This window comes from Hesperophylax consimilis, chromosome 20 (assembly GCF_061612785.1).
Source record: "Hesperophylax consimilis isolate HC1 chromosome 20, BYU_Hcon_1.0, whole genome shotgun sequence".
Classification (NCBI taxonomy): domain Eukaryota; kingdom Metazoa; phylum Arthropoda; class Insecta; order Trichoptera; family Limnephilidae; genus Hesperophylax; species Hesperophylax consimilis.
In genome coordinates, this window is record NC_142855.1 from 2631397 (window position 1) to 2703485 (window position 72089).

Genomic DNA, 72089 nt, shown 5'->3' on the forward strand with positions numbered 1-72089 from the left:
GGTGACAGGTGACATTTCAAGTCATATCAATAGATTTGAGACTGGTGACAGGTGACATCTCAGGTCATGTCTATACATTTGAGACTGGTGACAGGTGACATTTCAAGTCATGTCAATAGATTTGAGACTGGTGACAGGTGACATCCCAGGTCATGTCCATAGATTTGAAACTGGTGACAGGTGACATTTCAAGTCATGTCAATAGATTTGAGACTGGTGACAGGTGACATCTCAGGTCTTGTCTATAAATTTGAGACTGGTGACAGGTGACATTTCAAGTCATGTCAATAGATTTAAGACTGGTGACAGGTGACATCCCAGGTCATGTCCATAGATTTGAGACTGGTAACAGGTGACATCCCAGGTCATGTCCATATATTTGAGACTGGTGACAGGTGACATCCCAGTTCATGTCCATATATTTGAGACTGGTGACAGGTGACATCCCAGGTCATGTCCATAGATTTGAAACTGGTGACAGGTGACATTTCAAGTCATGTCAATAGATTTGAGACTGATGACGGGTGACATCTCAGGTCATGTCTATACATTTGAGACTGGTGACAGGTGACATTTCAAGTCATGTCAATAGATTTGAGACTGGTGACAGGTGACATCCCAGGTCATGTCCATAGATTTGAAACTGGTGACAGGTGACATTTCAAGTCATGTCAATAGATTTGAGACTGGTGACAGGTGACATTTCAAGTCATGTCAATAGATTTGAGACTGGTGACAGGTGACATCTCAGGTCATGTCTATACATTTGAGACTGGTGACAGGTGACATTTCAAGTCATGTCAATAGATTTGAGACTGGTGACAGGTGACATCCCAGGTCATGTCCATAGATTTGAGACTGGTAACAGGTGACATCCCAGGTCATGTCCATATATTTGAGACTGGTGACAGGTGACATCCCAGTTCATGTCCATATATTTGAGACTGGTGACAGGTGACATCCCAGGTCATGTCCATAGATTTGAAACTGGTGACAGGTGACATTTCAAGTCATGTCAATAGATTTGAGACTGGTGACGGGTGACATCTCAGGTCATGTCTATACATTTGAGACTGGTGACAGGTGACATTTCAAGTCATGTCAATAGATTTGAGACTGGTGACAGGTGACATCCCAGGTCATGTCCATAGATTTGAGACTGGTAACAGGTGACATCCCAGGTCATGTCCATATATTTGAGACTGGTGAGAGGTGACATCCCAGGTCATGTCCATAGATTTGAAACTGGTGACAGGTGACATTTCAAGTCATGTCAATAGATTTGAGACTGGTGACAGGTGACATTTCAAGTCATGTCAATAGATTTGAGACTGGTGACAGGTGACATCTCAGGTCATGTCTATACATTTGAGACTGGTGACAGGTGACATTTCAAGTCATGTCAATAGATTTGAGACTGGTGACAGGTGACATCCCAGGTCATGTCCATAGATTTGAGACTGGTAACAGGTGACATCCCAGGTCATGTCCATATATTTGAGACTGGTGACAGGTGACATCCCAGTTCATGTCCATATATTTGAGACTGGTGACAGGTGACATCCCAGGTCATGTCCATAGATTTGAAACTGGTGACAGGTGACATTTCAAGTCATGTCAATAGATTTGAGACTGGTGACAGGTGACATCTCAGGTCATGTCTATACATTTGAGACTGGTGACAGGTGACATTTCAAGTCATGTCAATAGATTTGAGACTGGTGACAGGTGACATCCCAGGTCATGTCCATAGATTTGAAAATGGTGACAGGTGACATCCCAGGTCATGTCCATAGATTTGAGACTGGTAACAGGTGACATCCCAGGTCATGTCCATAGATTTGAGACTGGTAACAGGTGACATCCCAGGTCATGTCCATATATTTGAGACTGGTGACAGGTGACATCCCAGTTCATGTCCATATATTTGAGACTGGTGACAGGTGACATCCCAGGTCATGTCCATAGATTTGAAACTGGTGACAGGTGACATTTCAAGTCATGTCAATAGATTTGAGACTGGTGACAGGTGACATCTCAGGTCATGTCAATAGATTTGAGACTGGTGACAGGTGACATCTCAGGTCATGTCTATACATTTGAGACTGGTGACAGGTGACATTTCAAGTCATGTCAATAGATTTGAGACTGGTGACAGGTGACATCCCAGGTCATGTCCATAGATTTGAGACTGGTAACAGGTGACATCCCAGGTCATGTCCATATATTTGAGACTGGTGACAGGTGACATCCCAGTTCATGTCCATATATTTGAGACTGGTGACAGGTGACATCCCAGGTCATGTCCATAGATTTGAAACTGGTGACAGGTGACATTTCAAGTCATGTCAATAGATTTGAGACTGGTGACAGGTGACATCTCAGGTCATGTCTATACATTTGAGACTGGTAACAGGTGACATTTCAAGTCATGTCAATAGATTTGAGACTGGTGACAGGTGACATCCCAGGTCATGTCCATAGATTTGAAACTGGTGACAGGTGACATCCCAGGTCATGTCCATAGATTTGAGACTGGTAACAGGTGACATCCCAGGTCATGTCCATAGATTTGAGACTGGTAACAGGTGACATCCCAGGTCATGTCCATATATTTGAGACTGGTGACAGGTGACATCCCAGTTCATGTCCATATATTTGAGACTGGTGACAGGTGACATCTCAGGTCATGTCTATACATTTGAGACTGGTGACAGGTGACATTTCAAGTGATGTCAATAGATTTGAGACTGGTGACAGGTGACATCCCAGGTCATGTCCATAGATTTGAAACTGGTGACAGGTGACATCCCAGGTCATGTCCATAGATTTGAGACTGGTAACAGGTGACATCCCAGGTCATGTCCATATATTTGAGACTGGTGACAGGTGACATCCCAGTTCATGTCCATATATTTGAGACTGGTGACAGGTGACATCCCAGGTCATGTCCATAGATTTGAGACTGGTAACAGGTGACATCCCAGGTCATGTCCATATATTTGAGACTGGTGACAGGTGACATCCCAGTTCATGTCCATATATTTGAGACTGGTGACAGGTGACATCCCAGGTCATGTCCATAGATTTGAAACTGGTGACAGGTGACATTTCAAGTCATGTCAATAGATTTGAGACTGGTGACAGGTGACATCCCAGGTCATGTCCATAGATTTGAGACTGGTAACAGGTGACATCCCAGGTCATGTCCATATATTTGAGACTGGTGACAGGTGACATCCCAGTTCATGTCCATATATTTGAGACTGGTGACAGGTGACATCCCAGGTCATGTCCATAGATTTGAAACTGGTGACAGGTGACATTTCAAGTCATGTCAATAGATTTGAGACTGGTGACAGGTGACATCTCAGGTCATGTCTATACATTTGAGACTGGTAACAGGTGACATTTCAAGTCATGTCAATAGATTTGAGACTGGTGACAGGTGACATCCCAGGTCATGTCCATAGATTTGAAACTGGTGACAGGTGACATCCCAGGTCATGTCCATAGATTTGAGACTGGTAACAGGTGACATCCCAGGTCATGTCCATAGATTTGAGACTGGTAACAGGTGACATCCCAGGTCATGTCCATATATTTGAGACTGGTGACAGGTGACATCCCAGTTCATGTCCATATATTTGAGACTGGTGACAGGTGACATCTCAGGTCATGTCTATACATTTGAGACTGGTGACAGGTGACATTTCAAGTGATGTCAATAGATTTGAGACTGGTGACAGGTGACATCCCAGGTCATGTCCATAGATTTGAAACTGGTGACAGGTGACATCCCAGGTCATGTCCATAGATTTGAGACTGGTAACAGGTGACATCCCAGGTCATGTCCATATATTTGAGACTGGTGACAGGTGACATCCCAGTTCATGTCCATATATTTGAGACTGGTGACAGGTGACATTTCAGGTCATGTCTATACATTTGAGACTGGTGACAGGTGACATTTCAAGTCATGTCAATAGATTTGAGACTGGTGACAGGTGACATCCCAGGTCATGTCCATAGATTTGAGACTGGTAACAGGTGACATCCCAGGTCATGTCCATATATTTGAGACTGGTGACAGGTGACATCCCAGTTCATGTCCATATATTTGAGACTGGTGACAGGTGACATCCCAGGTCATGTCCATAGATTTGAAACTGGTGACAGGTGACATTTCAAGTCATGTCAATAGATTTGAGACTGGTGACAGGTGACATCTCAGGTCATGTCTATACATTTGAGACTGGTGACAGGTGACATTTCAAGTCATGTCAATAGATTTGAGACTGGTGACAGGTGACATCCCAGGTCATGTCCATAGATTTGAAACTGGTGACAGGTGACATCCCAGGTCATGTCCATAGATTTGAGACTGGTAACAGGTGACATCCCAGGTCATGTCCATATATTTGAGACTGGTGACAGGTGACATCCCAGTTCATGTCCATATATTTGAGACTGGTGACAGGTGACATCCCAGGTCATGTCCATAGATTTGAGACTGGTAACAGGTGACATCCCAGGTCATGTCCATATATTTGAGACTGGTGACAGGTGACATCCCAGTTCATGTCCATATATTTGAGACTGGTGACAGGTGACATCCCAGGTCATGTCCATAGATTTGAAACTGGTGACAGGTGACATTTCAAGTCATGTCAATAGATTTGAGACTGGTGACAGGTGACATCTCAGGTCATGTCTATACATTTGAGACTGGTGACAGGTGACATTTCAAGTCATGTCAATAGATTTGAGACTGGTGACAGGTGACATCCCAGGTCATGTCCATAGATTTGAGACTGGTAACAGGTGACATCCCAGGTCATGTCTATACATTTGAGACTGGTGTCAGGTGACATTTCAAGTCATGTCAATAGATTTGAGACTGGTGACAGGTGACATCCCAGGTCATGTCCATAGATTTGAAACTGGTGACAGGTGACATTTCAAGTCATGTCAATAGATTTGAGACTGGTGACGGGTGACATCTCAGGTCATGTCTATACATTTGAGACTGGTGACAGGTGACATTTCAAGTCATGTCAATAGATTTGAGACTGGTGACAGGTGACATCCCAGGTCATGTCCATAGATTTGAAACTGGTGACAGGTGACATTTCAAGTCATGTCAATAGATTTGAGACTGGTGACAGGTGACATTTCAAGTCATGTCAATAGATTTGAGACTGGTGACAGGTGACATCTCAGGTCATGTCTATACATTTGAGACTGGTGACAGGTGACATTTCAAGTCATGTCAATAGATTTGAGACTGGTGACAGGTGACATCCCAGGTCATGTCCATAGATTTGAGACTGGTAACAGGTGACATCCCAGGTCATGTCCATATATTTGAGACTGGTGACAGGTGACATCCCAGGTCATGTCCATAGATTTGAAACTGGTGACAGGTGACATTTCAAGTCATGTCAATAGATTTGAGACTGGTGACAGGTGACATCTCAGGTCATGTCTATACATTTGAGACTGGTGACAGGTGACATTTCAAGTCATGTCAATAGATTTGAGACTGGTGACAGGTGACATCCCAGGTCATGTCCATAGATTTGAAACTGGTGACAGGTGACATCCCAGGTCATGTCCATAGATTTGAGACTGGTAACAGGTGACATCCCAGGTCATGTCCATATATTTGAGACTGGTGACAGGTGACATCCCAGTTCATGTCCATATATTTGAGACTGGTGACAGGTGACATCCCAGGTCATGTCCATAGATTTGAAACTGGTGACAGGTGACATTTCAAGTCATGTCAATAGATTTGAGACTGGTGACAGGTGACATCTCAGGTCATGTCTATACATTTGAGACTGGTGTCAGGTGACATTTCAAGTCATGTCAATAGATTTGAGACTGGTGACAGGTGACATCCCAGGTCATGTCCATAGATTTGAAACTGGTGACAGGTGACATTTCAAGTCATGTCAATAGATTTGAGACTGGTGACAGGTGACATCTCAGGTCATGTCTATACATTTGAGACTGGTGACAGGTGACATTTCAAGTCATGTCAATAGATTTGAGACTGGTGACAGGTGACATCCCAGGTCATGTCCATAGATTTGAGACTGGTAACAGGTGACATCCCAGGTCATGTCCATATATTTGAGACTGGTGACAGGTGACATCCCAGTTCATGTCCATATATTTGAGACTGGTGACAGGTGACATCCCAGGTCATGTCCATAGATTTGAAACTGGTGACAGGTGACATTTCAAGTCATGTCAATAGATTTGAGACTGGTGACGGGTGACATCTCAGGTCATGTCTATACATTTGAGACTGGTGACAGGTGACATTTCAAGTCATGTCAATAGATTTGAGACTGGTGACAGGTGACATCCCAGGTCATGTCCATAGATTTGAAACTGGTGACAGGTGACATTTCAAGTCATGTCAATAGATTTGATACTGGTGACAGGTGACATTTCAAGTCATGTCAATAGATTTGAGACTGGTGACAGGTGACATCTCAGGTCATGTCTATACATTTGAGACTGGTGACAGGTGACATTTCAAGTCATGTCAATAGATTTGAGACTGGTGACAGGTGACATCCCAGGTCATGTCCATAGATTTGAGACTGGTAACAGGTGACATCCCAGGTCATGTCCATATATTTGAGACTGGTGACAGGTGACATCCCAGTTCATGTCCATATATTTGAGACTGGTGACAGGTGACATCCCAGGTCATGTCCATAGATTTGAAACTGGTGACAGGTGACATTTCAAGTCATGTCAATAGATTTGAGACTGGTGACAGGTGACATCTCAGGTCATGTCTATACATTTGAGACTGGTGACAGGTGACATTTCAAGTCATGTCAATAGATTTGAGACTGGTGACAGGTGACATCCCAGGTCATGTCCATAGATTTGGTGCGTTTCGTGAATTAAAGCTTTGAAAATTATTTTATCTGTTAAATCTTATATAACAATGAAACAATACTGGCATTTCAGTTAAAATGGAGCACAGTTCCTTACTGTTCATGGTGGGTATTGTTTTGGTTGACTACTCACTGTGGCCTTGCCGTAGGGAACTAGCTTGACGAGGATCCCGTCTTTTAGACTCTGCCAGGCCGGGTACACCTGCCGGGTTATGAAAGATTGGCAGTAGGGGCAGAGCGCCTCGTAGTACACCGCCACCTTCAGCTGAAACAGACAAACTAACGTTAATGGCTTCTAACATAGGCCAAACAAATCCAATAGACGACACATCAAATAGATAACATAGACACAACATAACAAACAGACCAAGCATATCAAATTAACCATTCTCGCCAAATAAACTAAATGCATCAAACGGACCGTTCGGATCAAATACACCAAAAGAACCAAAGATAACCTACAGATCAAATAAACCAATCAAACCAAAAGAGCAAGCAATCTAAAAAGTGCAATTTCAAAATTTAATAATTAAAAATAATATATAGTATATTTGTGGCACGTTCCAAAGTGAAAGGTACTCTCAGTGTCAAGGTCTCTCTCTCACTCTAAGCCGTGTTTAGGGATCAGGTATGAATAGCCATATACTTCCCCACCTTCCTCTTCCCCATCTCCTTTTCCCTCTTCACTACCTTCAGCCTCACAACATACCCCAATTGAGGATGCCATAGTCTCACTTGCTCCAGTGAATTTACCTACATTTAATATTTTATCATTAGTTTGTAAGTTTTATAAAATAACATTAAATTCATAAACGCGTGAAATTTGTCCGATTGTTAACAAAAATGGTTTAAAATTGTAGTAATTACAGGAAATCTTGTGAACGTGTACAGTTAGTAATCTATTGATAAGCGATTAATCCACTTGCTGTGTAAAACTGTTAGCTCAGAGAAGAAATATATTTCTTCAAATTGGACCTCTGGCATATTTACCGTTATATTTTTTCAGAAAGTCGGCTGAGAATTTGTGTGTATTTAAGTAATAGGATTATTTCTGAACGTAAAATAACTTACATAACTGATTAAAATAACTGATAACAACAAAATAATACGCATTTTTGTTGTTTGTTTTTGGGGTGTTATGCCGTGTTGCGCTAACTCCTTCTTTAGCCGACGTTTCGGACAGCGTTGCAGTGTCCATCATCAGGGCAGATCCGGTAGATCCGAATCCACATCTTCGGATCTACCGGATCTGCCCTGATGATGGACACTGCAACGCTGTCCGAAACGTCGGCTAAAGAAGGAGTTAGCGCAACACGGCATAACACCCCAAAAACAAACAACAAAAATGTTTTTGGCCGTGAGAATCTAAAAACTTACCAAATAATACGCAATTCATTAGACAAATGTATTATAAACATTACTACCACTTCAATTTTTGTCGTACAATATAAAAATAATTTATAAAAGATTATTCATATATAAGCTTCATAGAGGTGTTCATTTGAATTATTCTGTATTTGAATATAAAGCTTGGTGTTTTCTCTTTCTGACACCGTTTAGTTCATATTTCTATCTGTGATAGTAAGGGAACAAACATTGGTTGGAAAACGTTGGCTTCCTTTTCTCAATCTCAAGAGGAAGCTACAAGCCAAAAATGTGTATATTCTTGGTATACCTTATATCGTAGGTAATAGGCATTCAAATCGCTTGACAAACGGAGTCTAGAAATGTTCGATTTCAAGCAAAAAACTGGTTTTTTATTTATTTTGTAAATAATGTTATAAGAAAGCAAAAAATGTAATCAAGTGAAACTGTCACAGATAATTTTAGCTATAATTTTGTATTTTTTTTAAGTTGTTTCCTTCACGCGTTCATACATTTCTATCGAAAAAAAATATTTTTTAGTAGTTTACATTTATATTTTTGTTGGTAATTTATTTTTTTATATGTATTCTAATCAAGCGAAACGATAGGAAAACCTTCAATTTATCTAAAGCATGTTTTTTGGTATTCATTTTGTACACCAATTCGTTATAAAGATTAATCAAAATAGTGATTAGGCATTAAGCTTCGCATCAATCTCACACATACGCCTCAGGGATCTCATTTCTAAAGCATTCAGACTACTTTCACCCGTCTTTTGCAATTATGATTAAGTTTTCTTAATATTAGTAAAACAAAATCGATTATTTAATAAGTCATTTAGTAAATTAAATACTTAATTAATTGATTAATTGGTGAAATAAACACTGCCTAACCCGGTGGAGACAAAGCTCCCCTGTATTTATATTTTACAGTGGGGGGCGTTCTTGTGATGTGTCACTTAAAAAATAATAATTAGAGGTGGTGTTTACAAAGTATATTATGAAGTAAATTAATCATTGAATGAACTAATCAACTATGAAATAAACAAACGATTAAATGAATTAACTTATAACTAAATACATCAATTGATTATTAAATATATTAATTATAACATTAATCAATTAAATATGAAATAAATAAAGTAATTCAATAATTATTACCGAAACTAATTCATTCAAAATAAAAAAATAAATTTTTACGTTTTATTAATTTCAAAATTGGTATTCCTATTATTGCAATCAATTATGTCAATTTACGCAGTAAACTTAACTTATCGAAATTATCTGAAAGGCGAAAGATATTTGATCTCCTTTTATTATATAAAATTGTTCATTCAAGGTTAGACTGCCCTGACACTATAAATTTGCTATCTTTACATATACAGTGGTGCCTCACACAACGAACTTAATTCGTTCCAGGAGCAAGTTCGTTATGCGAAAAGTTCGTTAGGTATGTGAAACGCGTTTTCCCATAACAATACATGTTAAAAAAAATAATTCGTTCTGTAGCATAAAATATGGTAAGATGACATAAAAAAAGATAAATTTTTTGTTATTATTTTTATTTAGATACATCTAAAAACATAATGAAAAAAACACACATTTTTTAATTTTAAGAAATAATCGAATCTTGCACATCTTCATCCATTTTCCGCCGATGGTGCAGTGAAAAACCTGTCCAAAGTCGTTTGTTTCTCTCTTTTCTTCAACATCTGCCGGAAATAACGGACAAGAGTATCGGAGTACAGGTCGTTGATCCTGTTTGCTTCAGCGGAATCCGGATAGTGGGCATTGGTAAACTCCTGAACTGCTTTCCATTTGACCAGGATGTTCTTGATGTCAGCAGTTGAATTGGTTGATTGTTTGATTGTTGCTCCTCGTTATCAGATGACGCTTCCCTTTGAGCATTGTCCTGTTGTTGGGCCAGAAGTGTTTGGAGCTCTTCAGTTGTCAGCTCTTCTTTGTGTTCCTCAATAAGCTCCTCTACATCCTCTTCCTCTACCTCTAATTCCAACCTTTGGGCCACTGTGATGATGTCCTTCACCACTTCTGTGTCATCAACTACTGCTTCTTCCTGAATCCTGGCAATTTCTTCTCTTCTTTTGTAATGAATGTTCTGCTCGGCATTCTTTTCCAGAAAAGACCCGTTTCATCGGCATTGAACACTTGTTGTGGGCAGTATCCTTCATCCATAATAAATTTTTGAAAATTAATAGAGAACTTTTCTGCTTCTTTTTTATCAGCACTGCCAGCCTCACCATGCATATTAACGCTGTGGATTCCATACCTTTTCTTAAATCTAAAAAACCACCCCCTGCTGGCTTTGAAATCTTCTTTATTATCTTGATTGCTGCTACTTCCAGGGATGTTTTTCTTTAGATCTTCATAAATTATCTTGGCCTTGTAACAGATAATATCTTGGGTTGTTACGTCACCTTTCACCTGCCTGTCCTTAATCCAAATCGCTAATAGCCTCTCCATTTCCTCGTGGATTGAAGATCTATGTTTTTCATTAAATAGTTTTGATACTCCTTTGGCTACTTTGGCTGATTTTATTGCATCCTTGTTTTTCAAAATGGTGAAAATGGTGGTCTTGTTGAGGCCAAACTCTTTGACGAGGTCACACTGTTTTACCCCACATTCACTCCTTCTAATTATTTCCTGTTTCATTTCAAGAGAAATCACCTTCCTGCTTTTTTTAGAACCCATCATATAAAAAAAATGTTGAGTTTATCTTAAAAGGACGACTGCCGTGATACGTGTGCGATTTAATTCGTAATGAAGAACGATTGCTGCGATACGTGCGTAAGTTAAGCGTACTACGCAGTGACTAACGAGTCTAACGACTGCCTGCGCGGGAGGATGCAATTAATCGGCAGTGATCGTAGAAGATCGGGCGACTTCGTTGTGTGAAGCGAAGTTCGTTGTATGAATCGTGAAATGAACGAAAAGGAAGTTCGTTGTGTGCAGCATTCGCTGTGCGAGGCGTTCGTTGTGTGAGGCACCACTGTACCTCCAAAATATACTAGACGGAATATTTTATTCTACATCAATAACTTCGCTACGAATTCTGTGTTAGAAAGAATACATAGGTTGGGCAATGAACTAAGTGATGTCGCTGACATATAATTTAAACTTCAATAAATTTAAAGCTAAATTAGTCCACCACTTTTTAAATGTAAATAATGTATGAGAAATCATTATATTGTAATTCGATTTTCTATTGTTTGTTTTATACTGTTGTTAAAAATTAAATTTGTTATGTACTTAAAAGCCCAGTAGGGCGTCAATAAATAAATTATTAAATAATTCAATGTCAAATTATATGTCAACTTAATTAATTAACCATTCAATTTATCCCAATCAGTCTACTGATAACAATTGTGTGGTATTTTTGCGACCAGTTATAAGAAGCTAAGATAAATATGTTTCTGATTACACTCACCTTATCGCTTATATTGCTTTTAGCTAAAATTCCGCCTGTGACGCACACTACCAGCAGTACTGCCAGAAAATGCTTCATCTGTAAACAAGATTAAATTAGTAATAAATAATATTATAAACTTTAAAAACAAGTCCTTTAGCAAATCTTATAATAATGCTTAGGATTACATCACCCTGTGTTGCTTGTGCAATGATGGAGGATTTAGCTGGCAGATGATTGAGACCGCGATGTGTCAGTAAAGAATACTTTTACGAAAAAAATAAATGATTATCACATGGGACGTTAATAGTTTTAGGAAAATTCAATATTCGGCAGGCAAGAAACGGAAAGTTTTTTTTTTTGGCAAGTGGTCTACGGGACAAAAAAGTTTGGGAACCTCTGGTCTAGGAACAACTGTCCATGTGATCAACTGACGGGGGATCAACTTTCGAGGGGTAAACTATCGGGGGATCAACTATCGGGGGACCGACCAACTGTTCAGAAAATAATATTTCCCATGGATCGACTGTCCGAGGGATGAACTGTCCGGGGTTTTAATTGTCCGGGGGATAAACTGTGGAGGAATCAACTATCGGTAGATCAAGCGTCATGGAATCATAATTGAGGTCTCTCAGCAGAATATCAAGAAAACTGAACATTGATTAACATAATTCGTGTCGGAATAATCACTGTGTAATGTTTGACTTCTGAGAAATAGCTTGTGATTATTTAAGTCAAGTCATCTATAATTTAATTGGTTTATTCACCCGATTGACCTCACCATGGATCTCTAGAAATAAGTGTTGTTCTGCCAAAACAGTTCAAGACATAAACTAACCTAACCGAATATATTACAAAATAATATGGTCAATGATTAGCTGAAGTCTCCGGAGTTGCTCGGGATTTTGCGCGGAGTTTTTTATAAATCATAGAAGACAGTGCCAAGAGTGTTTAGACAGTGCCAGAAGTGTTTAGACAGAGCCAGGAGTGTTTACACAGTGCCAGGAGTGTTTAGACAGTGCCAGGAGTGTTTAAACAGTGCCAGGAGTGTTTAGACAGTGTCAGGAGTGTGTAAAACAGTGCCAGGAGTGTTTAGACAGTGCCAGGAGTGTTGAGACAGTGCCAGGAGTGTTAAGACAGTGCCAGGAGTGTTTAAACAGTGCCAGGAGTGTTTAAACAGTGCCAGGAGTGTTTAAACAGTGCCAGGAGTGTTTAAACAGTGCCAGGAGTGTTTAAACAGTGCCAGGAGTGTTGAAACAGTGCCAGGAGTGTTGAGACAGTGCCAGGAGTGTTTAGACAGTGTCAGGAGTGTGTAAAACAGTGCCAGGAGTGTTTAGACAGTGCCAGGAGTGTTGAGACAGTGCCAGGAGGGTAAAGACAGTGCCAGAAGTGTTTAGACAGTGCCAGGAGTGTTTAAACAGTGCCAGGAGTGTTAAGACAGTGTCAGGAGTGTTAAAACAGTGCCAGGAGTGTTAAGACAGTGCCAGGAGTGTTTAGACAGTGCCAGAAGTGTTAAGACAGTGCCAGGAGTGTTAAGACAGTGCCAGGAGTGTTTAGACAGTGCCAGAAGTGTTTAGACAGTGCCGGAAGTGTTTAGAAAGTGCCAGGAGTGTTAAGACAGTGCCAGGAGTGTTAAAACAGTGCCAGGAGTGTTTAGACAGTGTCAGGAGTGTTAAGACAGTGGCAGGAGTGTTTAGACAGTGCCAGGAGTGTTTAAACAGTGCAAGGAGTGTTAAGACAGTGCCAGGAGTGTTTAGACTGTGCCAGGAGTGTTTAAACAGTGCCAGGAGTGTTAAGACAGTGGCAGGAGTGTTAAGACAGTGCCAGGAGTGTTTAAACAGTGCCAGGAGTGTTAAGACAGTGCCAGGAGTGTTTAGACAGTGCCAGAAGTGTTAAGACAGTGCCAGGAGTGTTAAGACAGTGCCAGGAGTGTTAAGACAGTGCCAGGAGTGTTTAGACAGTGTCAGGAGTGTTTAAACAGTGCCAGGAGTGTTAAGACAGTGCCAGAAGTGTTTAGAAAGTGCCAGGAGTGTTAAGACAGTGCCAGGAGTGTTAACACAGTGCCAGGAGTGTTTAGACAATGTCAGGAGTGTTTAAACAGTGCCAGGAGTGTTTAGACAGTGCCAGAAGTGTTGAGACAGTGCCAGGAGTGTTAAGACAGTGCCAGGAGTGTTTAGACAGTGTCAGGAGTGTTTAAACAGTGCCAGGAGTGTTAAGACAGTGCCAGGAGTGTTTAAACAGTGCCAGGAGTGTTTAAACAGTGCCAGGAGTGTTAAGACAGTGAAGAGAGTGTTAAGACAGTGCCAGGAGTGTTTAAACAGTGCCAGGAGTGTTAAGACAGTGGCAGGAGTGTTAAGACAGTGCCAGGAGTGTTTGAACAGTGCCAGGAGTGTTTAAACAGTGCCAGGAGTGTTTAAACAGTGCCAGGAGTGTTTAAACAGTGCCAGGAGTGTTTAAACAGTGCCAGGAGTGTTTAAACAGTGCCAGGAGTGTTTAAACAGTGCCAGGAGTGTTTAGACAGTGCCAGGAGTGTTGAGACAGTGCCAGGAGTGTTTAGACAGTGCCAGAAGTGTTTATACAGTGCCAGGAGTGTTTAAACAGTGCCAGGAGTGTTTAAACAGTGCCAGGAGTGTTTAAACAGTGCCAGGAGTGTTTAAACAGTGCCAGGAGTGTTAAGACAGTGCCAGGAGTGTTGAGACAGTGCCAGGAGTGTTTAGACAGTGCCAGGAGTGTTGAGACAGTGCCAGAAGTGTTTAGACAGTGCCAGGAGTGTTTAGACAGTGTCAGGAGTGTTTAAACAGTGCCAGGAGTGTTTAGACAGTGCCAGGAGTGTTTAAACAGTGCCAGGAGTGTAAAGACAGTGCCAGGAGTGTTTAAACAGTGCCAGGAGTGTTAAGACAGTGCCAGGAGTGTTTAGACAGTGCCAGGAGTGTTTAGACAGTGCCAGGATGTTTAGACAGTGCCAGGAGTGTTAAAACAGTGCCAGGAGTGTTTAAACAGTGCCAGGAGTGTTAAGACAGTGGCAGGAGTGTTTAGACAGTGCCAGGAGTGTTTGAACAGTGCCAGGAGTGTTAAGACAGTGCCAGGAGTGTTTAGACAGTGCCAGGAGTGTTTAAACAGTGCCAGGAGTGTTTAGACAGTGCCAAAAGTGTTAAGACAGTGCCAGGAGTGTTTAAACAGTGCCAGGAGTGTTAAGACAGTGGCAGGAGTGTGTAGACAGTGCCAGGAGTGTTTGAACAGTGCCAGGAGTGTTTAGACAGTGCCAGGAGTGTTAAGACAGTGGCAGGAGTTTTTAGACAGTGCCAGGAGTGTTTAAACAGTGCCAGGAGTGTAAAGACAGTGCCAGGAGTGTTTAGACAGTGCCAGGAGTGTTTGAACAGTGCCAGGAGTGTTTAGACAGTGCCAGGAGTGTTTAGACAGTGCCAGGAGTGTTTAAACAGTGCCAGGAGTGTAAAGACAGTGCCAGGAGTGTTTAGACAGTGCCAGGAGTGTAAAGACAGTGCCAGGAGTGTTTAGACAGTGCCAGGAGTGTTTAGACAGTGCCAGGAGTGTTTGAACAGTGCCAGGAGTGTTTAGACAGTGCCAGGAGTGTTGAGACAGTGCCAGAAGTGTTTAGACAGTGCCAGGAGTGTTTAGACAGTGTCAGGAGTGTTTAAACAGTGCCAGGAGTGTTTAGACAGTGCCAGGAGTGTTTAAACAGTGCCAGGAGTGTAAAGACAGTGCCAGGAGTGTTTAAACAGTGCCAGGAGTGTTAAGACAGTGCCAGGAGTGTTTAGACAGTGCCAGGAGTGTTTAGACAGTGCCAGGATGTTTAGACAGTGCCAGGAGTGTTAAAACAGTGCCAGGAGTGTTTAAACAGTGCCAGGAGTGTTAAGACAGTGGCAGGAGTGTTTAGACAGTGCCAGGAGTGTTTGAACAGTGCCAGGAGTGTTAAGACAGTGCCAGGAGTGTTTAGACAGTGCCAGGAGTGTTTAAACAGTGCCAGGAGTGTTTAGACAGTGCCAAAAGTGTTAAGACAGTGCCAGGAGTGTTTAAACAGTGCCAGGAGTGTTAAGACAGTGGCAGGAGTGTGTAGACAGTGCCAGGAGTGTTTGAACAGTGCCAGGAGTGTTTAGACAGTGCCAGGAGTGTTAAGACAGTGGCAGGAGTTTTTAGACAGTGCCAGGAGTGTTTAAACAGTGCCAGGAGTGTAAAGACAGTGCCAGGAGTGTTTAGACAGTGCCAGGAGTGTTTGAACAGTGCCAGGAGTGTTTAGACAGTGCCAGGAGTGTTTAGACAGTGCCAGGAGTGTTTAAACAGTGCCAGGAGTGTAAAGACAGTGCCAGGAGTGTTTAGACAGTGCCAGGAGTGTAAAGACAGTGCCAGGAGTGTTTAGACAGTGCCAGGAGTGTTTAGACAGTGCCAGGAGTGTTAAAACAGTGCCAGGAGTGTTTGAACAGTGCCAGGAGTGTTTAAACAGTGCCAGGAGTGTTTAGACAGTGCCAGAAGTGTTAAGACAGTGCCAGGAGTGTTTAGACAGTGCCAGGAGTGTTTAAACAGTGCCAGGAGTGTTTAGACAGTGCCAAAAGTGTTAAGACAGTGCCAGGAGTGTTTAAACAGTGCCAGGAGTGTTAAGACAGTGGCAGGAGTGTGTAGACAGTGCCAGGAGTGTTTGAACCGTGCCAGGAGTGTTTAGACAGTGCCAGGAGTGTTAAGACAGTGGCAGGAGTTTTGAGACAGTGCCAGGAGTGTTTAAACAGTGCCAGGAGTGTTTAGACAGTGCCAGGAGTGTTAAGACAGTGCCAGGAGTGTTAAGACAGTGGCAGGAGTTTTTAGACAGTGCCAGGAGTGTTTAAACAGTGCCAGGAGTGTTTAGACAGTGTCAGGAGTGTTTAAACAGTGCCAGGAGTGTTAAGACAGTGCCAGGAGTGTTTAAACAGTGCCAGGAGTGTTTAAACAGTGCCAGGAGTGTTAAGACAGTGAAGAGAGTGTTAAGACAGTGCCAGGAGTGTTTAAACAGTGCCAGGAGTGTTAAGACAGTGCCAGGAGTGTTTAGACAGTGCCAGAAGTGTTTATACAGTGCCAGGAGTGTTTAAACAGTGCCAGGAGTGTTTAAACAGTGCCAGGAGTGTTAAAACAGTGCCAGGAGTGTTTAAACAGTGCCAGGAGTGTTAAGACAGTGCCAGGAGTGTTGAGACAGTGCCAGGAGTGTTTAGACAGTGCCAGGAGTGTTGAGACAGTGCCAGAAGTGTTTAGACAGTGCCAGGAGTGTTTAGACAGTGTCAGGAGTGTTTAAACAGTGCCAGGAGTGTTTAGACAGTGCCAGGAGTGTTTAAACAGTGCCAGGAGTGTAAAGACAGTGCCAGGAGTGTTTAGACAGTGCCAGGAGTGTTTAAACAGTGCCAGGAGTGTTAAGACAGTGCCAGGAGTGTTTAGACAGTGCCAGGAGTGTTTAGACAGTGCCAGGAGTGTTTAGACAGTGCCAGGAGTGTTAAAACAGTGCCAGGAGTGTTTAAACAGTGCCAGGAGTGTTAAGACAGTGGCAGGAGTGTTTAGACAGTGCCAGGAGTGTTTGAACAGTGCCAGGAGTGTTTAAACAGTGCCAGGAGTGTTTAGACAGTGCCAGAAGTGTTAAGACAGTGCCAGGAGTGTTTAGACAGTGCCAGGAGTGTTTAAACAGTGCCAGGAGTGTTTAGACAGTGCCAAAAGTGTTAAGACAGTGCCAGGAGTGTTTAAACAGTGCCAGGAGTGTAAAGACAGTGCCAGGAGTGTTTAGACAGTGCCAGGAGTGTAAAGACAGTGCCAGGAGTGTTTAGACAGTGCCAGGAGTGTTTAGACAGTGCCAGGAGTGTTTAGACAGTGCCAGGAGTGTTTAAACAGTGCCAGGAGTGTTTAGACAGTGTCAGGAGTGTTTAAACAGTGCCAGGAGTGTTTAGACAGTGCCAGGAGTGTTTAAACAGTGCCAGGAGTGTAAAGACAGTGCCAGGAGTGTTTAGACAGTGCCAGGAGTGTTTAAACAGTGCCAGAAGTGTTAAGACAGTGCCAGGAGTGTTTAGACAGTGCCAGGAGTGTTTAGACAGTGCCAGGAGTGTTTAGACAGTGCCAGGAGTGTTAAAACAGTGCCAGGAGTGTTTAAACAGTGCCAGGAGTGTTAAGACAGTGGCAGGAGTGTTTAGACAGTGCCAGGAGTGTTTGAACAGTGCCAGGAGTGTTTAAACAGTGCCAGGAGTGTTTAGACAGTGCCAGAAGTGTTAAGACAGTGCCAGGAGTGTTTAGACAGTGCCAGGAGTGTTTAAACAGTGCCAGGAGTGTTTAGACAGTGCCAAAAGTGTTAAGACAGTGCCAGGAGTGTTTAAACAGTGCCAGGAGTGTTAAGACAGTGGCAGGAGTGTGTAGACAGTGCCAGGAGTGTTTGAACAGTGCCAGGAGTGTTTAGACAGTGCCAGGAGTGTTAAGACAGTGGCAGGAGTTTTTAGACAGTGCCAGGAGTGTTTAAACAGTGCCAGGAGTGTTTAGACAGTGCCAGGAGTGTTAAGACAGTGCCAGGAGTGTTAAGACAGTGGCAGGAGTGTTAAGACAGTGGCAGGAGTTTTTAGACAGTGCCAGGAGTGTTTAAACAGTGCCAGGAGTGTTTAAACAGTGCCAGGAGTGTTTAGACAGTGCCAGGAGTGTTTAAACAGTGCCAGGAGTGTAAAGACAGTGCCAGGAGTGTTTAGACAGTGCCAGGAGTGTAAAGACAGTGCCAGGAGTGTTAAGACAGTGCCAGGAGTGTTTAGACAGTGCCAGGAGTGTTTAGACAGTGCCAGGAGTGTTTAAACAGTGCCAGGAGTGTTTAGACAGTGTCAGGAGTGTTTAAACAGTGCCAGGAGTGTTTAGACAGTGCCAGGAGTGTTTAAACAGTGCCAGGAGTGTAAAGACAGTGCCAGGAGTGTTTAGACAGTGCCAGGAGTGTTTTAACAGTGCCAGAAGTGTTAAGACAGTGCCAGGAGTGTTTAGACAGTGCCAGGAGTGTTTAGACAGTGCCAGGAGTGTTTAGACAGTGCCAGGAGTGTTAAAACAGTGCCAGGAGTGTTTAAACAGTGCCAGGAGTGTTAAGACAGTGGCAGGAGTGTTTAGACAGTGCCAGGAGTGTTTGAACAGTGCCAGGAGTGTTTAAACAGTGCCAGGAGTGTTTAAACAGTGCCAGGAGTGTTAAGACAGTGTCAGGAGTGTTTAGACAGTGCCAGGAGTGTTTAAACAGTGCCAGGAGTGTTTAGACAGTGCCAAAAGTGTTAAGACAGTGCCAGGAGTGTTTAAACAGTGCCAGGAGTGTTAAGACAGTGGCAGGAGTGTGTAGACAGTGCCAGGAGTGTTTGAACAGTGCCAGGAGTGTTTAGACAGTGCCAGGAGTGTTAAGACAGTGGCAGGAGTTTTTAGACAGTGCCAGGAGTGTTTAAACAGTGCCAGGAGTGTTTAGACAGTGCCAGGAGTGTTAAGACAGTGCCAGGAGTGTTAAGACAGTGGCAGGAGTGTTAAGACAGTGGCAGGAGTTTTTAGACAGTGCCAGGAGTGTTTAAACAGTGCCAGGAGTGTTTAAACAGTGCCAGGAGTGTTTAGACAGTGCCAGGAGTGTTTAAACAGTGCCAGGAGTGTTTAAACAGTGCCAGGAGTGTTAAGACAGTGCCAGGAGTGTTAAGACAGTGCCAGAAGTGTTAAGACAGTGCCAGGAGTGTTTAGACAGTGCCAGGAGTGTTTAAACAGTGCCAGGAGTGTTTAGACAGTGCCAGAAGTGTTAAGACAGTGGCAGGAGTGTTAAGACAGTGCCAGGAGTGTTTGAACAGTGCCAGGAGTGTTTAAACAGTGCCAGGAGTGTTTAAACAGTGCCAGGAGTGTTTAGACAGTGCCAGGAGTGTTTAAACAGTGCCAGGAGTGTTTAAACAGTGCCAGGAGTGTTAAGACAGTGCCAGGAGTGTTAAGACAGTGGCAGGAGTTTTTAGACAGTGCCAGGAGTGTTTAAACAGTGCCAGGAGTGTTTAGACAGTGCCAGAAGTGTTTAGAAAGTGCCAGGAGTGTTAAGACAGTGCCAGGAGTGTTTAAACAGTGCCAGGAGTGTTTAAACAGTGCCAGGAGTGTTAAGACAGTGAAGAGAGTGTTAAGACAGTGCCAGGAGTGTTTAAACAGTGCCAGGAGTGTTAAGACAGTGGCAGGAGTGTTAAGACAGTGCCAGGAGTGTTTGAACAGTGCCAGGAGTGTTTAAACAGTGCCAGGAGTGTTTAAACAGTGCTAGGAGTGTTTAGACAGTGCCAGGAGTGTTTAAACAGTGCCAGGAGTGTTTAAACAGTGCCAGGAGTGTTAAGACAGTGCCAGGAGTGTTAAGACAGTGGCAGGAGTTTTTAGACAGTGCCAGGAGTGTTTAAACAGTGCCAGGAGTGTTTAGACAGTGCCAGAAGTGTTTAGACAGTGCCAGAAGTGTTTAGAAAGTGCCAGGAGTGTTAAGACAGTGCCAGGAGTGTTTAGACAGTGCCAGAAGTGTTAAGACAGTGCCAGGAGTGTTTAGACAGTGCCAGGAGTGTTTAAACAGTGCCAGGAGTGTTTAAACAGTGCCAGGAGTGTTTAGACAGTGCCAGGAGTGCCAGGAGTGTTTAGACAGTGCCAGGAGTGTTTAAACAGTGCCAGGAGTGTTTAGACAGTGCCAAAAGTGTTAAGACAGTGCCAGGAGTGTTTAAACAGTGCCAGGAGTGTTAAGACAGTGGCAGGAGTGTGTAGACAGTGCCAGGAGTGTTTGAACAGTGCCAGGAGTGTTTAGACAGTGCCAGGAGTGTTAAGACAGTGGCAGGAGTTTTTAGACAGTGCCAGGAGTGTTTAAACAGTGCCAGGAGTGTTTAGACAGTGCCAGGAGTGTTAAGACAGTGCCAGGAGTGTTAAGACAGTGGCAGGAGTTTTTAGACAGTGCCAGGAGTGTTTAAACAGTGCCAGGAGTGTTTAGACAGTGTCAGGAGTGTTTAAACAGTGCCAGGAGTGTTAAGACAGTGCCAGGAGTGTTTAAACAGTGCCAGGAGTGTTTAAACAGTGCCAGGAGTGTTAAGACAGTGAAGAGAGTGTTAAGACAGTGCCAGGAGTGTTTAAACAGTGCCAGGAGTGTTAAGACAGTGGCAGGAGTGTTAAGACAGTGCCAGGAGTGTTTGAACAGTGCCAGGAGTGTTTAAACAGTGCCAGGAGTGTTTAAACAGTGCCAGGAGTGTTTAGACAGTGCCAGGAGTGTTTAAACAGTGCCAGGAGTGTTTAAACAGTGCCAGGAGTGTTAAGACAGTGCCAGGAGTGTTAAGACAGTGGCAGGAGTTTTTAGACAGTGCCAGGAGTGTTTAAACAGTGCCAGGAGTGTTTAGACAGTGCCAGAAGTGTTTAGACAGTGCCAGAAGTGTTTAGAAAGTGCCAGGAGTGTTAAGACAGTGCCAGGAGTGTTTAAACAGTGCCAGGAGTGTTAAGACAGTGGCAGGAGTGTTTAGACAGTGCCAGGAGTGTTTGAACAGTGCCAGGAGTGTTTAAACAGTGCCAGGAGTGTTTAGACAGTGCCAGAAGTGTTAAGACAGTGCCAGGAGTGTTTAGACAGTGCCAGGAGTGTTTAAACAGTGCCAGGAGTGTTTAGACAGTGCCAGAAGTGTTAAGACAGTGGCAGGAGTGTTAAGACAGTGCCAGGAGTGTTTGAACAGTGCCAGGAGTGTTTAAACAGTGCCAGGAGTGTTTAAACAGTGCCAGGAGTGTTTAGACAGTGCCAGGAGTGTTTAAACAGTGCCAGGAGTGTTTAAACAGTGCCAGGAGTGTTAAGACAGTGCCAGGAGTGTTAAGACAGTGCCAGAAGTGTTAAGACAGTGCCAGGAGTGTTTAGACAGTGCCAGGAGTGTTTAAACAGTGCCAGGAGTGTTTAGACAGTGCCAGAAGTGTTAAGACAGTGGCAGGAGTGTTAAGACAGTGCCAGGAGTGTTTGAACAGTGCCAGGAGTGTTTAAACAGTGCCAGGAGTGTTTAAACAGTGCCAGGAGTGTTTAGACAGTGCCAGGAGTGTTTAAACAGTGCCAGGAGTGTTTAAACAGTGCCAGGAGTGTTAAGACAGTGCCAGGAGTGTTAAGACAGTGGCAGGAGTTTTTAGACAGTGCCAGGAGTGTTTAAACAGTGCCAGGAGTGTTTAGACAGTGCCAGAAGTGTTTAGAAAGTGCCAGGAGTGTTAAGACAGTGCCAGGAGTGTTTAAACAGTGCCAGGAGTGTTTAGACAGTGCCAGAAGTGTTAAGACAGTGCCAGGAGTGTTTAGACAGTGCCAGGAGTGTTTAAACAGTGCCAGGAGTGTTTAAACAGTGCCAGAAGTGTTTAGACAGTGCCAGAAGTGTTTAGAAAGTGCCAGGAGTGTTAAGACAGTGCCAGGAGTGTTTAAACAGTGCCAGGAGTGTTTAGACAGTGCCAGAAGTGTTAAGACAGTGCCAGGAGTGTTTAGACAGTGCCAGGAGTGTTTAAACAGTGCCAGGAGTGTTTAGACAGTGCCAAAAGTGTTAAGACAGTGCCAGGAGTGTTTAAACAGTGCCAGGAGTGTTAAGACAGTGGCAGGAGTGTGTAGACAGTGCCAGGAGTGTTTGAACAGTGCCAGGAGTGTTTAGACAGTGCCAGGAGTGTTAAGACAGTGGCAGGAGTTTTTAGACAGTGCCAGGAGTGTTTAAACAGTGCCAGGAGTGTTTAGACAGTGCCAGGGGCCTTAGCATGAGAATCGATCGAACTTAACGATATCGGATTGCTAAGCGTATCTACCGACCATTTTATAACGACTTCCCTAGCATGAGAATGCTATTGATAACTCTAACGACATCGATAAGGCAATAAATACAAATCGATATACGCTGGCAATACTGGGACGGAATTGTCTATGAATTGAATAGACGTCAAACGTCAGATTTCAAGCGTGACCATTTTAACCGCCGTGTTTGTTTTAATATTTTACGATGTCGCAAGCAATGGTAGCTGGGTAAGTTATTTATTTATCTTTTTATGTGAAAGAATTTCCATTATTATCAAAGAGATATACTTACATTCTATTGTGTCAAAATTTTGAAGTTATTTTTACTAATATTTCAATCATACGCAGTATTTTAAGATATTCAAAATGCTGATATTATGATTTCAGGAAGAGAGTAAGGTCGACGACCAGTCAAATGGATTTGTTAACCAGCTATATGGCTGACCATTCGGAGTTCGCGGCTGGAAGGTTTGTGGGACCTCAGGGTTCCCAAAAAAATAAGGAGATGTGGCGTAATTTGGCGGAACAACTGGCAGAATTGGGTCCTCCTAAGTCAGCCGAGCAGTGGAAAACAGTGAGTATTTGTACCTACCTATACAAACTGGTTGCAGCAAACTTTGCTGACCTTCTAATATAATCTATCATCGAGACACTTGATATAAGACCGTAAATCACTTTTAACCTGACATTATTTTTACATTTTACAGACATGGCGTGACTTAAAATGCAAATCGCGCGCCCAAAACGCCGATGCCAAGCGAGCTGCCCTCACGACTGGAAACACTGCCGAGATACCGGTGTTAACTGACCTGACACAGAAGGTCATCAACATCATCGGCAGAGCCAGTTCTGAGGGCAGCGGACTTCCAGAAAGCTGTATAGGAGATGGACCTGAACTCATAATGCAGGATGTTGAGGTCACTAATGTCTTAAAATGTTAATATAATATATTCTGTCAAAATTTAGTTGATCTTTCATTATCAATGAAAATTATTTGTGTGTTTTACAGTATTCCGATGAAGTTGGAGAAGGGCCCACAGATTTCCAGACGGCGCAGTTAGCTTCCCCTTCTCGCCCGAGCAAGAAGAGGAAGCTAACTGACAAGCCGATGTGGGGGTTCGGATGGTGATGGCGCAGGAGGCTAGCAACAAATCATCCAAGGAGCTTGTGGGAGCTATTAATAATTTCTCCAATATTTTTAAGGTATTTCCTATTTCTCTTCGAATCACTCCCAAATACAGCGCTACACGTGTAAGTTGCCAGATTAAAATATAAAGAAATAGCGTCAATTCATGTTTAAATTCATTCAATTTATAAGTGTGAGTAAGTTCAACTTATAAGTGTGGCACTGTACTTTTAAATTAGAATTAAATCTTAGTAGAACAAAATAAAATGCCCAGCTTTGACTTATTTCATTTATTTATTGTACTATTCCCAATGTACTATTTTTCCATTTTGCGCGGTGGAGTTTTTATTGATCTGTTTGTTTAGATATTCTTTGTGTTAAAAAAAATTAATAAACATGTAAAATCCAGCTTGGCGAGAAATTCAAAATGAATAAATTAATTTATAATCTTCCTTTTAGTATGTCGACTACCTATTGTTATTTAAATTAAATTAATGAGTTGTTATTTATCATTTCAGAGTTCAATGGATCGATTTGCTGACATTTTTGAGGTATTTCCTGTTCCTTTTTGTAATTATTTGTCAGGGCACCCCGAGACCGGGCAAGATACAGTGTCTACATAGACATGGTGCTTTTCTGGTCTCGTCTCACTGGCACTAATAACTAATTTACTATAGAAGGTAAATTAAGTTAGTAAATTAATGAATTATCATCTCTTGTTTCAGAGATACACGGCAGTGGAACGTGAAAGGGTTTGTTTACTCCAACGACAGTTGGCGAGGTATTTATTTGCTATACATCTATACAGGCTTTTAAAAACATTTAATGTACAAAACTGAACAAATTAAATTAAATATTGCATTATTTAATATGTCACTTGAGAGATTGCGAAGTATGTTCACAAGGGATGGAACACGATTATTAACAATTGTCCTTGGAGAGGCAAGCAGTCCAGCTAGGAGGTACGATGAAAGTAGAATGAATGAGATCTCTAATAAAACATTTCTAATTCTAGACGAACTCAACCATCGAAACAACGGTCAACATCATTTGCCAACTCGCCCAACTATACGTTGCAGTTGGAGTCAGAGGATGAATACGATTAGTACTATTGAAGTTCTTTTTGTGAAATATTGCATGCAGCGCTTTGCATATATGAATATGTACTTGATTAGTAGCAGTTCTTCAAACTCTCGCAACGTCTCTGTGAGGCGTGAATTGTTTTTACAATGTAGGTACATACAATACAATGTTTTAAAGTACTATTGAAGTTCTTTTTGTGAAATATTGCATGCAGCGCTTTGCATATATGAATATGTACTTGATTAGTAGCAGTTCTTCAAACTCTCGCAACGTCTCTGTGAGGCGTGAATTGTTTTTACAATGTAGGTACATACAATACAATGTTTTAAAGTACTATTGAAGTTCTTTTTGTGAAATATTGCATGCAGCGCTTTGCATATATGAATATGTACTTGATTAGTAGCAGTTCTTCAAACTCTCGCAACGTCTCTGTGAGGCGTGAATTGTTTTTACAATGTAGGTACATACAATACAATGTTTTAAAGTACTATTGAAGTTCTTTTTGTGAAATATTGCATGCAGCGCTTTGCATATATGAATATGTACTTGATTAGTAGCAGTTCTTCAAACTCTCGCAACGTCTCTGTGAGGCGTGAATTGTTTTTACAATGTAGGTACATACAATACAATGTTTTAAAGTACTATTGAAGTTCTTTTTGTGAAATATTGCATGCAGCGCTTTGCATATATGAATATGTACTTGATTAGTAGCAGTTCTTCAAACTCTCGCAACGTCTCTGTGAGGCGTGAATTGTTTTTACAATGTAGGTACATACAATACAATGTTTTAAAGTACTATTGAAGTTCTTTTTGTGAAATATTGCATGCAGCGCTTTGCATATATGAATATGTACTTGATTAGTAGCAGTTCTTCAAACTCTCGCAATGTCTCTGTGAGGCGTGAATTGTTTTTACAATGTAGGTACATACGATACAATGTTTGAACATGATGAAGCACTATAAGTCAGTTTCCTTGTTTAATATATTATCATTCGTGGGAGAAGTACTTTCGCACTAGTTCGTCTCTCACTCTGCGGGCTGCAACAACCCTGCTGACATCTTCAGGCTGGTGCAGCAGCTCAACCTCTCTTAACTCTACATTATCATTATAATAGTCTGTTAATCTGAAAATAGAGAACAATTTATTAATATTTTGTACTGTTGCCTTACTTTTTTAAATGCATATAGTTCAACAAGGAAACTGACTTATAGTGCTTCATCATGTTGTATAGTATAGCACAAGTAATAATTATTTGACCAGCAGCATCGGGCTCATAATGGAGAACTCTGTCTTTCCTGAGGCAACGGAATATAGCCTTCCATGCCCCAAATAGGCGTTCTACGGAACATCTCGCCTCACAGTGCGCCTTTGTGTATCTGTATTGGGCACTCCCCTCGACTGCATTCAATATTGGTGTCATCAGATAAGGCTCGAGTGTATATCCAGAATCGCCTGATTGAAACAAAACACCCATTATAATAGGTACATATAACTACTAAGTTATGATTTTTTTGCCTTTTTTTAAAATGAGTTGTTGAAATACATACCTAGCAAGAAATATGTCCCAATTCTCTGATTGTATAGTCTGTTCATTTCAGTTTTGACTAAACTATTATTCCAAATGAATTGGTCATGGACAGTACCTGGGAAGCGTGTGTTGATGCTCAATATTTTCAACGTAGCATCGCAGACCTGTTTATCAAACATAAAAAACCTTCAATAAAATTTGAAAACAACAATCCGGCTGTTTTATTTCTGAAAAAATATTTACCACTTGAACATTCAGCGAATAAAATCCTTTGTGGTTTTTGTACTGCTCCTCGTGTCTGGAAGGGGTGACGATGGCGATGTGGGTGCAATCGATGCATCCCAGAACATGTGGAAAGTTTAATTTTTCCCTAAAACTACTCTCTACTTGCTTGCGGGCTTCATTTGTAGCCGGAAAATGTATCCATCTTCTGTACAGATGTTCTAAAACTGCTTTCATAAACAGTTTTATGCACTTGCTAACGGTAGTTTGCCCTATCGCCAAGAAGTGATCTTGGCCTACTCCACGTTGGTAGCTCCCTGTAGCAAAGAAGCTGATGGGTGCGAGTACCTGTCAACATCATAAATAATACAACTAATTAATAAACTTCACTTTTGATCATTTTAATCACTTTATTGTGAAAAATTATCATCAGCAATCGAAACAAATTTATTTATTTCATGTGGTCGTTCCAGTGGTGGATAGATTTATATTGTGTTTTTGTTTTACTAAGATATCAATAATATTTAATACTCTCACTTTAATGCATACTGGAAGTCCTAATGTATTTTTTGACACTAGAAAAGGAGTTAATTGATCAATGAGATCTCTAGCCATAATGCGAGATATTCGAAACAATTGTCTGAATTCCGTCTCTGCAAGTTCGAACGGATTTAATTGATCGCGTAAACGACGCCTTTCAATTCTACGATCTTCCCTAACCTGCCTCCTTTCATTAAACCAGAAATTTTGCATAATGAACGACATTATTAAAAAAATACGTATATCGACAGCCAACCAAAGTTTTAACTGACACTCAAGACCCCACGTTATATTCGGCGGGCTTTTAGCAACCGTCGGTCGGAAGTTATCCTATCGATACATTCTCATGCTCGCAATTTTTACGATACCGTCGCTACTTTGACCATAGACAAGGAATTTTAACAATCGTCGGTTGTTATATTTTGATCGTGCTAGCATATGTCGTTAAGTGCTCATTGATGACGTATTTTAACGATATCGTATTGCTATAGGGCTATATCGACTTCTCATGCTAAGGCCCCAGGAGTGTTAAGACAGTGCCAGGAGTGTTAAGACAGTGGCAGGAGTTTTAAGACAGTGCCAGGAGTGTTTAAACAGTGCCAGGAGTGTTTAGACAGTGTCAGGAGTGTTTAAACAGTGCCAGGAGTGTTAAGACAGTGCCAGGAGTGTTTAAACAGTGCCAGGAGTGTTTAAACAGTGCCAGGAGTGTTAAGACAGTGAAGAGAGTGTTAAGACAGTGCCAGGAGTGTTTAAACAGTGCCAGGAGTGTTAAGACAGTGGCAGGAGTGTTAAGACAGTGCCAGGAGTGTTTGAACAGTGCCAGGAGTGTTTAAACAGTGCCAGGAGTGTTTAAACAGTGCCAGGAGTGTTTAGACAGTGCCAGGAGTGTTTAAACAGTGCCAGGAGTGTTTAAACAGTGCCAGGAGTGTTTAAACAGTGCCAGGAGTGTTTAAACAGTGCCAGGAGTGTTTAAACAGTGCCAGGAGTGTTTAGACAGTGCCAGGAGTGTTGAGACAGTGCCAGGAGTGTTTAGACAGTGCCAGAAGTGTTTATACAGTGCCAGGAGTGTTTAAACAGTGCCAGGAGTGTTTAAACAGTGCCAGGAGTGTTTAAACAGTGCCAGGAGTGTTAAGACAGTGCCAGGAGTGTTGAGACAGTGCCAGGAGTGTTTAGACAGTGCCAGGAGTGTTTAAACAGTGCCAGGAGTGTTAAGACAGTGCCAGAAGTGTAAAGACAGTGGCAGGAGTTTTTAGACAGTGCCAGGAGTGTTTAAACAGTGCCAGGAGTGTTTAGACAGTGCCAGGAGTGTTTAAACAGTGCCAGGAGTGTTAAGACAGTGAAGAGAGTGTTAAGACAGTGGCAGGAGTGTTAAGACAGTGCCAGGAGTGTTTGAACAGTGCCAGGAGTGTTTAAACAGTGCCAGGAGTGTTAAGACAGTGCCAGAAGTGTAAAGACAGTGGCAGGAGTTTTTAGACAGTGCCAGGAGTGTTTAAACAGTGTCAGGAGTGTTTAAACAGTGCCAGAAGTGTTTAGACAGTGCCAGGAGTGTTTAAACAGTGCCAGGAGTGTTAAGACAGTGCCAGGAGTGTTTAGACAGTGTCAGGAGTGTTTAAACAGTTCCAGGAGTGTTTAGACAGTGTCAGGAGTGTTTAGACAGTGCCAAGAGTGTTTAAACAGTGCCAGAAGTGTTTAGACAGTGCCAGGAGTGTTGAGACAGTGCCAGGAGTGTTTAGACAGTGCCAGGAGTGTTGAGACAGTGCCAGGAGTGTTTAGACAGTGCCAGGAGTGTTTAGACAGTGCCAGGAGTGTTTAGACAGTGCCAGGAGTGTTTAGACTGTGCCAGGAGTGTTAAAACAGTGGCAGAGGTGTTGAGACAGTGCCAGGAGAGTTTAAACAGTGGCAGGAGTGTTTAGACAGTGCCAGGAGTGTAAAGACAGTGGCAGGAGTGTTTAGACAGTGCCAGGAGTGTTTAGACAGTGCCAGGAGTGTTTAGACAGTGCCAGGAGTGTTTAAACAGTGCCAGGAGTGTTTAAACAGTGCCAGGAGTGTTTAGACAGTGTCAGGAGTGTTTAAACAGTGCCAGGAGTGTTTAGACAGTGCCAGGAGTGTTGAGACAGTGCCAGGAGTGGTTAGACAGTGCCAGGAGTGTTGAGACAGTGCCAGGAGTGTTTAGACAGTGCCAGGAGTGTTTAGACAGTGCCAGGAGTGTTTAGACAGTGCCAGGAGTGTTAAGACAGTGGTTTGAATGGTAAAAGAAGTCGGGTACGCCTTAGGAATACTTAAAGGAATGAAATACTGAGTCGGATTAAAATCGATGTAATGTACTGTTTTAACAGTTAAATTGTGGTATACAGTAGTGAATGGTGGTAGAAGTCGGAGACGCTCGACAAAACAATAGTTTCTCATAAAATCTATTGAAAGATATAAAAGAAAAGCAAGGCGCACAAGTCTAGGCGCTAGTGTAGTATGTTGCCATCAGAATGTAAGGGAAATGTCAGAAGGCGGAGTTATATATCCAAATATATAAAAATATTAGTTTGTTCAAAACCTTAAATCTCCGAAAGTTCTTCGCCGATTGCTTTGAAATGTTGACACAACGTTGCATTCGAATACGCGTGTGTTTTTATATACATATATTATATAGATGTCACCTGTGACACCTAAAAACATGCTTACTTGACGTAAAAGAAACGCGCGATATTGTTTCTCTATCTGCACGGTTAGACTGAGCCACAGCAACGCGGTACAGCTAGTTATTAATAATATTATATACGGTATTTGCAGTAATTCGTAATGCACGTGATTGTCCGCTTTATGAACAAAATGATTGTGATAATTTCTAAATACTACAACAATTGACCTTGAACATTTAATATTGTGTCAGGACAAAATTACAAAACACAGACTCAGAATTACCACAATATATCATTATGGCACTCGCAGAATAATTACACAAATCTCTCAAATTCATTTCAAAGTGTTGAAAAAATATGTTAAGTTGGGATTAAGGTTTTTGACGTGTGTAATTCCAGTAGATGTAATTTAAGTGAAAATAAAGTTAAAGGAAAGTGATGTGATTAGAGGGAATTGAAGGGGAGGTGAAGTATGGTACATACAGTGAATTGAATGTTAAGAGGGTGTTAGGGGGAAGTTAAGAAGTAGAGGAGAAATGATAAGGATGTTGAAGGGAGTTTGGAAATTGAAGGGAAAGTGAGAGGATTTTATGGGGGTAGAGTTTTGGCGCTAACAAAAAAAATTGTCCAAAGAAGCGAAGTAAGCAGTCCACAATGGAGTGCTGGTACCTACCCTGATATATGGAAGTGAGGCATGGAACTAGCAAAGAAAGGATGAAAGTAGATTGAATGCCGTTGAAATGAGATTCCTGAGGCGAATGTGTGGTAAAACCATGTGTGATCGTGTGAGGAATGTGGAGATCCGCAAAGAGTGCAATGCTGATGTAAGCGTAATGAGTAAGATCAAGAAAGGGACGCTTAGATGGTTTGGGCATGTAGAGCGAATGAGCAAAGAAAGGAGGGTAATGACAATATAAGATGCAAATGTGAAAATGTGTAGCAGAAGTCGGTGACGCCCGAGGAAGACATGGCACGACCAAGTGAATCAGATACTTGAGTCGGGCCATGTTAAGAGTCAGAATGATAGAAGAGTATGTATGAATGTGAATGAGGCAAGGAGTGTGTGGTGTGACTGAGTTGTTTGGCGGTCCGTCCTCTCTGCCTACCCCTGCGGAGAAACGGCGTGATGGTTAGTGAGTGAGTTAGTTAACGGTAGTCTTTCAACTGAGCGAAACTTTTTTGGTTAACCGTATGATCATTTATTTTAAGAAAACGTAAAAATATTTCTGTCACACGACAAAGTACATAAATATGTTATTTGCATCACCAAGAAACTGTTTAGAATCAACTTATATCAATAAGGAATGTTTATCAGTAATTATACATGTTATTACAAAAGTGTTATTGACCTCTTTTATTGTTCGGATTTACATTGTCCCCTTACTAATAAACGCTGCTTAAACTTTACACAACTGATAACCAACCACTTATGTATGGTAAACGGTTGTTTAAATTTTAAAACACGTTCATTATTAAGTTCCACCGGTGCACTTTTAAGCACAGATAGTGGAAATTACACTCGGTTTTAACAATTATTTTGAAATATGGAGATTGACAATAATCACGTATAATAATTAGGTCCTGATGGTCGAATGATTAAAGACGTTGTCCCGATAAGATATATACCCTGGGTTTGATTCCCAATTGAGACCGCTATATTTTTATTTTTCTGTGTCTTCTTCTGTTTCATGTTTCGTTTAAATGTCTTAAGTGTTGTTATTTTCTTAAAATGCATTTCCAGAGTGGAAAATATTCACAGTATCACCTTGATGTAAGATCACCATTCAGATTTGAAACGTTGAATGAAATGGCTTTAGCTGTGTTTGGTGACCAGATCTGAATAGTCAGATACTCTCCCATCTTCCTCTTCCCCTCCCCACTACTTTCAGCCTCACTAAATACCCCAATTAGGATGCCATAGTCTCACTGGCTCCAGACGTGTGGGACTCTTGTACGGTATTCCATAAGAAAGTAATTAAGTTGAAACGAAGTGTAATTTCCATAATCTGTGCGTATTAAGAGGATGCTACAAGCCAAAAATGTGTATACCTTATATTGTAGGTAATAGGCATTAAAATCGCTTGACAAACGGAGTCTAGAAACGTTCGATTTCAAGCACAAAACTGGTTTTTATTTATTTTGTAAATAATTTTATAAGAAAGCAAAAAAGTTAATGAAGTGAAATTGTCACAGATAATCTTAGCTATAATACTGTATTTTTTTAAGTTGTTTCCTTTACGCGTTAATACATATCTATTGAAAAAATATTTATTTGAGTAGTTTACATTTATATTTTTTATTAAGTAACTAATTATTTTATTTTTATTCTACTCAAGCGAAACGATAGGAAAACTTTCAATTTATTTAGAAAATATATTTTAGTATTTATAATGTACACCAATTCGTTATAAAGATTAATCAAAATTTTGATTTAGCATTAAGGTTAGTTAGATATTTACCAAAAAAATATTTAGGTATTCACGACAAATTTACAAAGGAATAATATTGATCAAAGAATTTTTAAATCGTTATTTATTTTTAACATAACATAACGTACATAAAAATTCTTATATTTGATGTTGACTTAAAATATTGTTAAAACTATTTAATTTAAAACATAAAAGTAGCCATTTCTGACCAATTTACTTAAAAACATAAACAAAAACCGACATTTTATTACTTATTAGTGGACCCACTACTTTATACCACAATGTTACTGTCAAAAAACTACATTACATCGAGGTAAGTTTTTAGATTCTCACGGCCAAAAGCATTTTTGTTGTTTGTTTTTGGGGTGTTATGCCGTGTTGCGCTAACTCCTTCTTCACTTCACACATCATCGGATCTACCGGATCTGCCCTGATGATGGACACTGCAACGCTGTCCGAAACGTCGGCTAAAGAAGGAGTTAGCGCAACACGGCATAACACCCCAAAAACAAACAACAAAAATACATTACATCGACTTTAATTCCACTCCGTATCTCATTTAGGTGCAGAGGTACTCCTCAGGAGTCCCCGACTTTTTTTACCATTAAAAACAGTCTCTAAACACTTCTGAAACTAATAATAACAAAATTTGAAATTTTCTGCGATATCGGTCGACTACTTTTCGAGTTTTGCGAGAACAAACATTTTAGGTTATAATAAGTGAATAGTGTGTTGAAAAATAATAAAAATGAAACTTTTATTATTTTCGATTAATTTTTACTAAGAATCCGTTTACATTTTGAAAACAAAAAAATATGCTTTCGATAAGTTGAAGTTTTTCCTATCTTTTCGTTTTAATAGAATTTAAATAAAATCTTTAATTACTTTATCAAAAAATTTACTGTAAACTACTAGATAATGTATTTTTAAATTACAAATGTGAACGCATACAAGAAACAACATAATATTTTGCCAGATTATACATGTTAACAAGTCACTTTTTTTATACATATAAATATTCAGTTCAAATAAAACATTCTCTGTTATTATGACATTCTATACCTTAATAGAATTGATTTAATTTAAATTCCTACCCATTATCATAAGCACCTCATACCTCGATTTATGTCATGTCTTATATAAACCTAGTATTCATTCAACTATTACTACACTAGTAGATAATTCTTTTAATTATGTATTGTCTCACTGCACTTCTATTAACAACTGTAATATCACTTATTAATCACTCTATTAATCACTCTATTAAAATTTTTGTAAAATCCATTTTATGGTGTTTAAATATATAAAATTAAAAAAATTAATAGCTGAGATAATCTGTAACAGTTTCCTCTGATTAACTTATAAAAATATTCACAAAATAAAAAAAGATCGACGGTTCCTATACTCCGTTTGCCATTTATGCCTATTGCCTATATTCCCTGTGAAATAAGGCATATTAAGAACACAACATAGTCTGTGTGTGTTTATTTTTTAAAATATATATTAAGTTACCTTTGTCTGTTGTTAAGCTCGTTGATAGCACTGTTATCACTTCGAAAACACGACCGTTTGCTGAACCCAGAAGTCACTACTTGAGTACTTATCATCTACTCATAAAAAACTCACTAGATCGACATCTTCGGACTTTTTGTTTGGAAAAAGTTTGTACACTACTTAACCACAGATATAGCTGTCGGAGCGATGATAAAAGATGAGGTAGAGAAATTAAAGGCCATTTAAAAAAATGGTTCTACCATAGACAGTATAATTGCACTCAGCAATTCATTATTTAACCCAAAAAACTAAACCTTCCCCTTACCGTGCTAAAAAAATCCACGCGTTCCGGTGCTGTGTAGTCAATACAAATCTCAAAATAAGCGATTTAATATCGGAAAAATATGAATATTCATAGCTAATCGCTTATGTTTATTAAATTATATTTCAAAAGTGATAATAATTGTAATTTAATTGCTGAAAACATGAAAAAACCATCGTCAGATGCTAAACAAACGTGAGAGGAGTCCATATCTAACGACGGCCCACGACCGACTGGCTGCCGGCTGGCACAACAGGCGCTGGATAGGCGCTGGACGCACACACACAGCTATGCGGTCGTAGGTATTGATGTTATAAGTCAAAATACAACTGTAGACGTGTGGATTTCTCATGTTCCCGAATAGCGAACTAAAGCTGGACATCAATAGCGTGTCATTTCCTCGCACACTCTTCGCGTAGTAGTGTCACACGGTTGATTGTATTGGTGTATTTGATCTCTGTTTTTTAATTGAATTTGAAAACTATGTAAAATATTATTATTTTAATTCAGTGCAAAAATGTACAACGGAGAAATATCTAAAATCTGAACCCAGAATTTATTGTATTTATAAAGTTATTAAAGTTATTAGAAGCAAAGTGTAGTAAATACACACCACAGGGTTAAAATGTCCAGCAGAAAAATATCGAAATATTTCTCGAGGGACTAAGAAAATGAACTTTTACAGCTTATTTACTAAAGATGAAACTTTGTCAGTGAAACTTGTTAATATGTGAATAAAAAACCCAAAATTACTTGAAATTTGAATTTCTTTATGAAAGAAACAAGAAATTTAAATAAATTAAAAAAAAACACTGATGAAAATTCAAAACATGATTGTGCGACAATAAGACAGAGAATTACGATATTTTTCTGCTTATTTTGAACTCATGGTTCGATCATCAAACAATAAGATAATACAGGATACACTAATCAATAACATGAATAATACGAGTGTAAATTCAACAAACGATAAACCTATAATATGCCTACCATAAACAGCAATAAATAAAAGTTTTTTTTTTTTTTTTTTTTTTTATTAAATATCAAAATAATATACAAAAATCAAAAAGTCCCAATAAACTACTTTAAAGTAGTTTGTCATTGGGTGCTTTTAACTTAAACAGATTATATCAAATGTATACATTCATATCATGAGAGGTGTAATACAATAAAAATAAAAACAAAAAACAATTAAAGCGTATGCAGTTAGAAATAGTTTGTATTAGAGTCTAGTACAAACTATTTCTTTCAGCTAGCCAATTTTTCAACAAAAAAATTCTTTTTATATTTGTACATTTTTTGATTTCTGCAGGTAACATATTTAAACAATTTGGTATCATGTAGTCTAGCGTTCTTTTTCCATATTTGTTTACATGCTTTGGTACGATTAGTCCTTCATTTAATGTAAATCGAGTATTGTAAGTGTGTTCCAGTCTATTTATGTACATAGGGCTATTTATGTGCTGAAAAATTATTTTATACCACATAATTGCTCTTACCGAGAGGATTTTCAGATTTTGATAAAGGTGTGGAACATTATGCCTTTGTTCATATAAACTTTTATGAGCTAATAATTTAACAAGAGAATTTTGAACTGCTTGAACATGATTTATATTTGTTTTAGAGGAAAATCCCCAAGCTGTAATTCCATACCTTATGATAGATTCAGCTAGTGATAAATAAATTATTCGAAGTGTGCATATTGGAACATAAAATTTTAATTTATATAATCTACTAATAATAGATCTCAGTCGTTCACAGACTTTATTTATCTGTAAATCCCATTTGAAAAAACAATCAATAATAACACCTAAATAAACATATTTTTTAACCAGTTCAATATTTTCACATGTACACAACGCAGGGATACCAACATGTAGGCAATCTGAATTGTGTGTTTTAATTTCGGGTATAATAGTATTTACCTTGGCATTTGGTGATCTAATGTGTATCAATTTAGTTTTTTTTGCATTTATGATTAGGCCAGAGTCGTGAGACCATTTTAAAAGTTCAATGTAATCTTTTTGTAAAAGTTCAATACATAATTGCAAATCACTGCAAGAAAACACCAATGCAGTATCATCCGCGTACACAAAGTGTTTTACATGTTTAAAAATAAATTTAATAAAAGATACATAAATTATATATAAAATAGGACCTAATATGGAACCTTGAGGAACACCTGCTAAGATTTTTCTTTTTTTACTTAATGTGTTCAAAAGCTTTATTTGCATGCACCTGTTGTTCAAATAATTTTCAAATAGTTTTAGAAGTTTCCCTCTTATTCCTATGATTTCTAGTATTTTCAACAATTTTTTATGGTTAATAGTGTCAAATGCCTTGGAATAATCTATAAATAAGACTAATACATGATGTTTATTATTTAAATTATTATTTATCAAGCTGGCAAACTTTTGAAGTAGCACTTCAGTGCCCTTTTTTTTTTGGAATCCATATTGGTTAGTATCAATAATAGAAAAATCTTCCAAATATTTTATTAATTTAATTTGAATGTATTTTTCAAGAATTTTTTCGAGTGATGGCAAAATACTGATTGGTCTATAATTACCCAAAATGGTGTGATCACCTCCTTTATAAATGGGTCTGATAATACTACATTTTAAATCATCTGGAATTTTGGCTTCAAATAAGATTCTGTTTACAAAATGGGTTATAATTGGACCTAATGTTAATATATGTTTTTTAATATCGCTCATTCTGATATTATCGATTCCAGGAGAAGAGCTTTTAAGTTGCTTCACAATGTTTTCTATATCAGCAATTTTAGCCCTAGGTAAGTACATGCTTTGAGGCATCTCCTCTGGTTCAAACCCAGTTGTCCTGTGATTACATTTATGTAACATATTGCAAACATTGTCAGAGAAATAATCAACAAAGTCATTTGTTACGCTTTCTTCGGTCCGATCTTTCATCAAATATTTGGATGCAACTTGGTCACAATCATTTTTACATTTCTTTCCTAAAATTTGATTACATTCGTCCCATGTTTTTTTTGAGTCTTGAAATATATTTTTGAATTTATCATTATAGTATGAGGTTTTTAATTTTATTAACAATTTATTTAAAATATTTCGAAAACACTTATATTCTTTTTCATAGTATTTGTTCGTTGGAGCATTTCTCCAACGTTTGTATAAAAAATCTCTTTTTTTAATTTTATAAAGTGCATCAGTAGATATCCATTCATTTATGGCATGCGGTCGGTTTTTTGATTTTTTGCTTATTTCAATTGTGCTTTTTTTATACAAGTCATCAAAATAATTTTTAATTTTCAAATAAATAACAGAACATTCGGTTTCCTTTAGAAGCGATTTCCAATCATAATTACAAATATGTTTATCAACCAGTTTTTGCGAAAGAATTTTAACTTTATTATAATCATTTGAGTTTAAATTATCTACCGAGTTATAGCGTATACTTATAGCTGTTGTGTTGTGATCGGCAATGTTATAGTCACATACACATGCGAAGATTGTACTGGTTAATCCAGCGGGCAGTTTACCGCTTATTCGCACGTAGAAATGATCGATACATGAACTATTTATTTTCTGTTTAACAATTACTTCCCTAGTGACGCCATCTATACATTTTTTCAAATAGTTATTTGTAAGAATATTTTCATAATTTATTATGATAGGATCATTTTTGTTTAATAAATTTAAATTTATGTCGCCGAAAAATATTACACTTTCATTTGATTTAATATTGTTTTCAAACACAGAGGATATTTCTGACAAAAATGATAGCTTATTTAGATTCGGAGGTCGGTATATTGCTAAGACATTTAAAGTGCTCTTATTTGGAAGTGTCAATATTCCAAAAACGTTCTCAAAAAATTTGGTGTCCAGAAATATTTGCGAAAAGGAAAGGTTATTCTTTATATATAACAAGATGCCTCCACCGGATTTTTGTTTTCTACAATAGTGATACGAATTGTATCCGGGAATATCATAAAGATTAACAAGTTCCGAACGAATTGCCGTTTCGCAAAGCATGAGTACGTCAACGTGATTTAAACAGTCTTTAAAATAAACATGAAATAGGTCGAAATATTTACATATTGACCTAATGTTTAGTTGAACAAAATTAAGTTTACTTGTATCACATTTCCTTGAATCTTGCTTTTGAAACCATTCACGCAGGTTATTTACTTTACAAAAATTAATATCATTGTCATCATCTATGAAACTAAAAGACATAATGATTTAAATAAAATATTTCCAAAAACATTCATGGTTAGATTATAGTATTGTTCAGTATAAGGTAGGTTTAATAATTTGCACCAGTAAATACATACTGTACATTTTCTACATGAAATATATTTGTTTCGTTCATTGTATTTTAATTGATAACTAATTGATAATTGATAATTAATTGATAACATGATAATTAATGGATAACAATAATTTATTTGTTTCATTCTCCATTTGGTAACGATTTGTAAGTAAGATAGTGTGCGTGAGTTTACGCCGCTAAAACAAGTATTGAAACAGTAGTGCAGATTTAAATGGGAATATTGGTATTGCGGTGTATATAAACTATTATACTCTTTATTTAAAATATAATAAAATATTACACTTATAACATTCCGTATAAAAGTAAAAAGTTGAAATACAGTATTTATTAATAGATAATTTAGATGCAAGGCAATGGACATAATAGTATATGTAGAGTAGGTGTATAGAACGTATTTAAATAGTGTAGGCCTATAAACAATGATTATAAAATGTATTTTAATATTCTGTATCTGGTAAAGAAAAGTGTGTAACTTTTGATGTGTTAATTTAATATTAACAAGCATCTTAAAAGAAGAAAACTTACATATCACATACGCATGTAAATAAAATTGATTATCTTCATTAATTATCAAAATACTACAATATAACAAAAGATTCTTATTTAAAATATATTGTTGCATTTTTTTTGATAAGTAAAAATTAATATTCAATATTTTGTTCAGCAATTGCGAGCATTTTTTTATATACTTTACAGTTGTTTTTGTCATTTGCCCTATGATTAACTGGAAATGTCATTTTATATTTTTCATTTTGAGTGCAACAGTTTCTGCAGTTTGGTTGTTTGTCCTTGTTCCCGCATTCGCTGTATGTGTGGTCGAGACCGAAGTAACTGCAAACAGGCTTTTCTTCCTTCTCTCTCTGCAGACATCTTGCAGCACCGTGTCCGAAGCGTAAACAGTGGTAACATTGCATTACTGGATTTGCGTCTTCAACAAAGATTCTTTGGTATCCGATTTTAATTTTATCTTTGTTTAAGAGTATTTTCCGGGTTTCACTCTCTACTTCAACCACATAGTTAGATGTATCATTAAATTTATTTTTAATTATTTTCTTGACGTTGAACACAGGTTTATGTTCCTTATTTTCCGACATAATTTTAATTTCTTCATTTTGTTCGATGATGTCACAAGTGAAATCTTCTTTATCATAATCATTAAATATTCCCTTGAAAATTAAAGTAGGTTTTTTTTTTGTTAATTCCTTAGTATCGACATCATTTATTACTTTTGAGATCTCCATTTGTAATTTCTTCGCATCTTCTTTTTTTAAACACTCGATGATGATTCTGTTTCGGGATATTTTTTTGATGCCTTCAATACATATTCCCAGTTTACTAGTTTTAATATGTTTTTGTATTTTTTTTAGAATCGAGTCAGAAGAGTCACTGTTTGTTTTAGGACTAATCATTAGACAATATTTATTTTTTGTATTTTTTTGTTTATTTTGAGGGTAATCATATGTTTTTTCTCTGTTCGCGATTTCTATTTTATTTTTATCTTCCGACATTTCAATTGCCAGGTGCCCTAATAATGATAAAATGTTTGTGGCTTTATTTGTCACAATAATTTGTTGGTCTTTACTGAACTTTTTACTGGAATCTTGCACTGCGAGAAGTAGTTCACTAACTGCCTCCTTTGCTTCTTCCATGAATTTGTGTAGATTGGCCATATTTATTTTTTCACAAACTTACTCCACTTTACACTTTTACAACCAGTAGTACTGTACAAATATTGTTGTCACCAGTTTGACAGTTTCAGAATGTTTAAAATATTTATTTATTTTCAAATGTGGTTTGTAGAAGATATGTTACTAATTGATTATTATTTTTTATTCCAATCGATAGTGCGCACTTTGTTTAATTTAATCATCAGCTTCACTGTTTGTTTTTGCCAAAAATAAACACTTTGCGGAGCACTTAAATTGGGAGCAGAAAAATATGCAGCCTGTCACTAAATGAATGTATAATAATGATTTTAACTATACTTAAATAGACTTGGGTTGGAACGGTAAAGGGGTGGAGAGGGATAAGGAAAAGTTGCCACGCAAGTTATATTAAAATATTAGGTACAATCAATTTAACAGTCGTTAATATGAGTTAGAATGTGATACAATTAAATTATGTAGTGATAGTAACTAGCAGTGAATATGTCAGCACGAATGTCTATATTTGCAAATTGTTATTATTATTAATTAAGTGTTGTTGTAATTTCTTTTTTACTTTAGGTTACTCTTACGTTTTACTAATATTGCTTCATATTTAGTTTTCTTTTTTAAAAATTATTTCTTTTAATGATTTCTCATTATACTTGTAATAATAGTTTTATAATTGTGTTAACTTAACATCTATTTACTGTCTGTATCTCCTGTATAATACAGATATTCTCCTATGTACACTGCATCATGTATCACTTTTATGTAAAAGCCTTTTCAGGCGTATATATAAATAAATGATTAAGAGCCAAAAATACAAACATATAACAATGACATTTGCTTTGGGTTTGTATTTTTCGAATATTCTTGTTTGCTTTCTTCGAAGGAATGAATTTAATAAGTTGATTAATAACAAGGGAGAGCACAATTTTGATAAAAACCGGTTTGTTGGAATAATCAAAAAAATGTTATAATAATGTTATTCTTTTAATTTATACTGGCGATTCAACTATGGGTAAATGGGAATTACAGACAAGAAAGGACGATTGGTTCCATTCTAAGATAAATTCATCTTGGGTTATTCATTTCAAATGTATGATGCAATTAATCCACTATTTCGTCTTCAAATATTTATCTTGCTGAAACACGTATTCACGCCTATTATTGGGACACAATAACGAGTCGACGGCATTAATATGGGACGATTTATGACAAAACTTTAAATCGTCTGAAATGGCGTAGAAAGCGTATGCGATTTGACAGTTATTCCATCCTAAGGGGACCGTCGTTCGCAATACGGTACTTTGCGGCAAAAATCGTGCGAAATCGGTTCTTGGTTAACATAAAAAAATATATATATGTATTAAATAGGAACTTGTTATAACTCTACTCAAGGGCAGTTAATAATTAATATTATTCATGTAAAAGATAAGGAGGAACGAGTACAAAAAAAAGAAGTTACTTCAGTTCGAACACGACTAAAATTTATTTAAAAAAAAATATAAAGAAGGGTTAGTCTTAATCTAGGCTTAATGATAGTTCTTAAAATTAATTCTTAAAACTAATTGTCCTTTTTCTTAATCCTAATTATCTTCATTCACTGTCTTAAAAGTTGGGTCACGTTACGAGATAATTATGCAAAAATTGTGCAGACACTTCCCTTTACGATGATTCTGGAATCACGGATCTCCACGTTCGCACTTATCACCGACAACACACAAGCGGCAACTTGGGTTGGATCCGAAGGGCGGAAGTAGTTCAACCTGGGCCAAGGCTCCGAAGGGCGGAGTCGGCAGGCAGCGAATTCTGAGTGGGCAGCTTCTGGGTAGGAAAATCCTCGGCGCCGCTCCAAGGGGGAGAGCAGGAAGTTTCTCGGCGGAGGCGAGACGGTGACTTCTGCTAGGGCAGCTCCCTGGTCGGAAGAGCCTCGGTGCCGCCCCAAAGGGGGAGAGCAGGAAGTTTCTCGGCGGAGGCGAGACGGTAACTTCTGCTAGGGCAGTTCCCTGGTCGGCAGCTGCCTCGGCGCCGCTCCAAGAGGGAGAGCAGGTTGATGACTCCCAAGATGATGACTGTCGAGTGCGGAAATGTGAAGTGTCGAGAACTAGGCGAGATCGTGACCGCCAAGAGGGCAGCCTCCTGGGCGGAGGCGCCTCGGCGACCGCCCCAAGGGGGGGCGAGATGATGACTCTCGAAAGGCGAGATTGTGACTGTCGAGAGGGCAGCCTCCTGGGCGGAGGCCCCTCGGCGACCGCCCCAAGGGGGGCGAGATGATGACTGTCTGCCTGGGTACTCTTGACTGTTTTGGTCGGGACTGTCTTCAGCTGCGTAATCCAGCGACCGTAGCGCGCCTGTCGTGGGGTGCTCGAACTAAAGTGGTTCCGCTTTACACCACTTCGGTACGTTGTTTGAGTCCGTGGCGCTGGCATCGACATTCTCACCGTAGTCGTTATTATTATTTTAAAAGATGCTAAAATGACATTTGTACAAGACCTTCAAACAATTACAATTTAGCCTAGCCTTGGGCGAAGGTTTTTTTTATTGCCGGGTCGCTGGCTTAACGTTCCCATTTCAGAATTACTACTTAATGAGGGTCTAGAGATAAATCTGCCGACTAATGGGTGTATTTCCAAGTTGGCTTTCTATTTTTTTATTGCGGGACCGGTGAAACTATTCAGTAAATACTTAAGGTCTAATAATTCGAACTGCCGCCTCCATCTGCGTGTAAAATCACAGAGACAAATGCTGGAGCACGTGTTCGCTTTGGTCTTTCTGTGAATTCAAGTCATGTATATACCTAGGGACATATCAAACTGCCATCGGCAGAAAAGAGTGAACATTTGAGTAGATGGATTTATTATGTAATTAAATTAATATTATTAAAGTAAATGGAATAATATTATGTACTGTTGAAATGGCGCGACCGAAACATATTTTGAAATATTTGTTGAACCAGTACCTACCGTGAAGTAAAAGTCGTCGACTAAATATCTCTTTTTAATACACATCTATGGCCTAGCTGTCAAAGTTTTACTTAGTCATTGGACCCCCAATACAGCCGGATTTGCTGGAAATTTAAATTTGCAAACATAAAGAAGGTGTATATCATTGTTCACACGCGTTCCTGAAATAACCCATGCTGTGGAATATTGCAATCAGTATGTACCTGCCTCAATAGAAATATATTTATCCGGCTTTCTTAATCTGACACCGTATTTTCTAAGTATATCCTTACTTTTATTGAAGCTTTCTTTCATCTCTGTTAAACATTCCTTTATTTCCACACAACATGTCTCACACTGTTTCACCCACGCAGTTAACTAAATTATTCAAAGCTTGCCATAGTTATGTGTACGTTCTAGTGCTGATATTTTCTATCCCAGCAAATCACTCAGTTCGTAATCAAACTCAACGACTAACGCAATAAGTACACTAACATAGGAAGGTTTAAACTGACACTGTCACGTCTACCTAATTTTGTATTTGTTTTTCTCAGATATTCTTGAATAATGCCACGTAAAAGATAAAAAGTGGGATTTCGGATCAGACATACGATAATACCGGCTGTCAGAGTAAGACAGCGTTAGGTTTACTATTTTGAGGTTACTTTTCTTTTCGAATCAATTAGAAATCCCAACACAATATACAGTAACCACTTAAATTTCGCACACATTCTCATCCCTCATTGACAGAAATGGTTAGACATGGTTGTCATTCAATATGTACTGGACAGGAGTCCGCACAAGACTGTAGATTTAGGCGCCGGATCCAAACCGTGTCTTCATCCGATGGTGATGCTCCTTTCGGTCGATGATGATGATAGTTGTAAAAGTTGATGGGGGGAGCCTATAAAACTCTCTCAACCTCTTCACATTGGGCAAAAACTAATAATTAAAATAATAATAAAGAAATCATTTATATATTCATCTGAACTCATTTTCAAAGAATTTAAAGTCAGAAAATTGAATACTCTTTTCCTGTATCACTCAACCTTACAAGTTTACAAAGATGATATCCTAAACAAAACCGTACCATTCAAAAACACAGCAAATCTCAGGCAAAAATACATTTTACCAATTCCGATTTGTAAAAAAACTTTGGGTAAACAAAACTACAAATACTTCTTTAATAAATTGCCAGAAAATATAAGATCACTTAATGATAGATTCAAAGAATTCAAAACACAATTTAAAAAATATATACTGAAAACCTCAACAAAATAAAAAAAAGAAAAAAAAAATTAAAAAAAAAAAAAATCTAAGAAACTAAACAAATACCTCATCCCATACACACAAGCAATTGTTTATTATGGGAGAACATTGAAAAATAATAAATAATAATCATATCATAATATCTTTATCTTATTACTACTGAAATGTCCCACCTCGGCCCAATATTTTCTTATTATTCATCAATGACATTGTTTTTTTTTATTTTTTATTTATTCACATTTAAACCCGCTAAACTACTTATGTAGTTTGTCAGCAGGGACATAGAGACAACATTTATAAAATCATAAGATACAATTTGAACGGTACATAATTACATAAATTGGTTACATTGCAGAAAAGTTTAAATAGCAGCATAAAAGCCTTATATAATAAGCAAGTAAAAATAAATGTATGAACAAATTAGTATTATCAACAAGTACATCAATAGTTTCATAAATAGAGGTAGGTAGTCAGGTATTACAAAATAATTGTTTTTCCATTTTCTAACAATATGAATTCCATTTCAGGGGCATCAGTATAAATCATTATTATCCAATAACCATTTCCTTAGATTATATTTAACATTAGCAGTATACATGTTATTATTTTTAATTGTCATTGGTAATAGGTTAAAAAATTTGGGTACTATATAGTTTAAAGTTCTTTCACCATATTTATTAGTACATTTCGGAACTACCAGTCCTTCATTTTGAGTGAATCTTGTGTTATGTTTATGGCAAACTCTTTCCCTATACAATGAATCAGACAATATAACATGTTGACTTACAATATTATAAAACAATAATCCTCTGACAGGTAAAATATTCAGACACTTGTATATTAATTTAATGTTACTTCTGTGTTGACTGTCATATTTATGGATTAACAATTTTATAATGGAGTTTTGTAATGTTTGTATATAGCTTATATTAGTTTTACAAGAATGTCCCCAAGAAGTAATTCCATAACGTATAGTGGATTCAGCCAGAGATAAGTAGATTAACTTTAAAGTACTTATAGGCACGAAATATTTTATTTTATAAATCCTACCCACAATAGCTCGTAGATGTTTACAAACATTAGCAATGTGTACATCCCATTTCATGTAGCAGTCAATAGTAACACCCAAATATACATAACTTTTGACAAAATCAATGGTTTCACATGAACAGGGCTGTGCAACATTTTTATGTATGCAGTCAAATGTGTGTGTATATAATGAAGGAATTACATTACATCTGGCGTGTGGAGATCTGATGTGCATAATTTTAGTTTTTTTGGCGTTTATAAAGAGGCCTGCATCATGCGACCATTTCAGTAGGGCAATAAAATCATGTTGCATAAGGTTCATTGCAGTAACCAGATCTTCGTGCGATATTACGAGCGCCGTATCGTCTGCATATACAAAATGTTAAGCGAATGAAAACAATTTTCTCATAATTGAGACATAAATAATATAAAGGGTTGGCCCTAGAATTGACCCCTGTGCAACACCTGTTGAGATATATTTTCTTTTGCTAAATTTTTTAAGAATTTTTACTCTTATTTGTCGATCAGTTAGTAAATTTTTTAATAAAACTAGCAGCTTTCCTCTAATTCCTATTGCCTCCAGTGTTTCTAATAGTTTATTTGTATCAATGGTATCAAATGCCTTAGAGTTATCTATGAATAAAACCAACACTTGTTTTTTTAGATTTAATTCATAATTTATGTGATTTGAAAATTCCTGAAGCAGCATTTCCGTACTTTTTTTCTTTTGAAATCCATATTGGTTGGGATCCAACAAAGAGAAAGATTCTAGATATTTATTAAGTTTTATGGAAATGTATTTTTCCAGTATTTTTTCTAGGGCTGGCAATATGCTTATTGGCCTATAATTTTGAATATCTGTATGTTTGCCCCCTTTGTAAATTGGCCTAGTGATGCTACTTTTTAGTTCATCTGGTATTACTGCTTGCGATAAAATTAAATTGATAAAGTGTGTTATAACAGGCCCTAAAATATTAATATGTGTTTTAATGTCAAACATTCGAATGTTGTCAATCCCTGGTGACTTTGAATTGTTTAATTTGCCAACAATAATATTGATTTCTTGGCAGGTAGCTCTGGGTAGGTACATACTATGTTGCACTTCATTCGGCCTGACGGTCGATGCTAAATAATCACATTTATGTATCATAGAGCTAACACTATTTGTGAAATATTCAACAAACTTATCTGCTACGGTTTCTTCATTATTCGTATTTAACATATATTTCGAGATTATTTCGTCACAACTACTTTTGGACTTGCGTCCTAATAATTTATTTATTTCATCCCAAGTTTTTTTTGTATTTCCAAAATAATTTTTGAATTTATTGTTAAAAAAGGTAGACTTACATTTAATAATTTCTTTTGTCACCTTATTTCTGAAAGTTTTATATTCCAATTCAAAGAATTGATTGCTAGGAAAATTCTTCCACCTTCTGTACAATGAATCTTTTTTTTTAATGTTTTCTAAGATATTAGAAGTTATCCAAGGTTTTATTGACAGAGGTCTTTTTTTGGGTTTATAATTCATAACGATTTTACTCTGTTCATACAAATTCTTAAAGTTGTTTTTAATTTTACTATATAGTATATTGCAATCTTGTTCCTCAAGCAAGGAGTGCCACTTAAAATTATGAATGTTTTTGTCGATTTTGTTTTGCGATAAAAACGAAATTTTTTCCCCGTGTTCTGGGGCTTCTTTCCTTGCACTATATTTAATATTAACTGCAGTTAAAAAGTGATCTGCTATAGTAATATTATTACATACACATGAGGAAAGAGAATCGCTTTGTTTACATCCACTGTTAAATCGGACAAATATGTGGTCTAAACAAGTACGAGTAACTTTTCCTGCTAAAACTGCTTCTCTAGTTACGTCACAAATACATTTGATTAAATAATTATCCGACATTATATTTTCATATGCCATAATAATAGGGTTTTGACAATTTAACAAGTCTAGATTAATATCTCCTATAAGTAAAACATTTTCTTTGGGGCTTATAGTATGCAGAATGTCAGATATTTCATTAAGAAATTGTGGTTGGCTACAGTTGGGGGGGCGGTATATTGCTATGATGTTTAAAATACTCTTGTTTGGAAGTGTCATAGAGCCAAGCACACATTCAAAATGATTTGTTTCTATTGTTTTCTGTTGAAATGTGAATTCATTTCGAACATATAGCAATATACCTCCTCCAGATTTTTTAGTTCGGCAATAGTTGTAACAATTAAATCCAGGAATATTATACAGACAGACAAGATTCGGTGTTATAGCTGTTTCACATAACATTAACACATGAATATGCTTCCAACAAGTATTTAAGTAGACATTCAAAGTATCCCAGTATTTATAAATTGATCTAACATTCAACTGAACAATATTAATATTTTCCATATTGTAGTTGCTATGAAACTTTAGCCAATCACAAAAATTATGAGTATTTTCGTAATCTACCTCGTCATCTTCTTCAATGTAATTATACGCCATAATCAATAGTTGCAAAGTCCTTGGCAAGGGCAGCCTTGTAGGCCGGGCAGGAGTCCTTGTCTCCAGTCGGATGTGCAGCGGGCTTCCCAAATCTTGTACAGGTGGCGCAGACAGGCTCGGCGGCGGCTTTTGGGCAGTTTATCCGGGCGTGACCTTCGCCTGCGCAGTGTCCACATCTTTGCTGGTCCTTGCAAAACTTGAAGGAATGTCCGATCATTTGGCACTTGGAGCACACTGTAAGTCCAATGAAGTCACGAACACGGCACACATTCCAGTCCACAAAGACTTTCCCCTGCTCCACCAGCACGTGACGAATGTGGGCAGGAACCTCGAAGACCCGGTGGCAAGTTGATCCAGTTCGAGCGCCAGCAAGGTGACTTAGCTTGCAACTTTTTACTGCGAAATCTAGGCCTGCTTTGTCCTGGGTTCCTGCTAAGGCATTTTTCAGGAAGCACTCGTCCGTTAGGTCACGAGGAACGTTGAAGAAGATCACCCTTGGAAGTCGTTTTGCTGGTAATCGAGCGCTTAGAGTGTCCGAGTTTGCTAGACATGGGGTTTTCAGAATTTTATCCTGATCTTCTTGTGTTGCAGTATGGATTACAACGCCTTTGTTTCGGATACTCCTAATGCCGGTCACACGGATTCCAAGTTCTGATGGCCGTAGTGTATCTTTTAGTAGCTGTTTCGTATCGTCGCTATCTTTTGTAGAATCCAGCTTTGGGAAGATGCATACAGCAGGTTTGGGGGTCCCAACGTTAAGTCCTGAGCGGTTGATTGATGGTATCATCTTCTGTGGGCCATTTTTCACAATATCGGCAAATGATAGGCTTGCTTCCGTGGCATCGGCTACTCTACGCATCACTGGTCCTAGATCCGACTCCAACTGCAATATTTTTTCTAACCTGTGTTGGTTTTCTGCTTTTTCAATCGCGATCTCTCCCTTTGCCACTATTAATTTGGCATTGACTGTTGCCAGATCAGCTTTGAAGCCCTCTCGTTCCAATAACAGCTGTGAAACTGATCTGAATACAGCGGATACATATGCGCTTATCCGCAGTTGTTGATCCTTTGAGACTCTTGACTGCTTTTCAGCAAGGACATCTTGGAGTGCTCTTAGACTTGCTTCAGTGTCGTTCAGTATCTGGACTGAGGACACTGGGATTTCACTCTCATTTTCAGACACGTCGGAATAGTCCAATGCCCTGTCAGATTCCTCATCTTCAACCACTGGAGAAATCATTCCCGGGGCCTTTTTTTGTAATGGGGACGTCATCATGTCCAGCATTCTTTTTTTACGTCGATGGCAGCATTCATCAGGCATCGGTGGGATGGACATTTCAATGAGAACAAACACACAATCTTAGGTTGTTTTAAAACTTTCGATAAAAATGTTTAGAATCCGCTAGAATAGTATTATTTTATTACTGTTTTATCAAATAAACTTTTTTGGCACTTAAATTTTCCATATAGATACTGTTTGCACACGAATTCGGAGGTTTTTTTTAGTTTTTTTTGCAAGAGCAAAGTGTAAACACGAACTGTTGTCACTGCGATTATTGTTACATTGACCAATTTAATGATGTAGAAGTTCTGCTATTTGCTGACGACTTAAAAATATATAAAAGAATACGAAATGTATCCGATTGTCAAATTTAACAGAGTAATTTAGAACAACTTCATCAATGGTGTGAACAAAATGCTTTATTTTTGAACATTCAGAAATGTCAAGTAATACGATTTTCCAAAACTCGTTATAATATATTTCATGAATATACATTAAATAATATTAAATTAATACCAGTATCACATATTCGTGACTTGGGTGTAATATTCGTTGAAAACTTGTCATTCATTGAACACATCAACTATATGACTAATAAGGCTTTAAAGATGCTTGGCTTCCTTTGCAGAACTTTAACCGATTTTAAGTCCATAGATTGTATGAGAACCCTCTATACTTCATTAGTCAGAAGTCAATTGGAGTATAATTCACCTATTTGGTCCCCTTTATATAAAGTTCACTCCAATAATATAGAAAGAGTTCAGCACAAATTTCTTAAGTACGTAAATTTTAAGCTCGGAATTCCTATTGATTACATTAATTATGTCAGTTTGATGAATCAATTGCATCTAATAACACTGTCTGACAGGAGAATTATTTCAGACCTGGTTGTGTTACACAGAGTCATTAACAACTTAATTGATAGTCCTGCCATCCTTGCCACTATTAAACTACATGTGCCGACTAGGAATACAAGGCAAAATATAACATTCTTCTGTAATACATACTCGACCAACTATCAGACACACTCACTGACCAATAGGATGCATGATCTGGGCAACAAGTATGGGGGTGTTATTGATTTATTTATTGACTCCATATATAGAATTAAGCATAATCTACATCAACACTTTGTTGAATCCTACAAATTAGAGTAGCTTTGGTAAATTAGTTTTAATGATTTGTTTTATATGTAATGTAGTTGTAATTTCTTTTTTACTTTATGTTATTTTTTTTCCTTCTTTAAAATGGATTACATCTATTTACTGTCAATATCTCCTGTATAATACATATTCTCTTATTTTACTGCATCATGTATCACTTCTATGTAAAAGCCTTTTTAGGCGTATATATATATAAATAAATGTAAATGTATATCACACATTGTAAAAAATTTTCTTGAATAAATATAATATATAAAAAAAAGTTAATGAACTTTATTGCTGTCTGCCTCCCTTACCCGGTGCTCGGTGAATGGTGGGCACTGAGTGTGCTGTTGTCTCTGCTTGCGTTTTGCGGTCGCCTAACAGGGCCGGCTTATCTTGAGGCGGTAAACACCAGAAGATTTGGAGCAGAAGACTTGGCAAGGCGAGGCAGGTGAAGGGCAGGAGTCACTTGTAGAAAGGTAATAAAACGCTTGTTTGTTTGTAAAGGATTTATTGTAAATTATGTCGCTGCTTATATCTTATTCGGTTGACGCTCATGCGACATGTAGCTGCCGACCGAAAAGGGATTTTACATGAGAGTACATAAGCCACCGAATAATGTTGCTTATTCATTTTCGCGGTGGGCTTGCCGAAGGTGGACGCTTAAATTTGAGATTTGCAAAAGATTTTGCAAGCTCGTCTGTATTACATTTACATAGTTTAATGACATTATAGTTAATACAATTTGTATCTTGACAACTAGATTATTAGTTTGTCAAGATACGACAAAAAATAAGAAATGTTTGTATATACAAATTGTAAATTTGATCTTGAGCCATCAAATGTTGGCTTGTCAACAAGTGCTTAAAGTTTAGTCACATATATAATTTTATAAGTTATAATTTACATCTTATATCTACAGAATCAACAATTTTTCATACATATTGTAACGTAGATTGTCACCGCATATATTAATCTTACCATATTCCTTAACAGGTAAAATTTTGGAACTCTGAAACAGCAACAGTGTATTATATCTCGTTTTGTACAACTTGGACTCGTTTCAGATTGGTTATAGTAGTATTTCCCCATATTGTTAATCCATATCTTATAATAGATTCTGCCATTGACGTATAAATTATTTTAAGTGTTTCAATTGATAGGAAAATATTTAATGTGTACATTGTGCCATCAATTGATCCGAGTCTTTTACAGGTTTTTAAAAATATATTTGTCCCATTTGAAAATACCATTAAATCATAAACCGGACGATATAGTGTTAACTGAAGTATTCACTAGCTATTTCGTAACATCTTGTGCTATTAATAGAAATAGTGGTATTGTTGTATCTGTTAAATCCTGCTATTCAAACATCGCAGTGGAAGAAGTACCTATGCAGCGAGTTAATTGCTTAGATATTAATCTTTTGTAAATAAAATTTGTTTTAACATTATCGCAATTTACCGAACACATGGATCAAATGAGTATACATTTATGTATGAATTAAGAATCATTATCACATCAAAAAAAATAAACAGAACATAACAATAATTGGCGACTTCAATATTTGTAGATGTTTCTTACGAAAATAGTAACAGAATAAAAACTGAATATATCAATATATATAAAAAATATACTAGTGAAATTACGGGTCAACGTCCATCTTGTATCGATCACATATGGAGTAACACTAAAGATACCGACAAATTACAAACGAGAATATTAAAAAAATAATATTACTGACCATCACACTTCCATCTATATACAACTTAATATTAATAATCATAATAATATTAAGTTGTATATATTATTATGATTATTAATATTAAGTTGTATATAGATGGAAGTCATAATAATTCAGAATGCAATACTATTACAAAAAAGTCCCTAAACCATCACAAATTAAGCATAAAAAAAGTAAAGAAACATGGCTTCCTGTATGAAAATCAACATGTGCTGAAACACGCGCAAATATTTTTGATAATATTCTATGCAATTATATTACAGCATCAACAGATGTTAAGACTATAAAAATTAAAGCAAAATTCATAAAAATAAAACCATCGATTTCACATGGATTAGTCGTGTCTATTAGAAAAAAGGGTTATATCGCTTAACAAAGAAATTTCCCTTAGATAAAAAAATAGACACATATTATAAAAAATTAGAAACAAATTAATCTGCTTACTAAAAACAACTAAAGAAAACTTTAACAAAAATGAAATTGATGCGGCTAAACAGAGTGTCAAACATATATGGAAAACAACTAATGAAATAAATAGTAGAAAAAAAACTCAAATTAAAAAAAAATTAGTATCGGAAAAAAATTTATTCATGGAACCAACAATATGTGCTAATGCCTTTAATAAATATTTCGTTAACGTCGTCGGTCGAAATTTAGCCACACGGTTTGATGAAAATTATAAAATAGGACTATCTAAAACAAAATATTCTGTCAGTTTTTCAACCGGTAATAACAGATGACATAAACAATATTATTAGTGAATTAAAAGGTGGATCTGCACCAGGGTTTGATGGAGTCACAGTAGAAATATTGAAAAGTTACAATGAGTTATTAAGCTGGGTAAGTTTTAAGATTCTCACGGCCAAAAGCATTTTTGTTGTTTGTTTTTGGGGTGTTATGCCGTGTTGCGCTAACTCCTTCTTTAGCCGACGTTTCGAACAGCGTTGCAGTGTCCATCATCAGGGCAGATCCGGTAGATCTGAAGATGTGTAAATTTTGGTTGTCGAGTTTGTGCTTATTTATTTGTGGCCTGGGCCCGTCCAAGTGCGAAATGCCAACGGAAGTGGCGACATCTTGTGGCGAATTCTGAAAGCTCAGAATTTCAGAATTTTCAGAATTCGAAATTTCGAAATTTCAGAACTTTCAGAATTCGCCGCAAGATGTCGCCACTTCCGTTGGCATTTCGCACTTGGACGGGCCCAGGCCACAAATAAATAAGCACAAACTCGACAACCAAAATTTACACATCTTCAGATCTACCGGATCTGCCCTGATGATGGACACTGCAACGCTGTCCGAAACGTCGGCTAAAGAAGGAGTTAGCGCAACACGGCATAACACCCCAAAAACAAACAACAAAAAAAAAAAGTTATTGAGCTTTCCAATTACACACATTAGTAACATTTGTTTGAATAGTGGAATATTCCGCTCCGTTTATAATAAATCTATTGTAACACCCGTTTTTGAATCTGGCAGCCCTGAAGAGATATCAAATTATCGACCTATATCTCTTGTATCAATTATTGCGAAAATTTACGAAAAGATCGTAAAAAAGCAACTCTTGGTCTATATTGAAAATAATTAGTCGAAGCCAATTTGGATTTAGAGTGAAACTAGGCACTCATGATGCCATTGCAGAACTTCAACTATATACCGTGCATTAGCTAAATACACAAATGCCTGGGCATTTTCATTGATTTACGTAAGGCATTTGATAGTATCTCCCATACAAAACTAATTAATAAATTAAATGATATCGGTATTATTGGTTATTTTAGATATGAGCAACAAACAATTAATTTTACTTAATGAAACCAATAAGTAAAATTAAATAACTCACTATGTGTGGATGAAACTTTAGAATTTTGAATTCCCAAAGGGACTGTTATTGGACCAATTATATGTGTAATTTACGTTAACCGTATGTTTAAATTATCACTTAATGGTAAACTTATATCCTTTACTGACGACACTGCAATAATTATGGAAAAAAGAAATGGAACGAAATTACCAATGAAGCCAATCAAGACATGAAGGTTGTAAAAAATTGGTTCGATGGCAATGGAGTATCACTGAACACAGAAAAAACATATTGTATGTTAATGTTATGTTTGTATTTATTTCAAAATTTTTGATTAATGTTTCAAAAATCATTATTTTTCCTCTAAAGGTAAATACTCCTCCCATAAACACGAGCTCCTGGAGCTCAACTTATGGAGTACTAGAATAATAAGGAAAAAAATATATTTATAAGTCTGCATATTGTTATAATATGTAGTGTTAAATAATTTACTTATAATAAATAAATTTAAAAAATGTAGTCAGGACATGAAAATAGCTTCCCTTCTCTATGAGTCAGCATGTGATTCGTCAAATAATGCTAAAGAGAAAATAATTTTTCGCAATCGGCGCATGAAAACAGCTTATCTTTGCTATGAGGCAGAATGTGAAACGTGAAATTTCTCTTTCGCGAAAATGATTAATTGCAGTTGGAACAAGAAAAAAGCTTTTCTCTTCTGTGATTCAGCATGTGTCCTTTCATGTGTCCCTTTCTACTGCATGAATATGTACAGTCGGGACAAAGAAAACGTCTTTCCTCCACTATGAGTTAGCATGTGTCTAGTAAAACAGTCCTTACAAGAAAATATTGATTTGCAGTCGGGACATGAAAACTGTTTCTATCCACTATGATTCACCATATGTTTCGACAAATTTTCCTTATGAGTAAATAATTTCTTGCAGTCAGGACATGAAAACGGCTTCTCTCCACTATGAGTCAGCATGTGTTTCATCAAACGGTGCTTTCGAGAAAATAATTTTTTGCAGTAAGAACATGAAAAAGGCTTTTCGCCACTGTGAGTCATCATATGTTCCTTCAACTGTCGCTTCTCAGAACATGAATATGTACAGACGATACAACCAAAAGGTTTTTCTCCACTGTGAGTAAGCATGTGCCTCTTCAAATCCTGCTTTCGAGAACATGAATATGTACATTCAACGCAAGCAAAAGGTTTTTCTCCACTGTGAGTCAGCATGTGTGACTTCAAACTTTGCTTTCTTAAACATGAATATGTACAGTAAACGCAAGCAAAAGGTTTTTCTCCACTGTGAGTCAGCATGTGGCTCTTTAAACGTTGCTTTTCAGAACATGAATATGTACAGTAAACGCAAGCAAAAGGTTTTTCTCCAATGTGAGTCAGCATGTGCATCTTCAAACTTTGCTTTTGAGAACATGAATATGTACATTCAACGCAAGCAAAAGGTTTTTTTCCACTGTGAGTAAGCATGTGCCTCTTCAAATCTTGCTTTCGAGAACATGAATATGTACATTCAACGCAAGCAAAAGGTTTTTCTCCACTGTGAGTCAGCATGTGCGACTTCAAACTTTGCTTTCGAGAACATGAATATGTACAGTAAACGCAAGCAAAATGTTTTTCTCCACTGTGAGTCAGCATGTGCATCTTCAAAGATACCTTTTGATTAAATGAAGAGTGGCAGTCGGAACATGAAAAAGGTTTTCCTCCACTGTGAATCAACATGTGTTTAGTCAAATTTCCCTTTTGAGAAAATGATTTCTTGCAGTCGGGACATGAAAATGGTTTTTCTCCACGGTGAATTAACATGTGTTGAGTCAAATTTTCCTTTTGAGAAAATGATTTCTTGCAGTCGGAACATGAAAATGGTTTTTCTCCAGTATGGGTACGCAAGTGCCTTTCTGCCACTGACTTATGTGAGCAAGAGTAGTTACAATAGCTACAAGAGAATTGTTCTATACCGGGATGCCTCTTCAGGTTTGGTACTAAGTCTAAAAAAGATTCCAGACAAAGAATTAAAATGTTAAAAAAATTAAATCACAACAGAAGACATTAAATGAAGGACACAAATTATGAATTTACAAAGATTCGTTTGAAAGTCGAATTACCTGCTATTCGGGCAATTATTTCAGAGTGCTCTAAGCATTCCTTTTTAACATCCGGCAGATCTATGTCTATTTCCGTATAAGAAGTTCCCCCTTCATTCTGTCCTGGTTCTCCCTTTATGGGAACAGTCTCCAAGTCAGTGCTACCTGTAATAACAAACGATTTATAAGGTTTATGGAAAGTTCACAGAGGGTAAATATTTTTAATGAAAAGGAGTCCAGATGCCCGTTTCTGGTATCGATGTATTCACCGACGAAAAAACCTTTGATTCTCGAACAGATTTACAAACGAGATCACGATGTTTATGGTCAATGGAATATCTACTTAATCGAACTAAAACATTAACTAACGAATGAAAAGAGGTCGTGTCGTTTACATGCATTTGTCCGCATCCAAGACCATCGGGACCATTCGAACAGTACTCTTGGCATACTGCACACTGCTTTAACAACGCCAATTCCCAAAATCATAAACGAAAAACAATTTGAAGGTTGTAGACCAATAAATTGCTTACCAAAATACGAACAGTTGCTAGAATCCCTTGTTAAATGTGAGACCGTTATTTTTGAGCTAAATAATTATAATTAAGCTCAAAAATATAGTTATATAGTAAATTTTAATTTCGAAATTACGAGAAATTGTGGAGATTTTCCACTTCCGCAAACAAATTTGTTGGGAATCCAAAAATTACTCTATTTTAAAGGTTCAAGAAATTCAATGCACTTCCGACGGATGTTAAAGTAGCTAAAAGCCTTGCAGCTTTTCTTGGATTATCCCTTAATGCTATAAAAAATAAGTTTTACATGAAGTTTTAAGTGTGCCTAAATGCCATAGAAGTAAATTGTACCTACAAGTAATTCATAATGGTTTATACAAGATATAAAACGGATTTCTTATAACTAAATAAAAACATACAAAAAAAATAATTATATTCGGAAGGTCGATAACTATATTAGTCCACAGCATTTCTATTTCACCTGCGCCTTCCTGGGACCCCGACTCCGCCTTTATGGAAACACTCTCTGAGTTGGGAATATCCATGGCACTGTCGTGAGAGCGTCCTGTTATGTGATGGTAATTGGTCGAATCTCACAAAATGGACCTGAAACAGAACATTGAGTCAACAGAACCTATTTTCGTGGAGTTTATTTTTGTCTACTACTTGTGATAACGAGATGAGAATTTTAATGGGTCTAGAGTTGATCATGTCCGCTTTAAAACCAGTTTTGCGTATCGGTATAACAAGTCCAGATTCAGTTCTTCATGAAATTTTATTCAAATTAGACCTTATTACAGAGAAAGCAATTGGCAGACCTAAGGAAGGAATTGTAAGACTGAAAAATGGTTGAAGTGAATTAAACTTATTATATATGTAAACTCCTCGCCAAAAATAGTAATTACGACGCCGAAAAACTAAGGTCACAACAAACAAAGAGAAGCTTTTATCAAAACTTACGTGGGATGCGTACAAAACTTCATCGAAAACACAATACAGATTATAGATACGGAAGAATGACATTTCAATACAAAGACGTAAAATACACAGATATAAAACAGTCAACAAATTCATAGGGATACGACATACTCAAACAGTCTCATCTATACAATTACATTCATACAATTAGATATAGAAGATACAAGATAAGTAAATGTTTGTTGGCCGTATATATGCGTAATTTTGGAATGGACATGGCCACATTTTTGACCAAAAATTGTGTTGTGTGTGTAATCTACTTATTCTTTTTATATGGAATGCGACAAAACGTTTATATTAACAGATTATATAATATTAACTAATTCGTGTAATTATTTTATATCTCTGCTTTGTGCAAAATACTTTGCTTACCAAAAGTTTAGTCGTAGTTTTGGAATGTTTGAATGTAACCTATACTTGTCTTGCACGAGTTTCCCCAAGACGTTATTCCGTATCTTCATAAGTGATAATGAGATCAATCATTTCTCGTGTGGCGGTTATGTCACATCTCGCTACACCTACATAAACATTGTCTGTACAGCAACTAACCAGTAACCACTAGCGACTTCAGTTAGATAACAATATCGAAGAAATGTGCACGTTTTGACGAAAGATTATCACTCCATGGTTCACACACACTCTTTGTAATCGCGTCAGGGTCTCCATTTCAGGTATGCATTAAGTTGATGTGTGTGGGAGTCAATACAAAATGGGGAGTAATAATAATGACGCGTCTGTTAAGGAGCTCGTTCATATATTGACTGAGGTTGCTAGTGGTCACTGGGTATGCGAGATGTGACGTAGTCGCCACACTCGCTTAGTCAAGAGTTATATTAGCAAATGTATTCCCTAATTTAGTGTACCTATTGGGTTAGTGGATTCGACATAAAACTCTAATAAAGGCGGTCTGCCAAAATGGTTTGAAAAAATTATTTAATTAATTAATTTATTTATTTATTTTGTAAGAAACAAACAGCTTTTATATAATATACAACGAAAGATATAAATAAACAAGTTAACTGAAGTCAAGCCACAGAAGTTTCTTATGTTAAAGTTGATTAAAAATGAAATTTTAGTATCTTAAAATTAATTTGGTGTTGGGAAAGGGAGAGGAAGGGGAAAAAAGGAAGAGGATAGGAGATGCTCCCGATACATTCCATACTCTTATAGTAATAATCGATCGTACGCATTACTTCATATCGATAATTCTTTAGGTTATTACCAAAAACGTCAATGCTGTAAAATTTTGTATTATATTGTCCACATATACGAGGAATTGGGGATTTTTTTCTAATGTTTGTTCTACAAGAGGGTAGATAAAATAAATCAGATTGTCGGGTTGATCTAGACGGAATATGAAGATTTATTAAATTGGTAAGTTCTGGTGAGTCCAGACCATTATTTAGGATTTTAAACAATAAGATTTGATCAAAAATTAGACGTCGTGTTTGGAGGGAGTTAAAATTATGAAATTTAATGAATTCGGTATAATTTGAGAAGTGTAAGTTTAGTTTATAATTTTTGTGTGTAAATTTTTTTTTTAAATTTTTTCTATTCTTTCGATATGGGCTTGGTATAAAGGAGTCCAGATCGGTGTACAGTGTTCCAGGTGCGGGCGAATATATGAGGTGTAAAGGGAATATAGAGTCTTTATGATGTGGAAGGGTTTTGCTATGCGAATTATAAATCCCAGCATTTTATTGGCTTTGTTAATAATGTCATCAGTGTATTGGATAAAGTTTAATTTAACATCCAGTGTTACCCTAAGGTCCCTGATATATTTTAGTTCATTGATGTGTGTGCCGTTTAGTGAGTATACAAAATATATTTTATTTTTATTACGTGTAAATGTTAATTTATTGCATTTTGCGATGTTACTAACAAGTTTGTTTAATTCGCAATAGACAAAGTGACGATTGAGGTCCTCTTGAAGTTTAATGCAGTCGTTGATTGATTTAATAACTAAGTATATTTTTTTATCATCTGCATATGCTAGGTAATTAGCATGTAAAAATATTTGTGAATATCGTATATATATACATTAAATAATAATGGGCCTAAGTGAGAACCTTGAGGTACACCGGAGGGCACAGGGAAAAAGCTGGACTTTGTTCCCTCAACTAAGACACTTTGAAGTCTCCTCCAAAGGCATGAGGTGAGCCAACGGAGTAAGTCACCATGGATGCCTAATTGTTTTAATTTTTGAATTAGAATGAAATTGTTTACTTTATCGAAGGCCTTAGAGTAATCCGTGTAGATTACATCTACTTGGTTTCTATTGTCCATATTGCACGTTAAATATTCCGTAAAATTTACCAAGTTTGTTAGTACTGATCTTTTTTGAAGAAATCCGTGTTCTGGGTTTTGTATATTACGAACAACTGTTGTGTAAATTTGATCGTATACAATTCGCTCAAAAGTTTACTAAATACCGTGAGTATTAATATTGGGCGGTAATTTTCATGTTAACTTTTGACCCTGTTTTATGAATAGGGATTATAATAGCTTCTACAAACTTTGTAGAAAATTTACCTTGTTTTAGTGACATTATAAATGTGTCAGTTAAAGGGTAAGAAAGATTTGTGGCACATTTTTTGATGAAATATGGTGAGATACCGTCACTACCAGCACCCTTACTAACATCTAAATTTTTCAGGTATTTATTGATCATTAGATTGTCAATATTTATGTAACCAATCGAAGAATCATTATTTACATAAGTAGAACTATCGATTGTGCTGATATTGTTCATACCCATATCGCTTACGTAGGTGGACTGAAAGTGTTTTGAGAATAATTGACATACTTGATGAGCGCCGGTGCCTGATTCGTCTTTAAGGTGCATGATTTGTGGGATGCCAGTTGTTTTACTTTTGTTTTTAGCGTAATTCCAGAGTTGTTTATTATTATTCTGAATATTAGATTCAACTAAACATATATATTTATTATAGCAATGCTTCTGTAGGTGTTTTTGTTGTGTACGTTTGATAGCGAACTCTATGTAATCTATTGGGTTATTAGAGGATTTTCATTTTTTATGAAGTTTATGTTTTTCTTGATGATTTTGATTAGAGGAGCTGAATACCAGTTCAGAAAATTTTTCTTTTTGACGAAGCGTTTGGGGACAAATTGGTTGATGGTATTGATTATAACACTTTCAACTGTAAAATTAGTGGCAGGCACCAAATTTTACTTTTCTAGACGATACTTCCCGAGGGATAATTGAAATAAACCCCACAGAAGAATGGCCTCCTAGTGCAAAGACGACTGTATTTACCTCCATTACCCTGGCCGCGTGCCGAATATTGGTTTTACACGACTTCATCACTTATTTCGTTAAGATTCTGGCTTTCTTTAAGGGTATTTTCTCGTCTGAAGCGAAGTCACGATGGACACCACTGAAGAATTAGTTATTAATGTTTGCTGTAGTCTACATTGAAATTGAAAACATAAACTGACTAAGCAATATGAACTGCTTAATTTACTAGGGTAGTGCGTAATTTATCAGCTTTAATACTATGAAAAGCTTAACTAAGACAGGAATAATTGATTTAACTGGTTGAAATAGTGTAAGCGATATTATGCAGAATTAAAGGAAACAGGACGACACGTTTCGCTGTGACGAAAGCACGCATCACTAAAAGTTAACTTACACAATATAGAAAAAGGCTTAGAAAGCTTGAAAAATATTAAATAAAATAAAATAAAATACTTTTTGTTTTAAAACCACGAGTTTTTAATAATTTTTAGAACCGACCGGTTTCGCTTTACTCAAGCATCTTCAGGGTTCAAATTATTACTCAGCAAGAAGTACAGAGTGTGAGCTTATATAAAATAATTTTTCAGATGGAGAAACCTTATATATAAATATAACAAACACAGAGAAAATATACAGTACATTTACACAAGTACAAAAGACATGGGAAAAACCGAAAGATAATTATGTAGACTAATGGGTTATAATATAAATATATCAGGAGAAACAAAGCATCAAATGACATGGTGATAAGGAGAACTCGGACATTGTTAAGGGTTTATTGGAAATAAAACTAATATTGGACTACTTGATATTTCTAATTGATTATTCAGAACAGGACTTTTGGATTTTACAGTTTTTTTTATATTTCCAGGGTTTCTAGATTATTGAGTCTGTTACCATGCCCGTTTGTATGTAAAATATTAGCGCCGGTGCTATGACAGAAAGTATGATCTGTACAAATCAGATGATTGGCAAATTCAGAGAAACCGTTATTATTGAGACAACGAAGATGCTCATTAATCCTAATGTTGACATTACGGGTTGTCTTACTGATATAAAATGCCGTACAATTATTACAATTTTATTTATAAATTCCTGAATGGCTAAGTTAGTCTTCAATATCTTTTGAATTGATAAGAAATTTAACTAGATTATAATTGGTATAAAAGGCCGGTCTGACTTCAGAAGGAAGGTTTTAACATTTAAGTTAGAAAAGTTATTGAATAAAATACGGCGCCATTGATAAGTAATATTATCATCGATTTTTGTACAAGGACTAGCGAATAAGAAGCGATTACTGGCGATTTGCTTTAGATTGATGTTTGAGATTATTTCCATAAAAGATGATTCGTAGCCATTATTTACCGCTATTTCTGTTTTTAATTATTTTTAGTTAATTAGCAAAATTATTATCTGACATTGGAATTGTGACCAAACGATGGACCATTGAATGAAATGCGGAGTGCTTATGTGTAAATGGATGATTCGATGTACTGTGGATTACAATATCAGTAAAGGAGGGTTTACGAAATATGTTCAAATCAATTCGGTTATTTACGATCGATAAGGTAAGGTCTAAAAAAATTTGTTTGAATTATTGCCTATCTCTAATGTGAATTTAATCTGATTATGATAAGAGTTAATAAGATTGAGGAAGGAATTCAGTTGACGCTCTGTCCCTGTCCATACACAAAAAATATTTGTTGTTTCCATCTGTTAAATTATTGTATATAAGTTCACACTCTGTACTTCTTGTTTAGTAATAATTTTTACCCTGAAGATGCTTGAGTAAAGCTAAATCGGTCGGTTCAAAAAATTATTTATTTTATTAAATATGTCAAACCACAAAGTGATTGCTTTCTACAATAATATGAAAAATATTTATCCATGCTAGTACTTACTGACCGTAATGTTCCACGCCAAGTTTTTATTTCAGGGACAAGTGTGAACAATGATATTCACCTGGATTAAATTTTCCACAAATCGAGCTTTTTTATCTGGATTCTTTTTTGACAGCTAGGCCATAGATGTTTGTAAAAAACAGATGGTTAGTCTATGACATTCGCCTTACGGTAGGTACTGTAGCAACGAATAATATAATATTTTCAAATTCAATTACGTTTGAAAGACGCCAAATGATTTAATTTACTATTAATTTTAATGGTTCTTAATAGTACAACAAACCCAAAAAATCAGTATATTTGAGTTTTCCCTTTCTAAGAAAGGCAACCAATTATTGTGGAATGTTCCAGAAGCACTAGTCCAAATGCTAAAGCTTCTTACGGCTTATTATGAAGTGTCCTAGCAGCACTCGTCAATGCGCTAGCTATTTTTTATGGATAACAGCAAAATTTGATTCAATGGGCAGGAGCTTCTTCAAGATCATTATTGTTAAAAATGTATTAAGTCAAGGAGGTAAAAGGTCTCCCACACTATATATTTTGTACGATCTCCTACGAGAACTCAATGACTCTCGAAACGTTTGCTGTCACATCACTATGAGTTCACAACGCTACTGCGGGTATTGAGATAATTATTGTCTGGTTATCTGTTGAAGGAACAAGACGAAAGTCATCCATGCAATAAAGTCATAAAGTGTTTTTCATAATTTATTTATTTATTTATTTATTAAACGCCATAAAAGGCTTTTACAGTAATGTGAAACATTGGATAAGTACACAGTTCAGGGCTGTCAGAGACTTGACAATTAGAAATAGCATTTTTCATTAAAATAATACATCCGCAAGCAGTTTTTATTGATGATATACATATACATTTCACATCGTATGTATATATGTGGAATGTATATGTATAGAACACCATATATATGTTCCACATAAAGAAGAACACAACAGTCAGTATGATGCAGTACAAACAGACATTTAACATTTCACAAACATATCAGTTACATTCACAACCAAGTATTTTTGCCTTGATGCAAGACGGTGAGGTTTTGAAAATATCAAAAAGGTCTGTATACGTGTTGGCAGTGCGGTGAAAACGCGCCAACGGTGAATGATACAAATAGTTAGTGCTATGATTGTCACTGTGGAAAAGATGGTGGAGTCGAGTTGATTGAACAGGGACACGAAAATTTATAACACTTAACATTTGAGGGCAGTCTATGAGATTGTTCAGTAATTTAAAAAGTATAAGAATGTCATTAATAGTTCGCCGGGTAGAAAGAAGTGGTAGATTTAGACCAGACATTAATGTTTTGTAGCAGATATCAATTACAGGTTGTCTCAATTTGAATTGAACGTATCGAAGAAATTTTCTTTGTACTTTCTCCAAGCGGTGTAAGTTACAGGTATAAATCGGAGACCATACAGGAGATGCATATTCTAGGTGCGATCTCACAAGAGAGCAGTAGAGTAATTTAATTGACTCAATGTTTTGAAAAGTCCTTGTGTTACGCATTACAAAACCTAGAATTTGCATGGCCTTATTGGAAATTGTTTCACAGTGACGATCAAAGGTAAGTTTTCTGTCAAAAATAACACCAAGGTCTTTGATAAATGGTACTAATGCAATTTCATTATTGTTAATTGAATACGATATGGTTATTGGAGTCCGTGAACGGTAAAAACACATGTGAAAACACTTTTTTACGTTAAGAATAATTTGTTTATTTCACACCAGCTAGCAAGTCTATCTATATTATGCTGAAGGATAAGTGCATCATTTAAACATTTTATAATCTTAAAAAGCTTTAGGTCATCTGCAAATAGAATGAATTTGACATTTTCGAAACATAAAGATAAATCATTTATAAACAATATGAAGAGAAGTGGGCCCAGATGAGAGCCTTGAGGAACTCCCGATGTTACTTTAAATTTATATGAGACTTTATTATTTAATTTTACCATCAGTTCGCGGTTACAGAGGTAACTATTCAACCATTTTAGGAATGATCCATGTATACCAAGGGCTTGCAGTTTCGCGAGAAGGATATTAATATTTACTTTATCAAAGGCTTTTGAAAAGTCAGTATATATTGAATCTACTTGTGCACGAGACGTGAAAGCTTCACAGATATAGTGTTCATACAATAGAAGATTGGTTGTGGTAGACCGACCGGTCACAAAACCATGCTGTTCTGGAGTAATAATATGCCTAAACTTAACAGCAATTTTATCTAAGACAATACTTTCAAACATTTTCGGGGTGGTAGACAGTATGCAAATTGGTCTATAATTTAAAACACAATTTTTATCACCTGATTTAAATACAGGTGTCAAGTGATTAAGTTTCCAAGGATCAGGATATATTCCAGTTTGAAGTGACAGATTGAATATGTGTTGAAGTGGAGCTGCTATAAACTGAGCGCATTCCTTTATGAATACCGGTGGAATTTTGTCAGAACCTGACCCCTTCTTACAATCTAGAGATCTGATCTTTGTATTAACATCATCCAGAGAAATGTGGCATGTTGATATGTCAGTTACATTGGTGTATTTAAATTCAGGTATAGTTACATTATCATTTTTCTGTTCATAAACACTTGAGAAATGATCAGCAAAGAGGTCAACTATTTCTTGATCACTGTCAGCATGTTTTCGCCCTGAATACATTGCTCGAGGACAGCCGTTGTTGTCTTTAAGAGAATTCACATAATTCCAAAAATGTTTTGGATTTGACTTGATAGTCTGCTCTACATCTGTAATATAATCTGAATAGCATTTTTTAGATAGACTTTTACATTTATTTCGTAAAACAGAAAAATTTTTATAGCAGTCAGTGGAGTAATTGGATTTAAAGTTAATGTGGGCAATTTTTTTACATTGAATGAGTTTTTTTAGTTCAGTACTAACCCATTTTGGGTAACAGTCGTTACGTTTTACAATAGAAGTTGGTCATCCTAGAAATTGAAACGGAGGAACAATACAAACTACACAAATGACACGGTGCTGCTGGCACTCTTGATGAATGCGATCCGAGTAAAAAGCGAAGAGTACGCAAACTTACACGTAATGCATTTCCAAAAAGTCAGTCACAATCGTATTCAAACACAACAAAAAACCACTAAATATTCCACCAATATGTATAGAAGCAAATGAACTGACTCTGGACTCACTGGTTTACTCCATGGGACTTGTCCTTACAGAGGATATTGAAATATGAATTTATAAAAGATCTGTCATTTGAGATTTTCCATTTTAAAACCCTTTTTATTCAACGGCACAAAAGGAGTTCTAATAAAAACATTAGCGCCTCCCACTAAATTTAGATAGCGACTATCTAATCTGCTCGATCAGGGACCTACTGCATTCCATGTCGCTGGCTCATGCGTCAGTGGTCCTGGCCTGGATTCCGGGACACCTCGCTATTACTGGAAATGACTACCCTGATTCTATTGCTAAGAAAGCCACTTCCCATGGTCCGTTAAGTGATATTCCTATTCGAGAAAGACCATTTACCTTATCTAAAACTAAGTACCAATTCCAATGGTCATCTGAAAGGAAAACATTCTCTTTAATAAAACATAGCCAGCACTCATTAATCCAACCTTCTATTCTTGTTAAGAGGAAGCTACAAGCCAAAACTGTCTATATTCTTGGTGTACCTTATATTTTAGGTAATAGGCATTAAAATCGCTTGTCAAACGGAGTCTAGAAACGTTCGATTTCAAGCAAAAAATGGATTTTTTTGTATTTTGTAATTAATTTTAATAAGGGTTTACTGAGTACACACATGCTTTAAAACAGTTTTGCTCATTTAATATACTTTCAACAATGTTACTTCACATTACTCTAAAACTACTTTAATAGTACCTTAAGACCTTTTTTGTACTCTTATTATCATATAAAATTATCCAACTCCGTTGTACAACTCTCTATGATAACTTGCATTGTACCTGCTTATAACATTCATACACAGTACTGTACACTCATTATTGTACTACGTATAAGTATGCTGCAATAGAATATGTTCCATGGCAAAATTGGGTAGTAACAAACTGTTTTAGTACAACAAAATGCAAAATTGTTGTATTCACGAAAGCGAAAATTCCGAACACATTTGGATATTTAAATTTTCATTGACTAGAAAAAAAAAACGTTCTTGGAGATATTTTCCACAGTGAAATGTAATTTCAACATTATTTAAATGATTTATACAGCAGCGAATAGACTGCTGGAATTTGTTATTCGAAATAATCTATCATTCCAATTCCGAGTATAGCCGGACTAATTGCTATTTGATCATGCGCTAGTCTCCGGTTTAATAAAATCGTTAATATCGAAATGCTAAAAATGTAATACGTATTGTTTTATTTTTACCATAAATACAGCAATATAATAGTTTACTAAAAATGTATGCAGGGGAAGTGAGTGCAACATTCTAATTTAAAACTAATAAAAATAGCAATACCTGGATATTTATAATTGAAACAGAAAATGCTCCAAATAAGCACGTAGTTCGTCAAATACCTCAATTTTAGCTGTAGGCGAATAGACGGCCTGTGGGGCAAGGCACTCGACTAGCATACCGGATGTCACGAGTTCTAGTTCTGGCGTGAGCAAATAAAATTTTATTTGAAAACTTTGCTGATTGAAAGATACTTTCAGTATCGCGATGGTGTAAGACAACAGTTCAGAATTGAAACCTTGCTTGAAATGGTTTTGGCCGTGTTAAGTGATTACACTTGAATAATCAGGTACTTTGACAACATGAATATGCATAGTGCTAAAAAGCAAAACGTTTTTCTCCGCTGTGAGTCAAGATATGGTTCGTCAAGGGCCCCATCCGAGAAAATGATTTTTTGCATGTCAAACATGAAAAAGGTTTTACTCCATTGTGAGTCAGCATATGGTTCGACAAAGAACCCCTTTGAGAAAATGATTTTTTGCACTCGGAACTTGAAAAAGGTTTTCGACCACTGTGAGTCAGCATATGGTTCGTCAGTGTCCCCCTCTGAGAAAATGATTTTTTGCAGTCAGAACATGAAAAAGGTTTTTCACCACTGTGAGTAACCACATGCTTCCACAAAGATACCTTTTGAGTACATGAATATGTACATTCGGAACATGAAAAAGGTTTTTCTTCGCTGTGAGTCAACATATGTCTCGTCAAACTTGCCTTTCTATAGTATGAATTTCTACAGTCAAGACACGAAAACGGTTTTTCACGAGTGTGAGTCAGCACGTGTTTCTTTAAATCTTCCTCCCTAAAAGATGAATATGCACAGTCGTAACAAGTAAAAGGTTTTTGTCTACTGTGAATAAGCAAATGGTTCGTCAAAGACCCCCTTTGAGAAAATGATTTTTTGCAATCGGGACATGAAAAAGGTTTTTTTCCACTGTGAGTAAGCATATGGTTCGTCAAAGTCCCACTCTGAGAAAATGATTTTTTGCAGTCGGAACACGAATAAGGTTTTATCCCAGTATGACTGCGCAAGTGCAGTTCTATCTTTGACTTATGCCAGCATGAGTAATTACAATAGGTACAAGAAAATTGTTTTTTTCCGGGATGTGTCTTCTGGTTTGTTTTGAAGTCTGCAAAAGATAACGAATAAACCTTAATATATGTACATTACATTAACACATTAATTCATAACAGATGAAATTATTTAAAGAGCTCAGATTGTAAATTTAAAAAAAGAAAAATTGGTTTTACATGCAATCCGGGTAATTTTTTCAGAGTGCTCTAAGCATTCCTTTTTAACATCATATAGGTCTATGTCTATTTCCGTATAAGGAATCCCCCATCCATCTTCTTCTCGGGGCTCTGGTTCTGCCTTGATGGGAACAGTCTCCACATTGTTGATATCTGTAAGAACAAAACAACAATACATTCCGTTTATGGACAATTAAAATAAGGTAAATTTGGTTATAAGAAGGACCACAGATGTTTGCTTCTGTGGCCGATATTTTCACAAGAAAAACCTTTTATTCTAGAACAGATTATGATTTTTATAGGCACTGGAACAATTATTTCAAAATCAATAACATATTTTTATTGGCGCTGAATAATAGTAGGTGTTTCACAAACATACAGAAAGAGAAAGAGTTGCCAGTAAGTCGGATGGATTACTTCAGTCGTGAAATAAGGAGTGGACTCAGCTTGAGGAATCTGTAATTTTTAGCTAGCTTCAAAAGTCGAAAGTTTGTTACGTTTGGCAATTTACTGTAAGGTTAATATTTAACGAAAATACTAAGTAACTAATGTACTACTAGAGGGGACTTCGTTTAATAAGAATTTGTGTTGGCTGCGTTACGTTTTACGCAGTGAATTTAGCAACCCATTTGCGAATATACATAAAAATATATTCATTAAACTTACTGGCTTCCGGAATGCTCTCTACATACTGAAAACATTCCTGCTTTACATCCGGGAACTCGTATACTATATCCGTACATGGAATTTCTATTTCAATTGCGCGTTCTTCCTGTGAACCTGGTTCCGTCTTGATGAAAACACTTTCTGGTATTGGAAGATCCATGACAGTGTTGTGATAGCGTCTTGTTGTGTGATGGCAACTGATAGAAGCTCACAAAATGGACCTGAAACAGAACATTGATTTAACGGAACCTATTTGCTCGCAGTTGTGTATTTTATTTATTAGTACATCTATCTATGAAGGCAATATAAGTTTTAAGATGCGTGCCAAACGTAGACGTTGACAAGGACATTAATGTACAGTAAGTAGGTTTCATAATTATTAGTGTTTATTTTTCTAATGTCGTTTAATTACGACTTAATAATCGGATAACTTTGTGTAATTGTGGGAGTCTTCGATGATATTAAAGTTGTTCGTCAAGATTACAAGTTGTTTTAATTACATCATGAAATATAATAGTACTGTTGTAGGACTGACGTCCTATTTTAAGTTATTCCGAGAACTGCCAAAGGCAAGTGGCGTCTCCTGGCCACAATCGGCTAGGTCCGGAATCGGTCAGAACTATTCAGATTCTGATGTGCGCGCGCATCACTCCTGTTGTCAAAAAAGTGCAAGTACAAACTTAACTGGTACTATAATTATCGTTAGATTGAAGGATTAGCACACTATTGGGAAAAACAAACGAATTTTTCATCAATCGTTAGCTTAGAAAGATCGTTGATGTACCGTATAAACAAAGCTGGGCCTTGAGCAATTCCTTGGGGGACACCGAAAGCATTCGGAACAGTTTGAATTTAAACACAATGGGTTCAAGTTGGTAACTATGAAAAGAACGTAGGCAAGAAGGAACAAATTCCCGGTTTACAAATAACCTAGAATGGTGGCAATATTTGAAAACCTCCTACGACCATCGTCGGTTACTTGGTATTCCAGCTATTCTCAGCTTATTTATCATATATCATGGGAAATCAAATGCCTATCAAAGGAAAATGGATATCCATTTTTTACCGTGTATGACTTTGAAACAATAAAATCAGTGAAATCAATAATTGCATCAGCGGTACGTTAATGACATTGTAATTCGAATAGGCTACGTGAAAACTATTTTGCGACCACTTTCAGAAGTGAGTTGATAATTGTATTTAATTATTAAGTAACCGGTCAGTGGCTGAGTTGACATCGCGTTTGGGTCCTTCTCAGGCGTAGTGTGTTCAATTCCTCGGCTGGCTTAGTCCTCCACCACAACACAAGTAACATTTTTAGCTTAATGTGGTGGTAGTAGGAGATTTTCAAATATTGTCCGGTTATTCGTAACCCGGGAATGTTTGTCTTTCATTTAAAAAAATGTAAAGTAAAAAGTAGTGTGATGCCTTTCATGCCTGCAGTTTGGCGGCGTCCATGATCGAGTGGTAAAGCTCTGGACTAGCAAGCTGGTGGTCGTGATTTCTAATTCCAGCGTGCGCAAGACAAATTTATTTAACCCTGCAGTGGTCGCGTGGACTACATATATAGTCCACTAATACTAAATCAACAATTTCTCTAAAATGGTAAGCATTAGTTTCACGTGCTGCTAGGTACTTTTAAACGAACTATCGAGAGACGCACTGAGTGCAGCGCAAGCCATAAATCGTGTGAGGACGTGTAACAGTAGCTCCGCAAAGATCCATACGTAGTCCGCGCGACCAATCAAGTTATAAGTTATAAGTACAAGTATTTTTCAAGTGTGTAAATACGTATGTAATATTTAAAAAGTTCATTTGTGGGGATCATTCGAAATTAGTTTCTTTCCTGCACAGAAAATATAACAAGTTAATAATTTTTAATAAATAGTTTTATTATTATCTCAATTAGAGGCAAACCCGTTAATAATTAATTATAAAACAGAGGATTTGTTTTGTTTATTGTATCTAGTTAAGAAAACTGAACTGATTATATTTTCTTTATTTTTGTTTTATTTCAATTTAAAAATGGACTACGTCTGTAGTCCGCGCGACTCCTCATTTAGATGCGTGACAACTGCAGAGTTAATTGTGTTATTTCACCTATTACTCATTAGTACCTACTTATAGTATATTAGCGGCATGTTCAGAATGGAAGATACTCCCAGTATCGCCCTGGTGTAAGACCACGCTTCAGAATTGAAACATTGCTTGAAATGGCTTTGACTGTATTTGGTGACCAAAGTTGAATAGCCAGCCACTTCCCCACCTTCATCTCCCCATCGCTTTCCCCTCTGAACTACCTTCCGCCCCACAACATACCCCAATTGGGGATGCCATAGTCTCACTGGTTACAAACGGTTGGGAGAGGTTGGCACTCTTGTACGATTTCACATAAAAAGTTCTGTATTTTTTTATAGAATTGATAATTTTAAACCCTATTTTGACTATTTTATTGCAATTTTTTTTCCAAAAAACTAAACATTATTTTCCTACAACCAATTTAAACTCATGATGAAAGAGAAAGGGGCCTTTTTGGCCTGAAGCTCAGTATGCCATTATTTCAAAAAGTCAAAAAGACACACAGTGCGTAAGAACTCGAGGATATTAATTTTGCTAGTAACCAACCTTGATGAAAACATGATTGACGTGTTTGGGTTTTACATTTTGTAAATTAAAAAAATTACAATTTTGGTAATTTTTTCAACTAACATACTAGACTCGTGTCTGTATTATGGTAGTCGTAAGTGATTTATGTAAGAATAACAATAATAAAACGAAACGTAAAAATAAAATTTATGGTAAAACAGAAATTAAAAAAAATGCATATCATTTTAGAAACCATATGAGGAATAAAAATTAAGATAAAATAAAATAAATGATGGGTAAAAACTTCTTTATATTAAACACTGTTAGGAAGTCATGCATTATTTGAAGAAGGCTCGTCCCCTTTCAAATAGCCAATATTGAACACGGATAATAAAAAGGGATATAGAATGATATAGAGTTTAAAATGTAATTATCTTTGAATATGCAGTCAATTAACAATTTGGAAAAATGCATTGTTGACTTTGATGTTGTACAATATGCAATCCAACATTTGAAAACGGTTGAGCCAATCGCCAACAGTTATTGGATATTAGCAATCTAATGCTTCCCGCTTATATCAATGAATATTTGATCCACAATTTCACTTTTTATTAATTTATGTGTAATCATTACAACTAATATCTAAGAAACACAAAGTTAAAGTGAAGTACCTAGATGTCAGAATGACATTTCAATCATTCCTCGCTTAGCCAAATTTAGAGAAAAGATTCCACCTAGTTGAGCTAAGTCGCGTTGGAAAACACGAAATAGTGTATGAAATGACGCCTCAGTCCTAATCAAAGCTCATCGGTGGCACAGTTTGATTTGGAACAACATTAACTGACCAAGCAATATGAACTACGCCATTT

The 72089-nt window shown here is 37.0% G+C and overlaps 1 protein-coding gene across 2 annotated transcripts; it reads left to right on the forward strand.

Moving 5' to 3' along the window:
• Positions 1-22440: 22440 nt before the first annotated feature.
• LOC149413907 (uncharacterized) lies at positions 22441-26401 on the forward strand. Of its 2 annotated transcripts, XM_089643667.1 has the most exons (8): positions 22441-22680; positions 22840-23026; positions 23160-23369; positions 23462-23655; positions 24097-24129; positions 24304-24359; positions 24594-26144; positions 26261-26401. In XM_089643667.1, exons 1-4 carry the CDS (start codon positions 22658-22660, stop codon positions 23579-23581), a joined length of 540 nt encoding a protein of 179 aa, XP_089499793.1. In that variant the 5' UTR covers positions 22441-22657; the 3' UTR covers positions 23582-23655; positions 24097-24129; positions 24304-24359; positions 24594-26144; positions 26261-26401. The 2 variants fall into 2 exon arrangements, with proteins under 2 accessions (XP_089499793.1, XP_089499792.1); XM_089643666.1 differs by having other exon boundaries at positions 24594-26401.
• The last annotated feature ends 45688 nt before the right edge of the window (positions 26402-72089 follow it).

What these genes read in the sequence shown, in the direction of transcription:
- LOC149413907 (XM_089643666.1), top strand. Translation starts at nt 22,658, where the DNA reads ATGTCGCAAGCAATGGTAGCTGG. An exon ending in CAGCCGAGCAGTGGAAAACA is followed by an intron (nt 23,027 to 23,159) that starts GTGAGTATTTGT and finishes TACATTTTACAG; the next exon opens with ACATGGCGTGACTTAAAATG. An exon ending in TCATAATGCAGGATGTTGAG is followed by an intron (nt 23,370 to 23,461) that starts GTCACTAATGTC and finishes TGTGTTTTACAG; the next exon opens with TATTCCGATGAAGTTGGAGA.